Source organism: Lactuca sativa, chromosome 2 (genome assembly GCF_002870075.4).
Source record: "Lactuca sativa cultivar Salinas chromosome 2, Lsat_Salinas_v11, whole genome shotgun sequence".
In the NCBI taxonomy this organism is placed as follows: domain Eukaryota; kingdom Viridiplantae; phylum Streptophyta; class Magnoliopsida; order Asterales; family Asteraceae; genus Lactuca; species Lactuca sativa.
In genome coordinates, this window is record NC_056624.2 from 69,265,495 (window position 1) to 69,337,583 (window position 72,089).

The 72,089-nt window shown below is 36.4% G+C and overlaps 1 protein-coding gene and 1 long non-coding RNA gene across 2 annotated transcripts; one reads left to right on the forward strand and one right to left on the reverse strand.

Annotated features, from left to right (window-relative positions):
* The first annotated feature begins 26,021 nt into the window (after positions 1-26,021).
* LOC111876976 (putative disease resistance protein RGA4) lies at positions 26,022-29,240 on the forward strand. Its single transcript, XM_023873529.1, has one exon. The coding sequence runs from the start codon at positions 26,022-26,024 to the stop codon at positions 29,238-29,240; it is 3,219 nt and encodes a 1,072-aa protein (XP_023729297.1).
* A 1,278-nt stretch (positions 29,241-30,518) lies between these two features.
* Positions 30,519-32,377, reverse strand: LOC111876971 (uncharacterized). The gene is made up of 2 exons (XR_002845199.2): positions 31,813-32,377; positions 30,519-31,109 (listed from the first exon to the last, which is right to left on the reverse strand). It is a non-coding gene; the product is annotated as an uncharacterized LOC111876971 (long non-coding RNA).
* Between the last annotated feature and the right edge of the window lie 39,712 nt (positions 32,378-72,089).

Sequence of the window (72,089 nt, forward strand, 5' to 3'; positions counted from 1 at the left end):
AGATGAAGCATGTCTAATTCCATTTGTTTTTGTTTTGGGTCTGTTCTCTTAGGCTTAACAGAGTAGAGCTCGGTGAAGCTCGATACATCCAACTTGGCCTCTATATACACTGCACCACTAACTCAACATGTCGAGTTCGGTGCGCAAACTCGGTGACCAACTGTCGAGCCCTTTCTTCTTTTCCTTCTTCTTCTCCCTCTTTTCTTCTCCACTCGGCACCCATTCCCTCCTATCCTATTCCTTCCTTATTTCCTTAGTTAGAGCTGAGCTGAGGTGGAGCTCGGCGCAGTTGGCACCACTACTCTCAGCCTTACGATTGAAGATAATGGAAATGAATTACTTGATTAACCACAATAGAGTGGTGTTACATAGTGGTGTACAGAAATTAACCGATCTAACTAGAACCGACCGATCCAATCAAGAATTGACTGATTAGATTGGATATCCAATTACAAATCGGATTGGATCGGATACGAAATATGAAAAACCAATTGGATTGGATCAGTTATTGGATCACCCTCAAAATTCAACGGATAACCGAATTGATCCAATTGGATATCCAATTTTAATCCAATACATATCCAATGTTATTATCCAAATCCAATTAATATTATTAATTATTCAATAAAACATAAGTTAATGTTACTTCGTTAGTCTTATTTAGCATAATTATGTGTTATTTTTCTTTTTAGTTATTATAGTTATATTTGATTATTCGATACAAAGAGATTAAGATTGGTTGGATAATGGATAACCAATCAAAAATATCCAATGAATAGAACTCATCCAATTGGATCGTTTCGGTTCAGTTTGTTTTATATGTTGTAATTGGATTGGATCGGTTGACACAAAATCCAAAATCCAATATATTATTGGATTGGATTGGTTTAATGGAAATCCAATGGATTTAAACCAATGAACACCCCTAGTGTTACACTTATAAGTAACACTAACTAACTATTGTTAAATTATATTTATACCCTTATAACTAAAATGGCAATTATAACCTCTAAACCAATGGAGATGGAAAATAGATATTCTTGAATCCCATATTGAGAATGAAAGGGTGTGACAACCTGAAATTTTCCATCCAGTTCAGTCTAACACTTCATTGAAAGTCAAACTCATTCCTGCTACCATTTAGCACAATTAGGAGTTTATTTGAGCGTTCTGAGCCTTGTACACTTAAGGAATAAGTGTCGGGGTTTATCGGTTAAAGTTATAGCTCAAAGAAATGACCTTAAACACCCCTGCAAGGAGTTCACGGCCAACACATGGGAGTTTACGGCCGTAAACTCCATGTGGGCCGTAAACTCTTGCTTATACGTTGATAAGTTGGTCATTTGTTCATTCCTCCCTTCCATTTGGCCCAAATCCTCTCAAGTATCATCCCGATCTTTGTCCTCGATCTTCAAATCTCGTAAGCTTATCGTCTTAACTAGTTGATATATTGCATGAACTAGTAATCTTACATGATTTCATCCATGAAATCATTCCATATTGTAGATCTTTAAGTTTCACCAAGAACACCAAGAACATACACTCGTGTTCTTGGACAAAACCGACCATTCAAGCTCCTAAATTGTAAGTACTCTTGATCCAACTCATTTTACACTAGGTTTATCATGTTTGGTCTGCTGGAAGAGTGGTACTTCATGGCGGTCTGCGGACATCTGACAATAAAGCTTCGGAGGACAAAGTACTCTTCGCACGAGTACTTCGGGGGTTTAGAATGCGAAAGACAATGTTTAGGTTTAGGTCGGACCTTCGATATGAATGACGAGAGCTTTGAAAACTTGCCGATCGAGGCGATAGGACCATATGAACTCAGTATGGTGAGGACCAAGCCAACTCATGACGAAAGAAAACAACGGACTCTCTACTGAACAAAGTTTTGGTCAAATGAAAGAAACGTCTGATAAACGACGATGTATCCCTGGTATGCTCGATACTGTGTTCCTAGTATGTTCGACAATGTGCTCCTTGTAACTGTTCTCGTGTTACCTATTTTATATTTGAAGTTAACACTCCTATGTATCGTCGCGCTATGTGCGCATACATACAAATAAAAGTGCTTTATTAACTGAAGGGATACTTTTTATATCATAATCCCCCGTGGTACCACTACCATCGCCCGTCATATACAAGTTGTGAATTATTAAGATGAGGCAGGCAGTCGACTGAGTATCTCTGCCTCAAATCCTCAACCAATTAAGGAAAGAGGACCTAAGCGGAGTCACTCACTGTAAGTCTACAACATCTTAGTTGTGCACAACCCTGATGTATATGGTGAGCCATAATAGCTTCTCTAAGGGATCTTTTAGTTCTCTTGAATATTGTGACCTATTTCAACATGTGAGTTGTTATAGTTACTTTTATGTGTCATCCCCAAATTTTTAATCTTATATGAATATAAATTAATTTTTAAAAGTAATTACTATTTTGAAAACGTACCACTACTCGTCGATGACTCCGAGGTAGATTCTCCTGCGGTGATCATCAGAATGCGCCCGTCCGCTCCTAAGTTCCTTATTATTGGGCAGTTCCTCTGACGGTCTCCAGTCTCACCATAGCCATAGCAGGCTTGGTTTTCTTCAGCTCCGAGGACTTGGGAGTTTGGTTGAGCCGGTGCCCTGCAGTAACAGACTATGTGTCCGCTTCTATGGCAGTTCAGACACTGCATTTCCCGGCATACTCCAGTGTGGTGAAAGTTGCACTTTCCACACTTTGGAAGGTTTCCAGCATATCGGCTGGCAAGTGGTGAAGCAGTATGCATCGTAGCGGCGTACATAGTAACTGCTTGTTGCTCTCTCGGGGTCTCTTGTGTTGTTCGATTCTTCTTCCTCTTGTTCCCTGAATTCTGATTATAGTCCTCTTCCCTCGATGACTCGAGAATAGGGACTTTTACGCTGTGGCAGACTCCATGATCAATGAGTCGCTGAGCCAAGCGTTTAGCACTATCGAACGTGGCTGGGTTAGAAGACAGTACATTTCCTTGGGTTGGAGCAGTCAGACCCCAAATGTATCTTTCTATCTTCTTGCTCTCTGAGGTAATCATCTCGGGGCATAGGGCTGCTAGTTCGATGAACCGGTCCGTGTAGGTCACTATGTCTGAGTTGACCATAGTGAGATCCCACAGCTCTTGTTCCAATTTTTGAATCTCGCCTAACGGGCAATATTCTTCCCGCATTAACTCTTTTAGGTTTTCCCAACCTATTGAGTTTGCCACTGATGGGGTCAGTGAATTAACATGGCTGTTCCACCATGTTAGGGCCTTGCCAAAGAAGGTGCAAGCAGCAAACTTCACTTTGCTTCCTTCTGGGCATAAACAGATTTCGAAAACCGACTCTATTTTCTCGAACCATTGCATAAGGGTAATGACTCCTTCAGTCCCATTAAAGGACAATGGCTGGCATCTGGTGAAGTCCTTGTAAGAGAACTCTCTCGGACATACAGGAACCTCACCTTGAGTAGAATCAGTAGGCGTTTCACCTCCACCTGTACTGGTGAGGCGATAATGGGCCATGGCTGTTGCCACCGCCGCGGCCACTGTAGCGTTTATAGTTGCCATATCGATTTGCGAAGAAGGCGGTATTGGTGTTATCGAAGTAGTTTGTCTGGGTGATCTACGAGGAGGCATCTTTGCTAAGAGAAAACAAAGATGAAACGGGATAAGCTTATAGCAATGGACACAAGCCAAAAGCTGAAAAGACAAGGTTATCCTAGTTCTGGATGTATCGGGTCCTGACTTCTACAGGGTTCTAGAAATAATTCATAAACGATTATATACCTAATAAACTCTATGAATTTGAATTAACTATCCTCGAATGAATATCTGTTTCCTGAATAACTGTTACTAATATTTATTAGTGTGACGCGCAAGACGTTTTGGTTACTTCGGCTGATCTTTCCTCGAAAACTTCTCATGAACTTGTCCTTGTTCCTCCTGGACTCTTCTGTTGTATACTCTGAGGATGTGGTTACATTTATCTGGGTTTGTCGTGCGAGAATGAAAGTGACTAAAGAACCTATGAGCTTTAAGGTAACTTTATGGGGTGATCCTTACGGAATCCTCCTATAATTGTACAAGGTACACAAGTTTGTATATAATGGGAGATTAGATAGACTTTCGAATAATTGTTCCTACCTCAACACTACACCCTTAAGAGGAATGGATAAGGAAGCGTAGGCCATAGATTCTATGTCTAAAAAATCCCGATTATATATAACACTTTATGAATATACCTTGCAAGATTATAGACTTATCCGTAAAGGTCTTTCTAAATTCTCATGTAAGTTATTTGTCTGGACTAAATACTCCCATAGTATTCTAATTCTAAATGTACTTGTTCTGGCGCTCTCTTGACTGGTGTTCAGGTAAGTTTTAACCCTGTTGCAACACCACATCATTCCCAAACACATGTTGGTCACATCTCGAATGAATATAGTTGATTAGGCTATATTGATCCTAGCTATGATTACATAACTGTTCGGGTTGACGACAGTGCCCAACCTTTAAATACTTTTAGTTTTGTTCTCCTCGTGACACTAGTTCTATTATGTACATGTATAAGCAAGTAGGTATATTTTTATAACTTGAAGTTATATTCTAAAATATATCATTTTCTAGAGCACTTAAGCCCCATTGTATTTATAGCTGTATATCTTTTATCGGTTGATATACTTAGTTCACTATAAATAATGCTCTGATACCAATCTGTCACACCCCAAAACCAGAACGGCGGAAACGTTCGGGGGTGGAGGACGTCATGTTAAGTATCACAAGATATGTATATGGTAAGCAAGTAATAAACAACCATTTCATTTCAAAAGAAAGTGTTTACAATGTGTGTTTACTAAACATAGAATCTATACACAAATAACAAAACAAGACTTGAAGCTATAATGCTCCATCTTCTGAATCCCCAGCATGAGCACCTGTCTAATAGTCTCCTGAGAATACAAGTTATTTGAAAGAGTTGATCAGCAATTAAGCTGGTGAGTTCATAAGATTTTAGTGATGTGAGTAAGCTATAAAGAATTGTGGAAAACGTTTATGTAAAAGTGATGTAAGCTGTAAGTTCTGTTTTGAAAAGTTTGCCTGTTCCTCTAGAAAATCATATATTTCCTACTTGAATGAAAGTTAAGTAAAATGACACTACAAGCTTTTCTATGGGTACTAAGTGGGTACAAGATATATATATATATATATATATATATATATATATATATATATATATATATATATATATATATATATATATATACATCAGAGTAAACAAACAATCGATTGTGAGCATCTGCCCTAAGCTCACCCCCAACGGGGAAACATAAAGTAAGGCGGATAGCACACATCCCATTGGTTGTTAGATCATTGTCATATATAACCCTCGTGTATTCACTTGTTACTCATGGAGTTATTTGTAATGGTTCCTTTATATCTAATGAAAAGTTCTTTTAAGAAAACCTATATTTGTTATAGTAAAATATTGACCACAGTGACTACTTTTATAATAGCTTTGTTTATACTGCTATATATAATCTGATATCGGGTAGAAAGTTAACTGGGTGAATCTGCCCTAAGCCCACAATCCAATGGGAACAAGGAGTAAGGCGGAAAACACACATTTAACTATCTATTGGATGTTAGTTTTATATATAAACATGGTGTATAAACTAAGGTATTATAGAGTTACTCACCTAAAGTCTTTAAACTACTGACTTAATAAAATGGATTAAGCCCTTATCTAGGAAATCTCTAGTTTTGTATATCAAAAGTACGTTTTGTACTAGAAAAACTGTGCTTCGACTCTGTGTCCTATAACCTGATCCATACTTGGTACCCTTATGATGACTTAATGTATACTAAGCATAAATATACATATATATATATATATATATATATATATATATATATATATATATATATATTCGGGTAGATAATAGATTGGGGGAACTCGGTTCAAGACCACAATCCAACGAGAACAGGAAATGAAGTGAAAGCACACATCCTATTAGCTGTCGGAATCTATTAGCATATATGTATTCTATAGTGTATAGATTAAGAAATCATAAAGCTAGCATTATGATCCTAACCTTTAATCGTAGCCTTCTACCAAGGCATCTTCTGTTCTGAGTTAAACCCGACTGTTCCTTTGTCAAATGTAAAGTATATTCTCCCTAGTTTATAACTATCTTGACTAGAAAATAGATTAACTTTCAAGTGGTACCGACACTTTATGAAAGTAATGGGAACAGTAAGTACACAAACGTCGTTTATAATGACATGCAGATGTACTAATAACCTAAAAACATATTTGTTTTATTACGGTCATAATGTGAAAGCTAGAACCCTTACTAAACGCTCTCAATGTAAAGAGATTAAGGGAACTAAACACGACCCCAGCAATTTCTTGCAAGCCGTGTAATCCACATTAAAGTTATATGATCATGTATACCCAACATAACTATCACTAATGCATTAGTGATTCAATGGTATAATTAGATTCTGTTTGTGTGTTCTCATGCTATAGCAACCTAACTTGTTTGTTATGTTCTATGCTGGTATTGTTTGATTCTCTTCACTGTTTGTTCTGTTATGGTATTGTTTGATTCTCTTCACTGTTTGTTCTGTTATGGTATTGTTTGATTCTCTTCACTGTTTGTTCTGTTATGGTATTGTTTGATTCTCTTCACTGTTTGTTTTGTTATGGTATTGATTCCTTGTGTGCTTCATTGTACTAGAAGTAATGAATAGCATTCTCCTAAACTATACCTATAATAGTTTACTAATGCTCTACTTGGACTGTTACTGAAATGACTCATTTCTCTACTAAGTTATTCTTTTACTTTAATAACGAAGTTTTGTATAACTATAAAGTAACATAACCTTAAACGAGTTTTGAAATGTGTTGACAACTTATAAATAACATAAGTAATATTTTGAAAGATATTTAACAACAAACATTTACACAATTATCATTGTGTTCAACCTGTATTCCCCCCCCCCCCCTCAAAACAGTTAAAATAGTTAAAAGATTCATTACGGGGTATGAACTCACCTGACGTGGGTGATTCAAACGGGTATGCGCGTACGGATGAGAAGTTCCACGAATGAAGTCCCGAGACACAATAAGTCCTAATTGACATACAAGGACACATATGGACATGAATATAGTGTTTATAATAACTATATGAAAGGAAACACCTTCCGGGACTAGGAAATACCTTGACTAAGTGTTGGAATCACATGTGATTCAACATAGGAAGGTATAATGTCACACCCCAAAACCGATAACGGCATAATACGTTTCGGGGTGGAGGACGTCATGTACAGTATCATCACAATTGCATAATAGTAAAAACAAGAAACATACAACCATTTCATTTACATAGTGAGTTTAATTACAAGAGTGTTCTGTAAAGTTTCAATAGACACCAAAAGTATAACAAAAATAAGAGATGGATCTTGTACGCTCCATCTTCTCCAAAATGTTGCACCTGTACCTGTCTATCTTTAACCTGAGGATACAAGTTATTTTGAAAACGAGTATCAACATAAAGAAGGTGAGTTCATAAGAATTTAGTGTGGTTTTTGTATAAAATGTATCATAACATGTAGTATGAAAAGCTACAATTTACATTTATAAGTAGTAGAAAAATCCTAAAAATATCGTATTTTCCAGAAAGTACATTGTAAGTGAAAACCTTTAAGTTGCATGTAAGTTTCATCATTGAAAACTGTTTGTTGTAAAAGTATATTAGTAAATCTCCAGTACGTAGTGTAAATAAGAAAAGTTATGCATGTTGTCATTAGTAGTGGTGCAAACTTCCTTTAGTAATAGATACTTAATTACTTCGGGATATTAATTTAGACTTTAGTCTTAGTGTTTTAGCGTGGATATAGTGTATTCCTTTTTATGTGACCAATAGTGAGAGAAATAGAGAGTCCGATGACCTTCCCGGTCATCCGTAGTGTAGTGAAGTAGTGCCATCCCTAGGCCTGCTCGGCTCGGACTGAAATTAACAGTCGGGATATAATAGTTTCTGCCCTGTATAGATCTATACATGTAGCGTCGCCTTCCTTCCGGAAAGCCCTGGTCACAGTATGTAAGTGCATAGAGTGTCTTGTAGAGGGTTAGTGTGTTATACTCTGGATTAGTGTTTTCTCTTGTAATGTAGTGTAGTAGTCTTTTGTATAGTTCATAGAGTGTTCTCTTATTCTTGTATCATCTTGTAATAGTAAGAATTATAGAGTGTATAGTAGTAGTAGTAACGAGTAGTAGTGACCTTAACTATACCTATTATAGTTAACTTAGTGTGTATGGTTCTTGGAAATTAAATGATAGATACATCGAATGAGATGAAAAGGTTCGTATCTAACACCAATATACATGATATATAACTAAGAAATCAATGACAGTCGGACGGATAACTCATACCCTAAGCCCACATCAAACAAGAACAGGAAATAAGGCGAGCTATCAGTCCTAAGCCCTTCAAGTCTTACTTATATAAATGTATTAGTGTGGATACGTTCTATAAGAAATGTAATTTAATAAAAATCTTAACAAAAGAAAGCATTTAGAAAATAGTTTATTTTTCCAAAGTAATTTTGAAAACGTAAAATTCTTTTATAACGCATAGTGATAAATCACATGTGATTTGTACTATGAATAGTAAATCACATGTGATTGATTTCCATAAATTGAATATTTTACTTGTATCCCCCCGTAAAACATGTGAAAACATTAGAAAATGTTCATTAAGGGGTATGAACTCACCTGAAATCGAGTAAATCGGGTAAATCGGGTGAAAGTGTCGGTTGAGCGTTTGGTGTCAATTAAGGACTTGTACACCTTTTAAGACCCTATTAACATATGAGGTATATGTTTTACAAGTAATTAGTCAAGTATACTTTTATTAAAAACATTTACATATCCTAAATTGATTCGAGGTCTTATGAATTAGAAGCAGTTCCCGGGGATTGTACAAGACCAAAAGGGGGTGCTAGGGAGTCCAAGAGTTTACTCCCTTGGAGTTTACGGCCCAAAGGCCACTCCTTGGGAGTTTACGGCCGTAAGCCTCATGGCTTGGCCGTGAACCCTTGTTTACTCCCCTACTTTGATGTTAAGGTCCTTAATTCAATCTCATTAATTTTCTAGTGAAGGTATAGGGGTATTTAGGGGCTTAAACCCTCATTTTGGCCAGGTTTGGGGGAGTTTACGGTCTAAGCATATGCTTGGGCCGTAAACTCTAGTTTACCCCTCAAACATGATGTTTTACTTGTCCCAAACTTGAAATGGAATTTCCCTAGGTCGTATCTTAAGTTCAAACATGCTTTGGAAGGTTTTTGGGGCATTTTTGCATGGATAAGGGGTGTTTACGGCCTAAGCATGTGCTTGGGCAATAAACCCTCTTTTATGCCCAAACAATTTGTGTTTTAATGATTAAACACCCCTAGGTAAATCCCTTAACTAGTATCTAAGCTTAGTAGAAGGAAAATCGGGACTTTTGGCAACCTTTTAGGTGTTTACGGCCTAAGGAGATTCTTAGGCCGTAAACTCCTTGTTCATGCCCCATTCATGTGATTTTTGAGCTATAATAACTATAATGCATGTTTAGAACAAGTTAGGGTGGAAGATCTTACGTTTGGGAGCTGGAATTGCAGTTTTGGAGTCGAAAATGAGTTAGAGAGAGAAAGTAGAGAGAGTGGAGCTTTGAGTGGTAAAAAGATTTCAAGGAAGTGTTCCACCTTCCTTATATATGTCTCAGGTATTGCACCCGGTACACGTCTACCCGATGCTAAAGTTTAACGGGGTTTAAACTTTTTACCCGGGTTAAGTGGTTGAAAAATAATATAACTTTATTTCGTTAAATGGAACTAACATTAACGAGTTATATTTATTTTACTAAAACAATAATCACATGAATTATAAATAAATAAATAAATATTTATTTATTTGACGACCCCAATTTACGGAACTTTTTATAAAGTGACATATTCCGTTAGCGAAAACGGAATTATATAACGGAATAAACGTTGGGTTGTCACATATAAAGGCACTCACATGAGTTTACTACCATGGGTTACGGCCCAAGGGAGTTTACAGCCGTAAACTCATGGCTACTCATGTGTAGGTGCAAGTTTGAAGGCTAGGGATGATGTAGGGACCTTAGCTCTACCCTAGGATGAGGAAGACCGCTTTCTTTGGAACTTTTGGGCTGTTCACGGCCCTAATGAGTTTACAACCGTAAACTCATGGCCATTTATGCTTATGAGGGTTGTTTAGGGTCCTAAAAATCATAATGAAGCATCCTAATTTCAAGTCTAAGCCTTAGGAAGTGTTTGTGGCATCAAAACACCCCTAACTTGAGTTTTCGGCCCATGGACCACTTTGGCATGTTTTTGCGGCCGTAATCACCTATGGGTGATGGTATTTTGATTGCTTTGAGTCCTAAACACATCAAGGTAAAGTGCTAGGCTAGACTCTAGGCTTAAGGAAGGAATTTGGGGCTTCATTGCACCATAAAAGGGAGTTCACGGCCTAAGAACATCCTTGGCCGTGAACTCTCTTCTAACCCTTGATTCTTGATGTTTTTGAGGTCTAAACAAGTCATGGGTAGTCTCTAGGTTCATTTCCAAGGTTTGGAGGGACATTGGGCACACTTTGGCCCTATTTTTAGTGTTCACGGTCCAAGAGGATGGGCCGTGAACACCATTTCCTTGGGATTTTTGGCTGATTCTTATGTTATCTAGGCATATAATACACTTTAATACACTCTAGGGTTGAAGTACTTACAATTCAGGGTGATCGGGTGAAGATCCTTGAGTGAGAATTCGGGTTTTTCTCTAGTTGGAAATGTAAGAAATGAATCCAAAATGGCTAAGTTTTACTTATATAGTCTTGAGGGTTTTCGGTCCCAATACCATTTTTGGACAATAATATTCCAAACTCTAGAAGTTTTGGGCACTTATTGCTACATAATAAACCCTAGGGTATCCTCTCTCCTGATACCTTCTGAAGCATTAACTTTAAAACACTCAAACTTATTTCCAAAAAGCTTGAAAGTTAGCAGAAACAGTTTTGACTTCTATTGAAGTGGATGGTTATACCGAATGGAAATTTTTGGGTTGTCACATTAAACTCCAACAAACATGGTCAGTGGACCATAAACTCCCGTATGAGGCCTCGCACTCCTTTGTTGCAACCTGATAGCCTCCTAGCACTTGATCAAAGTATTTTCCTCGCAATAGGATGTTTATACATGTTTAATTAGTGTTATAATCACTAATTGTTTATATACCTATGTCTTGATATGTAATTAGGATCATTGTGTGTGTCTAAGTCTTCACTTGACACCAAGCACTTATCCGAAACTTCCTTCCGATCCGTTCACTGCAGGTGAGTTCATACCCCTTAAATGAACCTTTTAAATGTTTCTAAATGTTTTTAAATGCTTTATGGGGGGGATACAAGTTGAATCATGCTGGTTATTATATCAATCACATGTGATTAATAACTAACATGCAAAAATGATTTACTACATGTTGACTGTTTTACCAAACAAATTTATTCAAATGTTTTTCTTGAACGTTTTTATATGTTTAAAACTCTTTACTAAACTGTTTATTATACATTGTATGTTTCATTTCAAACTCTTTTACAATTATGTTTCAAACAAAAGGTTTCTTTATACTTAAACTGTTTTATCAAACTAATACTTTCAAACCGTTTTATAAACTGACATAAAGTTGATCTTTCTTAGATATTAATCTTTTTCAAATGTTTTACGAAACTTCTTTTATGCTTTTATATTATCAAATGCATGCCCATATATCTATAGTTATATAAGTAATGTTTAAAGGACTTAGGAAGGCTAACTCACTCTGTTTCCTTTTCCAAGTTGGGATGTGGCTATTGGGTATCGGTTATCCGTCCGAATGTCGTCTAAATATTAGTTATATATCATGTATACATATGTAGACATAAAAGTTATCCGTGCAGTCAGTTCAGTACCTTTGGGTAGCAAAGACATACTTCAGGTTATACACGTACATTATTAGTAACTATTATAGGTATAGTTAAGAGATATTACTTACCATTCCATGTACAAGGAATCACACAAGAGTCAGTTCATTCATGAGTCTATACTATTACATAGATACACTTACATGAGTATGTTTACATAGATACGCTTACATGAGAACATTTACATGGGTACGTTTACATAGATACGCTTACATGAGAACATTTACATGAGTACGTTGACATAGACACGCTTACATGAACACACTTACATTAATACGTTTAATAGATACTATTACATAGAATCCGTTACAGACGTTTCAGGATTTACCATTCCACACCCAAAGCTGTTAGCTACAGTAGGGAAAAGGAGCATCGACGGGTGTCCGAGGTTGTACTTTTCGGCGAGTTTTCACGCCATGATCATCCTAATGCAAAAGGATACTTTTTAGTTATTATATTATTTTCTTCCTTTACTTTGTGACACATTCACATGAACGATGAGGTAGGATATATTTGATATAGATAAACTATTTTCCTTATTACCTTTATATTGTGACCCATACACTTAAACGATGAGGTATACTATAGTTTTACACTAATAGTTAAACAAGGAAAAACCATCATAGTTACAGTGATGCTTACTTTCAAAACGGTCAAGTCTTGGTAGAAGACTAATTTTATACTAATAGGAATCATAGGGATTTCTAGGGTTTTTCAAACGTTTACAGTTGTTTTACAAACAATTTTGTTACTTAGACAAACTTTTCTTCAAACATTTTCAAGTCTTTACGTTACAGTTTTACAAACCAATGACATTAAAATACTTATGAATTCACCAGTTTTTTGGCTGATACTCGCTTTCAAAATAACTTGTATTCTCAGGTCACACATAGACAGGTACGACGACCAGGTTTTGTGAAGACGGAGCAGTTCAGACTCGTCTTTTATTTTGATTATTCATTATGATGTTGTATACAGTGAAAGAACACACTTGTAATTAGAATTATACTATTAATACAATGGATAATGTTTTTGCTTGTTTACTACCACTACTAGAAAAAAGTCCTTTTACGACGCTCATTGCGCGTCGTAAAACGCTCAGACGACGCGCAAATGCGTGTCAAGGAAGGCCCTGTCATAAAGAGAGACGACACGCCTTTATGACGCGCATTTACGACGCGCGGTTACGACACGCATTGCGTATCAAGGAAGGCCCTGTCATAAAGGAAGATGACACGCATTCGCGTGTCGTAACCTTACGACGCGCACATTAATGACACGCAATGCGTATCAAGAAAGCCCCTGTCAAGAAAGGCCATGTCATAAATGAAGATGACACACATTTTTGCGTATCGTAAATTTAAATGTTTTAAAAAAAAATATTATTTATAGATTTACTTATTTTCAAATTAAATTTGTATTTAATGTTTCATAATAGAAATTAAAATATAATATACAAAAAATAGAATCCATTGCATCAATTTAATGTCATACAAATCATCGTTCCATGGAAAGAGGTTTTCCTAACTATATAACCTAATACTACATTGTTATTAAGGAACACCTTCTTCTTTCTACTTCTTATTGTTATGTTTCTGTTTCCGCATGATACCTATTTTCATCGTCAACACATTAGTATTCAGAAAGGCTTCAAGCATCATCAATCTATGTTATAAAATATTAAAATTTAATACACATGTAGTAACATACATTTTTCCAAGAATCCAAAGTTCAATATAACCAATTAATGAATAACTTGAAATACGGTCTGGGGTTGAATGATGTACATCATGAACCAACACAACACAACAGATATGATAGTTACCTTGAATTGCAAAGTGTTGTTAATGGCATCACTTATAAGCTCCCGGTTGGACCCATATCATGAACTAACACAACAAGTGCCTGATGAGACAACACACATTTTATAAAATCAAGAATTTCCCTATGTACCACAATTAACATCTCGAGAGTTATAGAATTTCATGTCAATTTTGGTGAAATTTTGAAATGGATAAACAAGCTTTTCAATCTATCACTATACAGATTTTGATCAACCAATTCATAATACAATAAAAATAGTACCAAAGATTGATTAATTTAATCAAGTCTTTAAAAAATGGTGCAACACTTACTGTTCGTGAAAGCAAGGAATGAAGAGCATGCTCAAATTCATGGAAAAGGGTATCCACATCAGAGTGGTTAAGTCTCACGATTGATGAATTTTGGTATCTGTTTCAAGAAAATGACTATATTTTTGGGGCCAAAGTTGAAAACAATCAGGTATTACTTGGAACAAGGATCAAAAAAGTTATAAGAACCTCAAAGGATGACCAAAACTGCAAGAGAAAACTTTTGGGACCAAATTGAAAAAATAAGCCATATTCAGAGACCAAACATTTAATTTACTCGATAAAACAAAATTGGGAATATTCATAGAAATGGATATGTACCTCATCAGGATGATGAAGGGCAACTGGTATTCTGTTTTGGAAACTTTTGGGACCCTTTTGACATTTTTACCCTTCAACTGGTTGTTGTTTTTCTTGCCCACCACAATCTTTGACTTTTTTGCATTGGTCAACTCCCCTGCCTGCACTTTAGGTGGTCTTCCCCTGCGTTCTAATTTCTTGAAAAGCGCCACGTCATCAGTCAGATGTAATGATGTAGATTCACCTTGTGTCTTAGGAGGTCTTCCACGATGTTTTTGCTTCTTCTGTGGTTGACCAGTCTGTTGAATGTTTACATTGACTTCTTTGAGCTCAGTTTGGTCGAAGGAAATTCCCATATGTTGACTCAATCACACACAGTGTTCCCTCAGCAACCACCCTTTACAATGATACAGCAGCAGCAACAACACGTGTTGCAGAGCCAGCTTGGCATTCAGGCCCCACGAAGCGGAAGTGGGACCAGCATGGAAGGTCAAGGATGTGGAGTTTTTCCTGATTTCAGCTTTGGGGAAGTAGCATCCTCACATGGCGTTAGAACAGCAACCTTTTTAACAGCTAAAGATAACAGAGGCATAGCTGGTAGTGCTTCTAGTCATGATACTCATGAACATGAAGGTTCACACGACTTTCCACAAAAGAAAGGAAAATTAACCACAACAACAACTTAACGCTAGCTGTCTCCCAAGTAAGAGACAGAGTTCAGTGAGTTTTGACCCTGAGTTGACTTCTTTTTTTAGATGTGCTACTTTGTACTAGCTCTACCTGGTTTATGTTGTAATAAGATAAGATGGTTTACAAGAATGTGAATTTAGATAAATACTGTTCTATGGGTGTTGCCATTAATGGTTTGTTTTAGGAAAAAGAAATTAGTCAAGGACTTGAATAATTAATTTACTTTTCTTAAATCTTAAATCTTATGTATATACACACAAGATGATAACATTTAGCTTCCATCTTTCTTTTGAAGCAAACAAGACTCTCACAGAGCCCACTCTAATCCACCTTGACACTGTCACTCTTCATCATAGGCCTTGTCCTCAGCACCCTACCATTTAGATAACAACAAGTGTTACAATCGAGTAAACCCATTTACAAATTACTCCTTTATGTATAACTAAGCTTGTGTATTAGAGGCCGACTAGCAAACCATGTGTTTCTTAATAAGGGTGTCCCGCTCCTTCTCAAATAACCCAGAGATACTTAATATTGAACTCTGAAGTGCTACTGTTCCAGATTCCCACCCAGACCTTTTGCTGCAATTTAATGCTATACAAACTAAAAAGATATGTACAAGTGACTCTTAATAAGTGCTGCAGAAGATTAACCGGAAACTTGCATGCATAAATGATGTCAGCTCAAACAAAATGAGGCCAATCATTCAACCATCAAAATTATTAAAAAAAACAAATAATAACAATATGAAGTTTCAAGCATATTAAAAGATCCCACCTTGGCAACCCAGTTCAAGTTGGAAACATCATTATGCAAAACCAAAGCTGGAAGAAGCCAACGGTAACAATATTGAATGAAATTACTAGCTTCCACATTGAGAACAAAAAGTTCACGTGTCTGCAAAGACCAAATGAGATTAAATGTACATCCAACAATGTCTTCCATTAAATAGTTGTGTTAATATTACCTCAACTAATGCAGCCAAGCTTACACCACACTGGACCCAGAAGAAAATAATTGATGCAATAAGCTCTCCAATGTACTACAAAACAACTAAATTCAATCACCTTGATGTATAATAACCTCATAAACAGCTACTTCTAGTTATTCACAAAAAAAAAAAAAAAAAAAAAGTCTAGATAGCTCAGTTTTGTCCCTCAATGACACAATCAATATCAATCTGTATTATAAGCTAGTGAGAGGATTAAAGATAAACTGAAAAAAAACCTCTGATCTGGAGTTGTATTGTAGTTTGTTAGAAAGGTTGTCAAGTACAGCAGCAACCAGCTCCCTGCAGTAAAGTGATTGCAATAAGTATAAAGGCTTTGGTTGGTCGGCAAATAAGTACAAGAATAGTACCTCTGGGAGGAATCAATAGCAGCAATAACACAGATCATAAAAACAGCTTGCATGAAATTTAAAAGGTCAACAGAAGCATACATATCCCCACCAAAGAAAAATCAGTCCAAAAACTTGATAACTATTACACATCTTCTACACAAATTTGCATTTGTAGTGCCTCACTAAAAATTAAATCAGTCAGATAAGAAAAAAGAACATGTGGTGAATATTTTTCATAAGAAATGACGTTCAATAAAATTTAAAAGGATTTAAATACCTCCAACTCAATTTTCTCACTATGCAGGGCAAGATACAAAAGGGTTACAATGATGGTTTCCATGATAGGGCGTGGTTGATGACCAGCAGCTAAAACCTCATTGGCTTTAACGGCCTTATCCTTAAATAACACCACCAATTTTACACTAAAATTTGACCTGGAAAATGGAGAAGCATAATCAGGCCACATATAGCAGTCAGTACCTTAGTTGGCTGAAGCTTAACATCAGAAAGCCTATCAACCATGTTGTCCAGTGATATAACCTACAATACCACATATCAATGAAAAAATTAGACAAAAGAAATATCTATTGTCACTATATATTTACAGGAGAGTACCATATCAGAAAACCCTTGACAATAGACCAAAACCCTACCCACTTCAAGGTTCAAGACCATTCAACCACAGCTCAAACATTAAATAACAAATAAACTGTGAATAAAATCTCAAATGTGGATATTTTACCTGATAACTGGATGAAGACGCAATGATAATAGTTGACATGAAGTTGGATTTCAGACCATCGATATGCTGAAACAGTGAAAAAGGAAATATTAAGCGGCTATGGAAGGGATAGAGGAGAGAGAATGAAGAAGATTTTGCGTTTTTGCTTCGTGATGATGCGAATATTTTATGGATTGAGCACCACCTGTAAGAAAATTAGGCGGGATTTTGCAAATTAGTTCCATGAACCAAGAGCTGGATTAAGATGGGAAGAAGCAGAGGGATAGAGATGATGAATTCGAGAGATGGAGATGAAGAAGCCCTTTTTCTCCTCACACTGTTTTCTAATTTCACTACTAGAAAACAGCCTGATGCTTAGGGCAGGGAGGGATAGAGATGATGAATTCGAGATGGAGATGAATTCGAGAGGTGGTGCTCATTGTTTGCGTTTTTTTCTCCTCACACTGTTGGCGAGTATTCTCAATAACAGCAGAGAGATGAAGAAGGTGAAATTACAGCAACGATGAAGTAGATGAATGGAAATCAGAAGCCCTTTTTCTTGATTCAGATGATGAATTCGAGAGATGGAGATGAAATCATAACCTTCGATCTTTGATTGAGAAGTTGCACAACAGTGTGAGGAGAATGAAAGATGCGTGAAAATGCTTAGGGCAGGGAGGGTAGCGGGCTTTTCTAATTTTTTGGCTTTTCTTTTCCCGCTTGTAACTAAGGAACGCGCGTTCATTAAAATTATAAAGCGACACATATAGAGGGCGCGCATTTAAGGTACAGCGCCCTCCGTATTTTTAATTTTTTTTCTTTTGACACTAATTTAAAGGCACGCAATAATGCGTGACCTAAATCCTTAAATTTTCTGAAGAGATGACACTTTTTTAATGTCACTCTCGTTTGCGTAACATATATTAATGAGTGTCGTAATTTGCGCGTCGTAAAAGGCTATTTTTCTAGTAGTGTACTTTGCATTGTTGTGATACTTTACATGACATCCTCCACCCCAGAACGTTTCCGCCGTTCTTGGTTTTGGGGTGTGACAAAGGGTATAACTTCTTTGCACGCAAGGGTTTAGTAAACATATTAGCTAGCTGCATGGCAGAACGAATTGGCAACAACTTGATCATTTTGTCCAAAACCTTCTCTCGCACAAAATGGCACCCACTTCAATGTGTTTTGTGTGCTCATTAAAAGTAGGGTGGCTTGCAACATGTAAAGCTGCATCGTTATCACAAAATAAGATAGCTAGATCTCGTAGTGATATATCAAAGTCCTTAAGAAGTACAATTACAAAGAAAGAAAAAGACATAATTTATAGACTAGCTAATTAGGGTTTCCTAACTAATGGGCCAACATAATACCGAATACAAAATAAAGTCGAAAATCTTATTAGGCTAACACTTCTAAACTGTATTTACTCATTTATGTAAATTTGGTTTTCTTTATGATGACAAATTGACGTGTTTGTATGTCGTTATTCTTTGCTTGAATGTGGTAATGCTTTGCAATAACAAATTGAACTAGTAAGTACGGGTGGACCCCCTCCCCTTTTATGAACAGCAAATGTTTGATAAAATTCCCAATTGAAAAGACCTACACAAATTCTATGCCCCCCTTGTAGTTGCCTAGGATACTCTGTATCATTATATTACTTTTCATTTGGTGTTCATCAGGATGATTGTGGTAAATAGATTACTTTTCATACAAAGTCCTAGTCTCTATTAACTTACTATATCTATATGGCGTCTATATATATATATATATATATATATATATATATATATACACACACACACACGCAAAGATACATACATGATAAATATGTCTTTCTAAATCATTTGGATTCTACTATTGTTAAAGATCATCACTAGCCCAATAAAACAAATATTATTTAGAAGACTTTAGCTTGTTCTAGAATGCTCTAGAAGATTCTAGAACATTATGGAAGACTATGGAAGACTCTGGAATATACCGGAAGAGTCTAGAATACTCTAGAACGACATGGAAGACCCTGGAAGGATATGGATCATTCTAGAAGACACTGGAGCAACCTAGACCTCTCCAGAACATGGTAGAACGTTCTAGAAACATATGGAAGCATGTAGAGTATGTTAGATAGTTCTAGAGTTATCTAGTATGTAGTAAGTGTATGCTAGTATCTAGAACCTTCCTAAGAGGCCTATAAATAGGTATGGAGCTCATTTGCTCAAAACCATCCAAGAAAGCCTCAAAGAAAGCAAAGTGTGTAGTAGTCTCACAAAGTGTAAGTTCTCCTTAAGTGTCTTAATAAAAGTCTTGTTGTTTCCCATATAAAAGAGTCGTGTTCAACAATCTGGTATCAGAGCAAGGTTTCTTGATAGTGAGAACGAGTGATTCTCGTTGTATCGTGAGTAGTTTGTGACTCTGCAAGTTTAGTATCGAAACTAGCTTGTTTGGTATTACCGAGGTACTGCCAACACGATGGGTGATCTCCAAGTCGTCGGAGGAATCAAGAAACTCAACAACAACAACTACAAAACGTGGGAAACATGTATGAAGTCCTACTTACAAGGACAAGATCTATGGGAGGTCGTTGGTGGAAGCGAAACTACGCCACCAGAGGAAGACGTTAATGGTGCTTTACGTAAATGGAAAATCAAAGCAGGCAAAGCAATGTTTGCCTTGAAGACCACAATCGAAGAAGAGATGTTGGAGCATATTCGGGATGAGAACACCCCGAAAGAAGCTTGGGATACGTTTGTGACGCTTTTCTCAAAGAAGAATGATACGAGACTACAACTTTTGGAGAACGAGCTATTATCAATCTCACAACGTGACATGACGATTGCTTAATATTTCCACAAGGTCAAGTCGATATGTCGAGAGATTACTGAACTAGATCCGCAATCCGTCATTGCAGAAGCTCGAATGAAGAGGATCATTATCCATAGACTGAGGCCGAAATATAGAAGCTTTGTTACTGCTGTACAAGGATGGCCAGCTCAACCATCACTTGTAGAGTTTGAGAATTTGCTGGCTAGCCAAGAAGCTATGGCTAAGCAAATGGGAGGCATCACGCTGAAGAGTGAAGAAGAAGCACTCTACACAAGTAAAAGTCGGAGGAATTTTAAGCCACCTCCTAAAGAAGGATACAAAAATGCTGACAAAGGGAAGAGTCAACCAGGAACCTCACAACCATGGAGATCTCAAAAGACCGACAATAAGAGTTCTCGGGGGAGGAGGTTCGAAGGCAACTGCAACAACTGTGGAAAGTGGGGCCACATGTCCAAGGATTGTTGGTCAAAGAAAAAGTCTGTGGAAAGCAATGTAGTAACTTCCAAAAAGGAAATAGAGGATGAATGGGATGCTGAGGCATTATGTGCCATAGAAGAAAATGAGTTGGCACTCATGACAATGATGGGAGAGCGTATCAACTATGAAAATGACTGGATCATTGATTCAGGATGCTCCAATCACATGACTGGCGATCAGAACAAACTACAAGACGTGAAGGAGTACAAAGGGAGTCGCATGGTACTTACAGCCAACAATGCACGACTTCCAATTGCTCAGATTGGAAAAACGACGATCATGCCTGGTAATAAATCTGACATGGTGTCACTACATAATGTGTATCACGTGCCAGGTATGAAGAAGAACTTGTTGTCAGTATCGCAACTAACATCGTCAGGCAACTACGTCTTGTTTGGCCCACAAGATGTGAAGGTCTATCGAGATCTTAAAATATCAGAAACGCCAACAATGGAAGGACGAAGAGTGGAGTCCGTTTATGTGCTCTCCGCAGAGTCTGCCTATGTAGATAAGACTCGTAAGAATGAGACAGCAGATCTATGGCATGCATGGCTGGGACATGCTGGTTATCACAAGTTGAAGGTAATAATGGAGAAATCCATGCTCAATGGCTTACCTCAACTTGAAGTTAAAACAGATGTTGTTTGTGCTGGATGTCAGTATGGTAAAGCTCATCAATTACCATACAAGGAGTCAAATTTTAGAGCAAAGAAGCCACTAGAGTTAATTCACTCAGATGTGTTCGGTCCAGTCAAGCAGACATCAGTTAGCGGGATGCGGTACATGGTGACGTTCATTGATGATTATTCGAGATATGTGTGGGTTTTCTTCATGAAAGAAAAATCTGAAACATTCTCAAAGTTTCTAGAATTCAAGACAACGGTCGAAGGAGAAGTGAGAAAGAAGATTCGGTGTCTACGCTCAGACAATGGAGGAGAATACACCTCATAAGAATTCAATCGCTATCTAAAAGAATGTGGTATACGTCATCAATTCACATGTGCCAACACACCTCAACAAAATGGTGTAGCTGAGAGAAAGAATCGACATCTTGCAGAAATTTGTCGAAGCATGCTACACGCGAAGAATGTCCCAGGAAGATTTTGGGCTGAAGCAATGCAAACTGCTGCCCATGTGATCAATAAACTTCCCTAACCAAGGTTAGGTTTCATCTCACCATTTGAGACACTATGGAACATGAAACCTACTGTTAGCTACTTCCGAGTATTTGGCTGCATTTGCTACGTATTTGTGCCTAGTCATTTACGTAGCAAGTTTGACAAGAAAGCAGTCAGGTGTATATTTGTTGGATACGACAATCAAAGAAAAGGGTGGAGATTTTGTGATCCAACAAGTGGAAGATGCTACACTTCAAGAGATGTAGTGTTCGATGAAGCATCTTCATGGTGGTCCTCAGAGAAGAAAGTACTACCAGACTCGGAAAATATTGAAGAAGTTTTAAAACAAAAGATGGGGGAGCAAACTGCACATATTTGGTCAAGTGTTTATACACCTGAAGATCCGAGCGACACTGATGTCATTGAGCAAGAAGTAACTCAAAAAAGTGATGCCGGTGAAAGGGAGCTGCCGCCTCCACAACTTCGAAGGACGAAAAGAATCCGAAAGCCTAATCCCAAGTATGCTAATGCGGCCATTTTAGAAGACAGTGTTAAAGAGCCAGAGACATATGAAGAAGCAGTTAAGAATAAAGCATGGCAGAAGGCAATGGAAGAAGAAGTTACAGCCTTAAAGCAGAATCAAACGTGGGAACTGGTACCAAGACCAAGAGATATAAAACCGATTTCCTGCAAGTGGGTTTATAAATTAAAACGATGCACAGATGGATCAATTGAAAGATACAAGGCTCGTTTGGTGGCTCGAGGGTTCTCACAACAATATGGACTGGACTATGATGAAACATTTAGTCCAGTGGCGAAGATAACTACTGTACGGGTGCTGCTAGCTCTTGCGGCTAGTAAAGACTGGAAATTATGGCAGATGGATGTGAAGAATGCCTTCTTGCATGGAGAATTAGATCGGGAGATCTACATGAACCAACCAAAGGGATTTGAGGATGCAGTTAATCCCACTCATGTGTGCAAGCTGAGAAAAGCTCTTTACGGATTGAAGCAGGCACCAAGAGCCTGGTATGGTAAGATTGCTGAATTTCTTACCCGAAGTGGTTATTCAGTTGCACATGCAGACTCAAGCCTGTTCGTCAAAGAAAAAGAAGGGAAGTTGGCAATTGTGTTGGTTTATGTGGATGACTTGATCATCACCGGGGATGACGAAAGAGAAATCCATCAAACAAGAGAAAATCTATCGGTGCGATTCCAAATGAAAGAGCTGGGGGAGCTTAAACACTTCTTGGGGTTAGAAGTTGATCGTACAAAGGAAGGGTTGTTCCTCTACCAACAAAAGTATACAAGAGATATACTTCAAAAGTTTGGCATGTTGGAGTGTAAGCCAATATCAACACCAATAGAGCAAAATTCCAAGATATGTGCTCATGAAGGAAAAGAGTTGGATGATGGAACGATGTATCGACAACTAGTAGGTAGTCTTATCTACCTAACTTTATCTCGGCCTGACATTGCTTATGCAGTTGGAGTTATGAGTCGATACATGCAAAGTCCGAAGAAACCTCATTTGGATGCTGCCCGACGGATCTTGAGATATGTCAAAGGTACAATTGACTATGGTCTCTTGTATAAAAGAGGAGAAGACTGCAAGTTGGTTGGATATTGTGATGCTGACTATGCAGGAGACCATGATACCCGAAGATCAACCACTAGGTATGTGTTCAAGCTTGGGTCGGGACCAATATCATGGTGTAGTAAAAGACAACCAACAGTATCATTGTCAACCACGGAAGCGGAGTACAAAGCAGCGGCCGTAGCAGCTCAAGAAAGTACATGGTTGGTACTCCTAATGGAGGACTTACATCAAAAAGTTGACTATGCAGTACCACTTCATTGTGACAACCAATCTGCAATTCGGCTGGCAGAAAATCCAGTATTTCATGCTAGAACAAAGCATGTGGAAGTGCATTATCACTTTATCAGAGAAAAAGTCTTGATGGAAGAAATTGAGATGCGGCAGATCAAGACCGATGACCAAATAGCAGACTTGTTAACCAAAGGGCTGAGTACTGGAAAATGTGAAGGTTTTCGTTGTCAGCTTAACATGGTACGAAGAATGAGGGCTAGTGTTGAGGGGGGGTGTTAAAGATCATCACTAGCCCAATAAAACAAATATTATTTAGAAGACTTTAGCTTGTTCTAGAATGCTCTAGAAGATTCTAGAACATTATGGAAGACTATGGAAGACTCTGGAATATACCGGAAGAGTCTAGAATACTCTAGAACGACATGGAAGACCCTGGAAGGATATGGATCATTCTAGAAGACACTGGAACAACCTAGACCTCTCCAGAACATGGTAGAACGTTCTAGAAACATATGGAAGCATGTAGAGTATGTTAGATAGTTCTAGAGTTATCTAGTATGTAGTAAGTGTATGCTAGTATCTAGAACCTTCCTAAGAGGCCTATAAATAGGTATGGAGCTCATTTGCTCCAAACCATCCAAGAAAGCCTCAAAGAAAGCAAAGTGTGTAGTAGTCTCACAAAGTGTAAGTTCTCCTTAAGTGTCTTAATAAAAGTCTTGTTGTTTCCCATATAAAAGAGTCGTGTTCAACAACTATATCCATATACATACACGTTTCGTACTTGTACATACAGATACACTATTAATAATCTAGCACATCATGTTTTCACTGATTGGCAGCCAATTCAAATCTGATTCATGCATGATTTAGCACAGTATTCAAGTTGCATTCTAATCTGAGAGGAGCAAAATATAATTGTGATTTGTTCGTAATATTTTTTTTGTTCTGTCAGCTCTTGAGTCACCAATCTGTCTAAATGTGGGTTGGATTTATCAAGCTACTTTCATTTCTTCTAAATACAAGAACAAAATTAAATGTAAGAAATAACAATATATTTTTATTGATTTGATTATTATGGCCTCCTAATTTTCATTTCTTCTTACTACAACATTGTATTTTGGAGAACAAATACCCAGGTATAGCAATATCATCCAAATACAATTCAATTTTACTGCTATAGTTGTATAGATTTTCAATGTTTATTTTACAATAAGAAAAAGTAGAAAGCACAATGCTATATATATCTGTGAGAAGCTTTCATAGTATGAGACTTAATATTAAAAAATGGGAATTTACTGGTGTAATAGGAATAAATGAAAGTAGGATGCTAACAGTACATGGAACCAGCCAACTTGCTAAACAACCATTGTAAGGTTCTAAGAAGGTTCTCTGTTTTAACTTGGAAAATCAATTGAACCTTTTTCACCTTCAAAACTATCTTGTTTAATTTCATCATGAAGTTAACTGTATCTTGTTACAAAACCAAAGAACAAAAAAATTATACTAGATTGTAAGATAACTGGAACAGTCAATGTCAAAAAAACTTATTGGCAACAAATTCATTCAGAAAATCACACCACATACAAAATAAGATGATTTCAGAAAGATACATGAAGTTATAAAAGAACCGTAAAGCAGCTCCTAGTAAGTACAGGTCCAATAATAATTAAAAAACAGTTACAAGGAAAAGGAAACTACTAGAGCTACAAAACACACCCAACATCTAGAGCAGAAATAAAACAAAACCAAATAAGTATCAGAATGGAGAGATGTCATTCAGATAAAACCAAAATAAAAAACAATCCACAAGTTCTTGAATTCTGACGTAGTAGAGAGTTGTGAGATTCTTGAGCTACTTGAATCCAAAAAGGCATTGCTTTACTGAACAGAGGTTTCAAGAAGAAGTAAGTTTAAGCAATTGAGAGATCATGCAGCCATTTGTTTTCTTGATAAAACCGAACCAGAAGCTGCAAATATAATAGCACTAGCATCTTTTTAATATTGTTTGCTACTGATACATCAGACACTTCCCTATTAAAACTTCAGGTGAAAGCAGAGTTGAATGTAAAAAAATAGCATTGTACTTTCATTGACACAATTGTTAAAAAATCTCCATTTTTTAGATAAATGGCGTAAGAAAAATCTATTCCACAGTATATATATAGAAATGTAGGAATTTAAACTGAAAAATTGGATACATATTATATTACAATAATAAAAGTATATCAGAAGGTAAATAAAAATAAACCAGTCACAAAGATGAACTCAAATTTTATAACACGTTATATATAATAACTATTAAAACAGAAAATATATAAGGATATATTAATATGTTCAATAAGTAATGATGAAAAAACTGAAAAGAAATTAACGCATGTTGTAATAGAATACTAATATAAGTCGATTATTGGATACCTTCTGGATTGGATGCCATTTTACACTACACAAGCCGACAAATTGAGTATTAAATATCCTTGTCTCTCTTTCTCATATTTATCAGTTCCTTTTTATTCCGCCATTTTTCCACTCTGCCTCTCTTTCTCAACAGTAAAAATGGCCGAAGCTTTAGTCACTATTGCTGCCGAGGGGATCCTGAAAAAGGTGTTGTCGATTGCTGCCGGCGAACTTGCCATTGCTTGGGGTTATGAAGAAAAGCTGATCAGCCTACACAGAACATTGGACCTGATTCGTGCCAAGTTGCTCGATGCGGAGGGGAAAAAGGAAACAAGGGCTGTGATGGTGTGGCTGAAGCAGCTAAAAGATGTTGTGGGCGAAGCTGATGATGTGTTGGACGAGGTTGATTACGAAATGTTGAGGCGTCAGATAAAGAAACGAGATCAGGTGGCTAGAAAGGTATCGTGCCTTCCAAGCTTGAAAAAGTTTTCATTTCGTAATGAAATAGGTCATAAAATCGAAAACATCAATGAAATGTTGGATAAGATCTATACACAATCAAACGGATTAGGACTGCAAAACGAACGCCATGTTGACCCTGTTCCAGATTGTCTCTATCGGGAGACTATTCCACATCCAGAAGAATTCAAAATTGTTGGAAGAGATGATGATGTACTACGTATCATTGAGATTTTAACCCAACCAAAAAAGGAAGAAAAACTTATAATTGTTCCCATTGTGGGAATGGGCGGTATTGGGAAGACAGCTTTGGCTAAGTCGGTCTACAATGATAATAGAATTCAGAAACAATTTAATGTTAAAGCATGGTTGTGTGTGTCAGTTAAGGTTGACATCAATACACTTCTTGCAAAGATCTATGAATCTTTTGCCAAAAAGAAACCTACCTCGGACTTAAGGACCAATTTAATTGAAAGTCTTAAAGAGAAGTTGGCATCAAAAAGATATCTGTTAGTCTTGGATGATGTTTGGGTTGAAGAGAGGCCATATTGGGAAGAGTTTAGGAGTTGCATGCTAAATGTAAACTCACAAAATGGAAGTGGCATTCTTGTCACTACAAGGAAGCTTGAAATCGGAACCATTGGAATGAAGGCTGATTCATGTCTTTTAAAAGGTCTTTCTGATGATCATTGTTGGGACATCTTTAGAGAGAGAGCATTTGTGGCAGGCACATCACCGTCTGCAGAACTGGAGGAGATAGGCCGTGAGATTGTAAAAAAAAGTGGTGGTTTACCATTGCTTTTAAATGTAATAGGCGGCATGTTGGCAAATTACAATGACACAGAGAAGTGGTTGTCCATAAAAAATAGCAAGGTTTGGGATCTAGAAGAAGAAAGGGATAGAGTTCAAAAGAGTTTGGAACTGAGCTTTGATAATCTACCCAATTCTATCGTCAAGCAATGCTTTGCATATTGTTCCATTTTTAAGAAAGATAAGGTCATGAAAAGGAAAGAACTGGTCCGACTTTGGATGGGTTTAGGATTGGTTCAAGCGGATGAGGAAAAGAACAAGGAGATGGAGGATGTGGGAAATGATATTTTTCAAATTTTGGTCAGAAATTCGTTATTCCAAGATGTTGAAAGGGATGAGTATGGTCACATCACTCGTTGTAGCATGCATGATTTGGTGCATGATCTTTCATTATCACTTTCAAAGCATCAAAGCTTATGTCTGGTGGATGCGAAAACTGATGATATTGCATGTATCCCTCGGGTTAAACATCTCTCTTTTTACCAAAAACTAAACAAGGATGATGAAGTGAAAGCCAAGGTTTCTATGTTCAGTGAAAGAGACACATTGGCTAGAAGTTTGCATACACTGCTCATCAAAGGTGAAGTTGAGAAGAAATTTTCATTTCAACCATTAAAGTGCATGCGAATCCTAAAGCTCAAGAGATGTGGGATAGAGAAAATAGACAACTCAATTGGAGAGTTAGTGCATCTCAGGTATCTTAATTTGTCATATAACAAGATCCGTGTTCTTCCTGAATCTATTGGAAAATTATACCACTTGCAAACTCTGAAGTTGACTGAAGACATTGAGCAGTTTCCAGAAGCCATGAGAAATTTGATAAGCCTGCGATATTTTATGGGTAACAAAAAGATTCCTGCCAATATCGTGGGACCGTTGACTTCTCTTCGAAAACTGTCTTCAATCAAAGTGCTTAGAAGGAAAGGATGTGGTATTGAAGAGCTACGCCATTTGAATAACCTTACTGGAAGTCTCTCTATTTCACATCTAGAGAACGTCAGTAGCAAAGAGGAAGCTATCAAGGCAGATTTATCTACAAAGAAAAACTTAAACAATATTGAATTCAATTGGAGTGGGAACGATGATGAAGATGCCAACCGAAACGACAAGGATGTATTGGAAGGCTTGCAACCCCCTAGAGATGTGAAAAAGCTGACATTTAGCCATTTTTGTGGTGATAATTTTCCGAATTGGGTAACGAAGATGGCAATCCATATTGAAGGGAAATGGACACCCCTTGACAAGCTTGTGGAGATCAGATTATCTCACTGTAGGAGCTGCCTCTCTCTTCCGACGCTTGAGCACCTTCCACATCTTCGCAATCTTTATTTATGGCATATGGACAGCTTGACATGTTTAAGGAGTTCCGATGTTACTGGATCGACAAAGCCTTTGTCTCCATCGTTGAGATCACTCACACTATGGCATATGGAAAGACTTGAAAAGTGGATAGATGGAGCAACCAACAGCTCAAAAATGATTTCTCCTGTCCTAGAGACATTGGAAATCTGGTATTGCCCAAAGATTATTCTTATAGATGAATGCCATCCCCATCCTCTTGTTTCCTTACTGGTATATAAGTGCAGAGGTCTGGAGTCCATTAAGAGCATACAAGGCCTCACATCTCTTGTATCTTTACAAATTTACCATTGCCAGAGTCTTTTAGAAATAACCAATTTGCCCAACCAGTGTCATTCTTTGAAGACTTTGCAAATTATCAATTGCGACAAACTGACATCTTTGCCTTGCGAAATGTTTGACTGTTTTGCCTTCTTAAACGAGTTGACACTTGGTCCGTTCTCAAAGGAGCTGGATTCTTTCCCAAGTCTCCAAGGCATTGAGAAGTTAAGGAACCACCTTCACTCGTTAGATTTGAGAGGTTGGGATCATTGGGAATCGATGCCAGAAGAAATACAACACCTCACCTCACTGACTGACTTAACCATGGATGGATTTGGAATGCAAGAACTGCCCATGTGGTTAACCAGAATGTCATCTATCCGACAGTTGGGGTTCAATGAATGCATGGGGTTAAATAAAGAAACAGTTAGACGTGGAGCACCACAGGAAGCAACAACTGTTGTCAGATTAAATGATCAAGAGTGTTAATTAAATAATTAGTTATTTGAGTGTGTTCGTTTTATAATGAAGATATATGTTGCGTCACTCATTCCTTGCGAACCAATTGTACCGAGAGATTTGTCTTGTTTAAGTGTAAGTGACAAGTACAAAAAGATGGGTAAATGTCCAAACACTATACAAATTTGATACTTACATTTTTCATTGCAATTGTTCAACCAATTTTGCAACGTTCAGCTGTGCTTGGCATTCTTTCATAATTCATCATTCGACCAATTCATTACATCATGCTCTCGTCCATTGATGTAACTGATTTGTACTATACTACTACTTTGCTGTGCTGAAATGTTCCCTGTAGTGTAATCATAACAATAATAAATGCCCATGATGGTCATAAAGCTAAAGTTGAAGGACTGGACGTTTTTAATCTAAAGAACTTGAAGGCTACAGAATTAAGTAGAGGGGCTGTTTGCTGTCAAGTGCTAAAAGTTGGAGGTGGCTGAGGATATCAGAAGTTATTAGAAGTTGTTCCATACTTCCATATCGATGTGTATAGTCGACAGTCGTATTCTATGCTTTATTATACGTTATAAAAGAGTGTGCAGTATAGATTAAAAATAATTAGATATTTTTCTCATATTTATTGTTTATGTACAAACGTGTGACTGTGTGAGAAAGAGTTAGGGTTTTCTGTTTCTGTGTGTAAGTAAGAGCTTCATATCAAATTTCAGTGTTTGTATCTGAGTTCTTGTATAAGAGTTGGTTTCCCATTTCCTAACATGCTGAGTTGCAATAAAAGATTTCAAAATCCCTTTGAATCTCAACATCCCTCATACTTTTATATGTTGATCCGCATATTCTTATCTAGGATTATAACTTATCAATACTGTCAATATCTTTAATTTCAATGAAGTTTAATATCTTCTAAACACAAATACCAATTAATATGTAATGTTGTAACAGGTTAAGAATTTATTGGATGGTATTGGAATTAATGGCACTCATAGGAAATGGATCTGCTGGGATTGAGTCATTTTATTTATTTATTTATCTCAGTGATTTATAATACATAATGTAATAAAAGTGACTTATTTGTCTTTATTTCAAAGTGATGAACAAGGAAAATGGTAAAAGGTTAAATTTTCTGTTCAGTTTGAGTTTGACAATAAAACAGATAGCTAAATACTGCCATTGTGATAATGAATTTGATTTATTTTAGCATCATTGGTGATGAAAACACCAAATTTCCAAATAACTTATGAAAATTAAACAAAACAAGTGAAATACCAAATACGAAAAAAAAAAAAAAAATGTCAACCAAAACCAACATGAATTTCATAAGATGAAGGGACAACATAGACTTACAAATTAACAAACATAACAATACATGTACATGTCTAGTTAACATTTAATAACCCTCAACTTTCTGATCCTCCAACTTTATACCAATTAATTTCAACTCACATGTCTTCACCCCACCTGCCAAAAAACTTGTCACCAATATATGAATGTTTGTATGCCATTGATTCAATAAATCAATATTTTTAGAGTAAACAAAAATACCTACAAAAAGGAGAAGGTTTGTAAATAAAAATTAACATTTAACATTAGTAAATTTCAATATAAACAACTATGAGCATAAGCTAGAATATCTTGCATTTGGAAACATAATCATATCTTAAGAAAAGCTATCAATTACTTCTTATCAAATATTTTTTATAATTGCCATTTTACGTTTTATAGCTTATTTAAATAACTATAAAAAAATATATATATCTTGCATTTAGAAACATAATCATATCTTATCTTGATCAATGTTTGAAGTCGATTTTACATGATCCCATCTCAGCCTACCTGGGCCAAATGATACCATAGTTCTTGCATTAGAACTCCAGGCTTCTACAAGATCACAAATTATAAAAATATTTATGAGTGGTTAAATAAAATTCACACGTTTTAGCAATTTTCGAAGCCATGTTTCAAGTTATTACTAATTTATGCAACCAAATTAGTAAAGTATAGCATATACTCCTACAAGAACATGTAATGTGCATCTACAAGAACATATCAATCGAAAATAAGAACATCATAAAAACCATACTAGAGTACTAGACACAGCTTCTTCCATATAAACAAACCCATTTACAGAATGGAATGAACACCACACTTAACAAAATCAAGTATCCTTGGAAATGTGTTGACCAACATAATCTGTTCCTGCCCAAACATTTCCTCCTACTAATTTGATCAAATCACTAAATTAACCTAGCTCTGCGATATTCAAAATGTTGGGATTTGGCAATAGCCAAAAGGCCTAAAAATGAAACATGGTTGCAACAGCCAATGTACGAACTCGCTCCCTACAGCACCTAATTTTACTCTTACCTCAACAAATATAAAACCGAACATAATCATGTGAAAATACGCATAAAGGATCCACAGTATAATGAAGTAATAATCATGTGAAAATACGTATAAGGGAAAGGGATCCACAATATAATGAAGTAAGAAGGAAAGCCAATCAAGCATATTCAAAAAATCACATCATTCATCCTGAAATCCAAATGTCAAGTAAAATTTGGAACAAGGAGAAAGGTTTTACATGATTCTCGATAAAAGCTGTAGATGAACAGGAACAATAGCACTAACACATTTTTTTCGATGCTCAGATGGCCTTATCTGCCTTGATAACGATGTGATTTCGATAACCCTTTCTTTTAGAGGCAGCTCTCATTCGCGACTCGGCTAGACTGCCCTTCAACAGATCAAAACAAAATTCAGAACGAAATTCTAGAACTAGAAAATCAAATCACAAATGGTTTGCCTGAGGAACGAAGCACCGCGGAGGAGAAGGAAGCACCGGATGTGGTGGTCGCCAAAATCGCCAGAGAGCTAGGGCTCAAAAGGGTAAGTGGAAGTGAGATTTTCGGTGGGTTTTTTCCAAATTAAGGATTAATTTGCGGTATTCCATGGGGTTTTTCTAGGATATCGAGTTTCAACCAATTTGGCATTTGATTGAAAAAATATTAGAGTAATTAATTGAATGAAATCCAATAAAATTCACTGATCAAAAGTTTATGGAAAAGTGGTACTATAGCCATTGAAATTTGTATATTAGCTTGTTTCTGTCAACATGAGATCAAATCCATGTGATCTAAGTTAGTTTATGAAGTCATTTAGCTCATTTGTATATTCTATTGTGATTTCCATGAATTCTATAGATGTTTGTGAATGGAATTAATGATTGTAACCGTGATTCACCATTGGAATGGAATGATAGAAATTTTGAATCAAACTAATCTCAAAATGACTAAACACTAAATCATGTTAAATTATATCAATAACATTTGGGTTAAATGCAAAAGTGACAACGTACTTTCATTAATTTGTTTATTATAGCATCACATTTTATTTCTTTTTATTAAAGCATTGGACTTTGAAAACTACTCAGATACTAGAAATTTCCATACAAATACAATGTGCTTTTCATTCTTATGGTTAGTTAGATGTTTAAAGTATAATGTCGTAGTGTGAACAAAATTTTAAAGCACAATGTCATAATCGGACACAGCTTCTTATATTACTATGAGTTAGTAAGAAGTATATGATATCATTTGTTTGATCAAATAGATTATAGTGGATGATATCATTTTATTCCCTCCATGTTTTATATTACAATGAGTTAGTAAGATGTAGATGATAGTAGATGTAAATAGATAATAGTGAAACGGTGGCATGGGCAGAGGCTTAGTAAAGAGATATGCTTGTTGATCACCAATTGATATGAATTGAATCTTTAGTTATCTTGCCGAATAAAGTGAAAATAATTTTCAACATACTTGGTGCAACATGAAAAACAAAATTGGAAGATAAGTACGTAACACCTAAATTATCACACCACAGGGGTAAGAGGGATAGTTGTTTTAGAAAGAGTATCCAAGGTCATTAACTCTTAGTAACATTTCTAATAATAACAAGGTTCTTTTAGGTTGCCCTCAAGACCCAAATTGAGTAGAATAAATAGAGGATAAATTGGTTTATTAATTATTATGGCTAATAATTAATTAGAAACTAATTGGAAAATATTTTGGGAATTAATTAACAGTTTAGTTAGTTAAATGGTTAAATATGCATTAATCAATAGTTGGTTAATAATTAATTAGAAACTAATTGGAAAACATTTCGGGTAATTATTGTTAGTCAAGGTTTTCTTTCGGAAGTTGCGTGTGGCGAATGTGTGAGTGTCTTTGGGCTCAGCAACCGGAGGGGACTCCGGTATTCCGGATAGTTGTAACACTCAATTTCGGATTTGCTTCTTTATTTGGGAATGCGGCCCAATCTTTAGTGGTCATGGGGCTTAGGGCCTTGGGGAAGGAAGAATTTGGCCCTTATTGGGTGTGGGTGTTATGGTTTAAGTGATCCAAGTGTTCGATTGTGTCTTGGGAGGTCAAGGGTATAATTGTAATTTCATATTTCAGTCTTTTATGAATTTTGGATTTAATTTCGGTTGGTTTTCAGACAAAATAAATTTTATAAAAGTGTAGGGCTTCTCGTTACCTTTTTGTGGATATAAAAAAGGTCAAAAATGGATAAGGGATGCAAAAATTATGATCGTTTGAAGTTAGAGGGGTGTTGGGCCAAAACGGGTACACATGGCGTACAAGGGAGGTACGCATGGCATACATGGGAATTTGGACGCATGTGCATTTAGGAATGCCATACATTCCCCAAGGGAGCGCACTACGTTCATCATGCTAGATTAAAATCCTAATTTAGGGTCTTGGACCCTATTTAAACACCTTAACTCACCTCCAACCCTCATTTCCTTTAGCCTCCATCCTATCTAACCCTAAGAACAAAAACCTAGCCTCTATTTGAGTGATTATTGAGCTTCAAAGTGATTTATGAGTATTTTGGTGCTTGAGGAGGAAGAAGGAACTTCTTGAAGAGTCATTGCTTGACTTGGAGCTTTTGGATTCACGCTTTGTGCACCTAGATCTGTCTTCTGGAGGTATAAAGTCTCAACCTTGACAAATCTTTCATGTAGATCTAGCTAAGTGGTATTTGTTGGGTTTTGTCTACTACAACATCCAATGGTATACATACAACCCTAAATGCATTGGATTTATGTTTTCTCTAATTATACATGCAATATTGTTTCCAAAGCATTAAGCCTACAACTAGCATACAATTGACATTAACATCATAGAAATGAGTTATATAATTATCTCTTTGTTGTAGTTTGCAGTTGTAGCCTTTAAGAACTTAGTGCCTCAAGTGTTGCACCTCAAATGGTTCACAAACACCATGAACAAAGGAAGACTTTTGAAAGAGTATTCTTGCACTAAAAAAATCGGCTCCATGATTCTCCAAGAATGCGCTTTCAAGCAATTTTAGGCCAAGGGGGTGTCATATATATAGTGTATGAATCCAAGGTTCATGGGTAAACCCTAATCCATACACTTAGTCTTATTATCCATGATCCATGAATCAAGTGGGCTAACTCTCTATGGATTCTTCCATAAACTTAGAGCATCATGTATCATAAGCCCAAACTATATATAACTAATTTACATAATTAGTCCCCATTAATTTAATTAGTCTCTTTTGATCACTAAATTAATTCCAAATTAATTCTTGATCAATACTAATTAATTCATATGATTTCATATTAATATATTAAAAATTATAATATATTAACAAATCATAATTAACCTCTTCTCAAAAGTACATCCTATCAAATTGCTCTGGTGAAGGCAACCCAAATGGACAATGCTACTCTCAGGTCAAGTACATACCATTAATAGTTATGGGCTTAGACACCTAATCCAACAGTCTCCCACTTGGATAAGTCTAATAACTATTATTGCAAGTACAACTCCAATATCCCGACTAGCAATCGTAGCTCTTAAAAGCCATTGTCGAACTCTGACCTAGTCAATGACGCATCCATTAGACAAGGGATCATGTATTCCTACATTCTAGATATCATATGGACATGATACATGGATTATAATCATTCTCTCTGTCCATCTGTTATTTCTTGATTTCCAATTTATGACGACCGACTGATTGAACAAATTAGATCAGTCCAGACTTGGCCAAGCACTTTGGGGTTGTCATCACTAAATCATCGAGGGTCCCACAGATATCACTTTTATCCCTCTTAGGGTAAAAGGAATGGATAAAATTCGACTCATATGCTTGCTCTATCTACTCATCAAATCACACACAATGATATGTTTTATAACACCAAGTTACTAGTGCGTTTACATATCATCAATGAGCAACCGACTTATAAACTGCAACTCATATCTCTCGGTTTCAAGAATATAAGATATTATCATCTGACAATCACTCATGATAAAATCCATGAAGTGATTCAAATAAGCGTGGGTTGAATCCAATACTCGAATCTTATTCCAAAAGTACTCATGAACACTACAAGCAAACTTGTGCTATGTCTAAACGCCTTTAGATAAACTACAGACCCATTCATGATAGTCTCGCCACATTGATTACTAATTATTCATCGTATAATGTTTCGAATAATCAACTTAATACTTGAATTAAACAATAGTTATGCCATGCTCCAAGCATGCACACTATGTTTACCTATGGTCATTTCGTTGTGAAATAGATCGATTGACAACATTTCAATGATGCTCATTTCACAATTCCAAATCCTTATCGTAAATGTAAGAATACCAAATTCTTGCCATTGACTGTAATCTATTAGATTCTAAACTTATATGCAATGATCCTCTTATAATGACCATGCACAAAAGTTACAGAGACTTGGCAACAGACATTACAAAGTATTCCAATAGAGAGCAATTCCATGGAAACGGAGTCTCACATTTAAAGTACATTCCTTTGAACATCCTTCTTGCATTAAGTTTTCTAATCTTACACAGATTTAAAGAATAACTTCCACTTATGGAAACATTTCCATATTCCCATTTTGACTATCACTTGTGAACAAGAGTTGCCTCTTTTCAGAATATGTCAATATGGTCTTTTCCAAAATTTACACCATACTTCCAATTGTCCATGAGCAACCAATCTTTGGTAAACCTCAGATTGTCCTCGACAATTGCTTATCATTTTAGTCATGTCCACTTCTAGTCCTTTCCCTTTTAATGCCCTATGAATTTGGAAAATTTAGAACATATGAATATTATAGCACATATAATTGATCCTATATGTGAAGCATGTGGGACACGATTCATGATGTCTTACATAAAGACATGATACTCGACCAGTCTTTTGCTATAATATTTCTGTTTACCATGTTCTCACAATTCGAAATATAAAGAGGGATGCCGTAATCATAATCGAATTTGAGAACGCAATTAATATTTCCATATATAGAATTTCCTTATGTTGAACCATTCCAACATAACATTCATATATATCATTGACTAAATTTGATTAAAATCTCAATCTAAGCTTTTAAAATTGAAATGAAGTATGAATTCCTCTCCCTTAATTATAGCAAAACAACTTTTCAAACTCAGCAACTTTCCGAATTGAAACTTTTGTTTTCTATAATTAACATTGCTAACTTGCAAAACTTACCATAATTGATTATGCTCCCACGAGCATAATAATTATTACTTTACTAGCATAACACTTATGTTCCTACTAGCTTTGACATGTACCCATAAATCAGCTGGACTTCTAGAAATCAATACTTTATTGACTTTCTTACCAAAGTTTAGATTTCTGATAGGAGATGCTTTGATAAGACTTTATCAAAATTATACACATTTCCTTAGATATCTCACATGTGTCTAAACAATTATGAAGAGGGATGCTGTAATCATAATGTTTAGACCTTTTTCCATTGCTCACAATTCGAACTATGAAAAGGGATGCCATAATCATAATCGAATTTGAGAATGCAATTCACACAACCGATATCTCTTTAAAATCTACTTAGTGAAAGCGTTTCCCCACAATCATTTTCATGAATTGGAAAGAAACCTTATGACACTTAGATTTTATGGTGTATGTGTTCCTATCCATGTGACTTTGTCAAACCATAATCATAAGACAAAACTAGTGACAAATCCAAACTCATATGGACTGAACTTGTTCAATCTTCATTTTTTTTCCACTTGGTAGCACAATGCCTACCATTGCTTCCGAGTTGTTATGAAAACAATTAAGAACTCATAGAACTCATATGCATAGTCAACTTTAACTGGAATGGCACAGAAAGAAGAATATGCCAACACAATAAGTTGCAAACCTCAAGTCGTGTGCTAGCGATAAACAATAGGCTTTATTCTTGATTAGTTCTTGAAATTTTTTCAAGATCTTTAAGACTCCCACTGACCTCTTGACATATAAGTTTCTCTTTGTCAAGTACCATTACTTGACAACAAATATCAAGAGTTAGTGCGGATTCTTATCAAGATAAACACTTCACACAATTGGTCTTAGTTGGTCTTTGTCTTATCCAAGACATCACAACTTACCAATTGCAAATGTACAAGAGTAAGAAACACTTTACTCTACATTTGATGAGTGTTATAAACCTTCCTAAGATTATGTCACTCAAGGTTACAATCTTGGAGTGTTACTCTAAGACTCGATTTTGGAATGAAGTATGATTCATCTTTTGATTTAACTATTTCAACAATTCACAATTCCTCTTCTTAGCTACAAAAATGCACTAAGATGTCCTTAGAGGATCAATTGTGATATAATTTTTCATAATCATTAAGATGATCATAAAACACGATACTAAAGTACTCTCTTATCTTTTTAGATTGGAGAAACTTTTATCTTTCTGCCTAATTTGATTCTTCTCATTCGTCCTGCCATACATTGAAACTTTTCCAATGTTTCAGAATTATACTTAAGCTTGTAAGCATAACCATATTTACTAACTTTTAGTAAATCATGAAAAATAGTCTTATCGATCTTTGTGGTGGACCTGACCAGCGTACAACCAAGTGTACCCAATCTCCTAGTCCTTTAGTTGACTCACATATACATGTAAACACGGAATTAGTCTTAATTTCCCAAAGATGAAAATTCTTATTCATCACACAATACCAGATGCATGATTCCAAGTTTCTATCCAACTGAAACTTGGTTGATGAGAATCTTTCATTATTTGGTAAATTATGACACTGCCACAAACGAAAGAATCAAATCCAATCGTTATCAATGAAATCATATAAACAACAATTTTCACAAATGCCGTTGTAAGGAAACTTAAAATAAGATAAAAAACTTTTCTTTATTTATAAAATTGAGGAAAACTTTTCCTTACAATACAATTAAAAATGAAAACTATGTTGTTATCTATTCCTAAGCAATCTACCACAACTCTTAAGCAACAACTCAAAATTCTGATCACCGAACCATACGATCGAAATTCATCTCTTCACAATCAGAATCAACTTACTTTTCTTTTAAGCTTCCTTTCTTTTCTTTGATTCTACAAAACATCAAAATGTGACCCTGTCACATCATGTATTAAGAATCTCCAAATAGGAACTTAATAGAGTTAGATAGCGGACTTACTTGAAGCATAGTTAAACTTTTTGACTTTACCATCGTTATGAACTTTCAGGTAAATTGGGAAGCTTCGCAGCCAATTCCCCTTCTCTTGGCAATAGGAACATATGGACTCTTTGGGAATGGTACACGAGACTATATCGGACTTAGCCTTTCTCTTTACCATTGGGTCAAATGACTTGACCATGGCCGATCCCTTTCCATTTGGAAGGGAAAGCTTTTCTGGACTTCCAATGTTACCATTGTCAATGTCCATGGAAGTTTGGGGAGTAGATCTTCCAATCAAGTTTGCTTTACCAGTGCGCCAAATCGTTGCTGATTCAGCAGCAACAAACAAATAGGTAAGATCGATAAGGGTCATGTCGTGGTCTGTCATATAATAGTCATTAACGAACCCGCTATATGACTCATGAAGTGATTGAAGAAACTAGTCGATAGCCAACTTCCTCGAGACTTCGACATCCAACTCTCCCAGCCTGTTAATATGTGACTTAATCTCCAAGATCTGAGTACACACAGACTTTCCATCTTTGTGTTTGCTTGCCAATAGGGCTCGATTGACCTTGAACTTTTCAAGTATTTGAACTTGTGGGTTAGGGAGAATAATTGGAGGAGGTAGAGGAAGTGAAGTATGATTTCCAGTCCCATTAATGCACGATAAATGGATTAATCTTTCACCTTGATCGCCATGTGGGATATCATCTTTATTAGGAAAGCCTTTTCTAAAAGGATAAGTAGGACCATAGTTGTCATAACTAGACATCTATGTGGGATAAATTCAAGTTAGTTGATTTAAGTCCTTAATATAACACCCAAATGAAATACTAAGGCTAGGACCCAACACAATATTTTACAATTTAGAAAAGGGATGTCGTAATCCAATTGCAAAATATTTGAAGGTAGGTAAATGACGATTTACCAATTTCCACCATGAAAAACGAAATAGATTATTAAGTTTTAATTGGATTGAAACTCCTAGATCCTTTAAGATTCATTGAACTTTTCAATGGCATGTTTAAATCTCGATTGTGCCCTTCAAGTTTGTGACTGGGATGCCGAGGATCGCAAACAAGGTGTGAATAACCATGCAAATTAGCTTGGTACACTTAATGTCACAAATCACCTAATCAAGGTGCCGGTTAACCACACACGCTCTATTTATCTATGATTAACATCAATATACCTTTTGCCACACACTGTCAGTCTCATATTAGTGTGTCGGTTAACCACACACGCTCCACTAACGACTTAACAAGGTGCAAAGTGCAATTTCATGAATTAGCATCATTTTCACATTTTTCCTAAAGTAACTAAGATTGGGAGTTTAATTAAAGTTTAGTTACTTTATAATTATCATTATACTTTTAATGAGAATTAATTTACTATCCTACCCGTTTGGCTAACGACCCTCCACTAGTCAAGGAAGCGGTGGGTGAGAGTGGACACCTATTAAACTGCCATTTTATAGGCAGTAACCTTATACCCCCTATAGACTGGCTTCGTGAGTGAGGTCTACTAACGGTAAGACAGACTTATTCTTATACATGTGTATATATATATATATATATATATATATATATATATATATATATTAACTTATAATATTATAATAGTATAAGGGTTGACTTTTAAATTTTAAAATTCTAACGTTTGGAATTAAAGTATTCATAGGGGGTAACTTTACAAATTCCAAAACGTGAGAGCAAGTTACCATTCAAAAACTTTTAGTTTCCATAACTTATGAGTTTAATATGATTTTTATGAAAGACTTTTCAAGTTCCATAACTTGAGGACAAGTTATAAAAGATTTTAAAACCATTTAAAATGACTCTTAAAATTGTGACCTTTCATTTTCCATAACCTATGGGTTTTAATGACCTTTCAAAAGAAAACCTTTTCATTTTCCATAACTTGAGGACAAGTTATGGATTTCATTAAAACATTTAGTTCATTACAATAATCAAATAATACTACATAATCTAGATTAAACTCATAAGAACAAGATAATTCATATCGTCAATCTTCAAGAAATTAGCCTAATCATATAAACTAATACAAACCTTGAAATTATGACAATTATCTTTTAATTGGACAAGCATGATCATTAACTTATGAAAACACAAATTTCATGGTTCAAAAAACAATTTGGGGTAATGATCCTAATCCAATTTCTGGCTAAACTCGAAAATCTGCACACCGGGACACCTACTCGACGAGTTCATGAGCTGGACTCGCCGAGTTCATGGGTTAATGAGTGGACTCGTCGAGTCTGATAATGGACTTGGCGAGTTCAACTGATAGAATGCAGAAATTCGACTTTTCCAGCTTTGAACAATTAGCCATGCATCAAATATAATAGAAAACAACCCATGGCTCTGATACCACTGTTGGGGTTTGGATACTACAACATCCTATGGTGGACATACAACCCTAAATGCCTTGGACCTATGTTTTCTCTAATTATACATGCAATATTGTTTCCAAAGCATTAAGCCTACAGCTAGCATACAATTGAAATAAACATCATATAAATAAGTTATAGAATTCTCTCTTCGTTGTAGCTTGTAGTTTTGGCCTTTAAGAACTTAGTGCCTTAAGTGTTGCACCTCAAATGGTTTACAAACACCATGAACAAAGGAAGACTTTTGAGAGAGTATTCTTGCACTAAAAAATCAGCTCCATGATCCTCCAAGAATTTGTTTTCAACCAGTTTTAGGCCAAGGGGTGTCATATATGTAGTGTAGGAATCCAAGGGTCATGAGTAAACCCTAATCCATACACTTGTGCTTATTATCCATGATCCATGAATCAAGTGGGCTAACTCTTTGTGGATTCTTCCATAAACTTAGTCTATCATGTATCATAAGCTCAAACTATATATATATATATATATATATATATATATATATATATATATATATAACTAATTTACACAATTAGTCCCCATTAAATTAATTAGTCTTTTTTTATCACTAAATTAATTCCAAATTAATTCTTGATCAATGCTAATTAAATCATATGATTTCATATTACTATATTAGAACTTATAATATATTAATAAGTCATAATTAACCTCTTCTCAAAAGTCCATCCTATCAAATTGCTCTGGTGAAGGTAGCCCAAATGAACCATGCTACTCTCGGGTCAAGTACATACCAATAATAGTTTTGGGCTTAGACACCTAATCCAACAATATTTTGTTTTGAATTTGGTCCTTTTGAGGTGGTTCTTGTGAAAAGAAGTTACTCCAGAACCTTTGAGCTTGATATTTGGTCCTTGTTGAGGCTATGGAGCCATAAAGTTTGGATCTTGATGGGCAAAAACCTTCCATACATTATTTGGTAGTCATTTGATGCATTTTGGGGACTTAGGGTTTTGATTTTGGTCCCATTGGTTTATGCTAAGTCATAAAGTAGGAAACTTTATGACTTAAGAAGTCCCTTGAAATCAGATCTGGAAGTTTAGATTGAGGCCTTAAGGTATTAAGAAGTTTTAAGACGTTTTGGAGTGATTTGGACCCTTGAAGTTCATTTTTGGTGGTTGGGATTCATTAAGCCATGAAAAGGCTTAAAGCTTTCGATTTTATGGATTAAGTCACTGATATGAAGCTATTTTGAGGATTTAGACGTTGGACTTAAGGTATTAAGACGTTTGGTGTGAGATTTGGTCAATGGCCAGGAACGCCATGCATTCATCTCGGGAACGCGACGCGTTCATGCAAGGGGTCCCGATCTGTAGTCTGGCAATGAACGCTCTACGCTCCACCAAGGAACGCAACACGTTTGGTTCATCAGTGAGTTTTTAGGATCTTGTTCATGGGATTGTTTTGGGTTTGTTTCATTTTGGACTTGTTGTTTCGGCCTTTGGGTCATCCGAGATTTATTATTGGATAAGGAATTATTGGGCTTTAGGATAAGGCCCATACGGGTTGGGCCTAATTTGGAAAATTAGGCTATTAGTGGGCTTATGGATCTTATAGTATTGGGCTTTTTGATTTTGGGCTTAGGCCTCAGTTTTGGTTCATGTTGGGTCACAGGTAAAATGGTCATTTTATCCCAAGTATGGATCATGGATTATAGTTTGGAACCCAATTGTTAATTGGGTGTTATTTAGGTGTTGATAGCTCGGGAAGTCGTCAGAGCAGCAGCTAGGGACTTCTTTCAGTGAGCTTCTGCACTCGAGGTGAGTTTTCTTACTGGGTTTAGTAGGTTGAAGGCACCAATTTCGGCCCATGTTTATGCTATGTTAGTATGCTAGCTGTCCGTGTGACCTTGGCATGTATATGTGTTTATATGCTTTCCGGGCTAAGGTCCGATTCTGGGCGGGGTCTGATGACTATTTTTATGTATGTATCTATATTGCATGTGTATGAGTTTATTTGATATATGTTATATGCATGCTGGCGGGGCCCGATGTCGGGCGGCACCTGATGTCAGACGGGGTCCGTAGCCAGGCGATGCCCAATGACTAGACGAGGCCCAATATATGTTTATTTTATGTTTGGTATGTGGTATTTGGGGAACTCACTAAGTTTTGTGCTTATAGTTTGTGGTTTATGGTTTCGGGTACTTCCGGTTCGAAGGGAAGGGCCCGACTTGATCGCAGCGCATACACCCATGTTTTCCGCAATATGTGATATTTGGGACCAAACTCTAATAATTGTCTTATTTTGAAATGCTTTTAAATATTTGGATAAAGTTACAATAGTGTTTTGATTATAATAAAAATGAACTTTTTACCCTTGTTTTTTGGGATGTTACAATGGAGTGCAAAACATAGGAAGGGATCCAATGCTATAAATAGAGCCTTAGAGATTTCATTCTTGCTTGCACCTTGGCTTGAAGTTTCACCAACCCTTATTACTCCTCCCTTAGGGATGATTTCTAACCCTCTTAGGGTTTTTTTTATTTCAATCTTTGGTGTCATTGGGTGTGATACCATTAGAGAGATTTTGGTTTGGGACCTCTCATCTAAGCAACTTCGAGGAAGACAAGATCAAGATCTCAAGCATGGAGATCAAGGGCTACATAAGACGTATGTTTTTCTTCTTTATGTTTTTATGTTTCATAGGGTAGCTGTAATTAGTATGAAACTATAGATCCTAGGGTGCATGTACACTTAGATATATCATAGTTTGATTTTTTCCCCTACCTAGTTTAAGTGTATTTGAGGCATAAAATCCCCAACAGTGGTGTCCGATCCATTGGTTCATAGTGACTATCACCCTTCATTCACATTTTCTGTAAATTCTGGTTTGAGATTGAATGAAAGAAGAAAAATTTGAAACCGAGAAACCCTTTGTCTCAGCTCACGACGGGACAACATTATGGTCACGACGTGAGCCGCCTAGATTAGGGTTTTCCTTTTATTTTTTATTTTTTCAAATTTGAAGATCTATTAAATATGGATAAATACCAAATTTAAAATGTTTTGAATATGAAAAATTAATAAATATTATTTAAATATGATTATTTCAATTTGAATATTTTATATATTATTTAAATAGTGAATTTAAATATTTAATATTATTTATAATAGTGATTTATAAATTTAAATACTAACCCCTCATGACTTATTAATTATTATATTGTGCCGTCGCAATTAATTAGAATTAATATTAGAGAACTAAATTTAAAGAGTATTAAGTTAACCCTTATATATATATATATATATATATATATATATATATATATATATATATATATATATATATATATTAGAATTATATTTATTACATGTATAAAAAAGTTACAACATGCGCCCTCGCATGCTTAAATATTTACATTATCAGTCTTACCATGACTAGGCTAACCTATTCTGATGTAGGGGTTTAAGGAGGTCTCTATGATTCCTAATGAGGTCAGTTTTTAATATGCTTCGCTCTTACCACCTGCATCGCCCTATTGCATTTTGAGAATGAAGTTACCGAATGGGTTTGATAGTGATAATAGTCAATCTAAAATTATTAGAAATACAAGTATAAAACAAAAATCCTATTTTATTAATAGAATGTGAAGTTCATGATATCCATGAAAATTGCACATTCTCTTTATATTCTATTGATAGAGCTCGTGTGGTTAATCGACACATCAATCTATAGTATAGTTGAGAATGATATGGAACTCATGAATCTCAAGCGTAACTTGAGTCGGGGACCATGAAATTTTGCATGGTTAATTCATAATCTATGTAAAGTGAATATTATGTTATCCATAAAAGTTGCACATTCTTTTTATAACTTGTTGATGGAGCCCGCATGGTTAACCGACACGTCAATTTAAGAGTATAAGTAGAGAATAATTTGGAACTCATTAATCTTAAGTGTAAGTAGAGTCGGAGACCATGCAATTTTGTATGGATGGTTCACCACCTGTTCGGTGATCGGCGACGACCCCGTTTTTGAGTTTCAGATGAACATAATCCGAGATTAACATGCCATTGATAGTCAATAAATCTCAAAGATATAGGAATTTTGTGGTGATCGAAATTAGCAAAGGGCTTTGTGTACCTAAATAACTTTATGGTGTGTTTACGACATCCCTTTACACATCATGGAGCCAAATATGGATCCTAACCTTCTTAAATAATTTTATTTATGGTGATTATTTTCTAAGGATAAGTAAAACAAACTATAATGGGAATTTATATTGAATGATGTCTATAACCTTATTCACTAAAATTTACTGCTATAAAATGTTTGAAGGGATTAGCTATAAGGATGATCAATCTTTTCAAATTTGTAGTTCAGGAATAGTTCTCATAAATGAAAGGAAAGATAATGCCTTTAATAAATCTCTTCCAAGGTTACTCCAAACATTGCATTCTAATATATTAGAAAGAGCATTTATCAAGTTTACATTGTAAACTAACATATTGAAGTAAAATAGAATTTCCTTGAGTTAGAAGTTAACTAGGGTTAGTTAAGTAGCTAACATGTGCATATGATTTTTTCACTCTTATTTTGAGATGAACAACTTAGAATGTCCATGAAGGAGTTATGTGGCATGTTGAGGTTTCTTTTTGGAAGTAATATAGCCAATCATAGAAACTCAAACTTCAATACACTCCCATATTTGTACTGTCATAAATAGAATTGTCAAGAAGAAGAAAGCCAATTGCCCATGGGTGACTCTTGCATGTATGATATTTGATATGTATACCAGGCGCGACCCGATGCCAGGCGGGGCTTGATGAGTATATTGTATGTTATTTATCTTTGTGATTCTTGCATGTGTTTATATGTTTATATGTATACCAGGCGGGGCTTGATGAATGTGATGAGGCGAGGCCCATCTCATATTTTTGACAGATTCGTTCCGAGCAGGGTGTGATGTTGGGCAATTATATGTTTGATATGTATGGTATGTGGTATTTTGGGGAACAAACTAAGCTTCGTGTTTATGGATTTAGCTTATATTTTAGGTACTTCTAGATCCAAGGGGAAGAGCTCGGGGTGATCACATACCACACATCACATTGTTCCGTATTTTATTCGACTTTGATTTATTTGGTTGTTTTGGTTATACTTTGATTCTATTATGGTTTTATGAACATGTTTTGAAAGATGGTTTTATTATTCTAAAAATTAAAATTTTTGGTCTTGATTTTTGAGACGTTACAATACTAGTTCCCTGACAAGTACCTATGAATCTTGGTTACAACCACTTACCTACTTTCATATGGTAAGAATCAACCTATCCAATTCATATTAGTATTCTTTCATAAATGCTCCCATAATTATGAATATCTCTGAACTTTTAGAATAATAAGATTATTCATGGATTAAACATGTTAACATACAACACATCAAGTATTATTGGGATATGATCATCTAATTAATACTTGTTGTGTCTTATATTAATGTTAGGATATAAATCCTTGAACGACCGATTAGATTCTAAACAGAAAACGAATAAAGAACAAGAACAAGACAATGATTCAAAATGTGCTTAATGATTATAAGTCACAACCTCATAAGAACTTGATAAAGAATTGCTACTGTAGAGGCGTGTTTAGGGTTACAAGAATATTGTCACAGTTACAAAACCTGGCATATGCATGCACCTTAAATACTCTAACCCTAATTATTAATACCAGGTGGACATGCCCAACCCGGGTACAAAAATGGACTTACAAAACAGCCCAATGGTGCAATACTAATAACCAACAATCTCTCACTTTGCGTCAATTAAGGCGAGAGGCTCTTCACTTCTGAGTCTTCTTTGTGGTTTTGAAGACTTCGGACATGACGGCGAGCAATGTACTGCAAAAAGAGATGTACCACCGAATCATATAATTAAAGTTCTTCCTCATAGCATCATCGTTCAACATGCACTTGTTGATAATCTCCAAAATGAATTCTATGCACGAAGTGGAGAATAAGTGTTTGTCAGGTAAAACGAAGAGACATTTTTGAAAGTCTCCTCGAGCCTCTAAACCGTGATGAAACATCATAGTCCAATTGTCCTTCTCTATCTTTCCCATCTTTATCTTGTTTATATTTTTCGCTTTGCCGATAGGAAGGACTGTGGGTTTCTTGGACAAAACACTAGAAATATCAGTGTCTAGTTTCACAACTTCATAGAGATAAGAGACCAACATTCGCTTAATATGCCCCACAAGAGGCTTATACTTCTTCTCGTCCTTCAATAGAAAATGAAGAAAAATAATCCATCTATATGGATTTAAACATGGAAGATCAGCGAGAGAAAATTCATGTACTTTGTTGTCGGATCCTCTTGTTGTCTTAAATTTGACATTAGCAAAGCTATCTGTCTCGACTGGGCCAATGACCTTCACAAGAGCTATCTTTTGAGCGCTCCATGGTATTGTGGCTTGGCGTTCTTCAAATAAAATTCCATCAACAGTTTGTCTGCTTTCGCATCGGATGGAGGAGCGTTCATTACAACCTCAAAACTACGAAACAGGAATGATTTCGAAGTCATATACATATCAAACTGTGAATCAGCAATATTGTCAATCTCAAATGAAACAACTAGTTTAAGCCAGTGAATGTTTAGACTTTCAACTGCTTCATTTACAATTCGCTCCATGGTCCACTCAGGACATAATGTCTTTCGGATTTGTAGAGTGAGCTGAGCTTCACGTTCGACTCTTTCTTTTTCTTCAGCCTCTCTCGCAATGCGATCATTTTCATCAAGTTTGCTGTCACAAGCTTTTCTTTTCAATTTTTCATTCTTGTATTCTTTTTCTTCTTCTTCACTTTCCACAAGTTTGCCTTTTCCTTTTGAATCTAAAGCTTCATTACCCTTCGGTTCATTTCACACTTTTGGAGGTTGTTCTTTAGACTCTCACCCTTGTTTTGGAATGATTGGGGTCTCCGAAACACCTTCTATCTGATTGAGCATTGCTAGAGCGGGGCGAAGCTTGTCGGCAAGATGCCTACGAACTGTGAGAGTAAGCAATGGGTCATGAGCATCGATTATGTTGTTGAGCAAGGCATTGACATACCCAATATAGATTTTGATGACTGATCATTTAGATTTAAGATCTACGATTTCGATATTAGCCTGAGTGAGTTTGATAGACAACACTTTGATCCTGGTAGTTTTGTAGCTAGCTCATCCATTATTTTGCTTTCAGACGCCAAGTCTGCTTGAAGTTTCATAAGCTGAGAGGAGACTGGGGTTTGGAAGGTAGAGTGGTCTATCTGAAGAGTTGTGTGAACCTTCTCGAGAGCATTTTCGCATTGCGAAGGGAGGTGCTAAGATTCTCAATCGCCTTATCGCCGTTGGAGGTGTTTGTCTCAGCGACAGTCTTGAGGTCTGTCATGAATGTCTAAGCGTCAGTAATTAGTTTTTTGACTTTTTCAGTCGCCTCTTTGCATGAAAGAGCAGAATCATCAACGACTTTGTTTTCCATTGCCAAACTGGCAGCATGTTCTGTAACCAATGTATCAAGCATAACCTTGACTGCTGTTTCGGAGTATGCAGTGCTAGAGGAGGCTTGGTAGGAGTTTAGCAAGAAGTCCAACTTCTCATTGATAGCTTTGAGATGCTTTTGAGTGACTGTGTCACACCCCAAAACCGAGAACGACAGAATACGTTCTGGGGTGGAGGACGTCATGTCAAGTATCACAACATATGCAGTATAGTAATCAAAGTACAACAACCATTTGATTAATAGTAAAAATTTTACATAGGTTGCATTACATAGAACATCAAAGTAAATACATAATATTGTATAGATGCAGCTTGGTTCTAGGCTGACTTCGCAAAAGCTCTCGGGATGTACCTGTCTATCGATGACCTAAGAATACAAGTTATTTTGAAAGCGAGTATCAACATTTTTATAATGCTGGTGAGTTCATAAGTATTTAGTGGCATTTGTATAATTACACATTTTTATTGAAAATAACCTTATGGAAGATAGCAGTTTAGAATCAACAGTGTATTAGAATTCTACCCAAAAAACCCTGTATTTTCAAATAAAAACAGTCTCCTACCAAGACTCGACAGATTTATGTTTAAAGGAGTAATTTCCCCAAAATGCTATCATTACCAAAATATAGTTTTTACTTAAAAGGGATTGAGAGAAAATCACAAGTAAAAATAATAGGGGAAAAATAATATATACTTCAGCAGTAATATTGCTGACTAAAGTAAATGAAACATAGACTCCAGGAGGGTATTGAATGAACAATACGTCTGGTTCAGTCTAAAGGTGAATAAAACATAGGTTCCAGGAGAGTATCGAATGAATAATACGCTTGGCTTACTCTAACACAAGGAATCACAGACTCCAGACAGTATCAAATGAACGATACAGCTAGCAAAGTCTAAAACAAGGAAACACAGACTCCAGACAGTATCGGATGAACGATACAGCTAGCAAAGTCTAAAACAAGAGGTGAATGTGAACTCGTATGTAACCATGCTGATTGACGATAGAGTATCTGATGACCCTCCAGGTCACACGTAGAGTTAGTGACATTATGTCACCCATGGGCCTTACCGGCGCGGACTGTAGCTAGCAGTCAGGGTGCGGGAGTGTAAATCCCGTATAGATCTATACACATGATGTTCACTCTCCCTCCAGGAGACCCTGGTTACATGGCAATGGCGCTATGAAGCGTCGTAGAGGGAAATAGTGTGTCACATTCTATCTAAAGTATTATAATAATAGTATAGACTCGCGAATAAACTGACTCCTGAGTAATTTTTCGTACTAAAGAGAGAGAGAGAGAGAGAGATAGATAGAGAGAGAGAGAGAGACAGAATCTCCTAACTATTCCTATAATAGTTACTAGGGTTCTAGAAACATGAATAATGGACGGATGCCTTTACTACTCAAGGCGATGAATTGGCTGAGAGAGCTTTTATGTCCATATTTGTATACATGATATATAACTAATATTTAAACGACCTTCAGACGGATAACCGATACCCAGAAGCCACATCCAAACAAGGAAAAGGAATCAAAGCGAGTTAGCCTTCCTAAGTCCTTTAAACATTACTTATATAACTATACATATACGGGCATGCATTTAACAAAATAAACGCATAATGGAAACATAGGTAAAAATTTTGGAAAACTTTATAAATAAGAATTTATGACTTGATGTCAGTTTATAAAACAAGCTTTGAAAAACTTTGGTAAACCTTTAATAAGAAATTACGACTTGATGTCCCTTTAGTAAACAAGCTTTGAAAAATGACTTGATAAAATAGTTTAAGTGAAGAAAACCTTTGTTTAAAACACTGCTGTAATAGGTTTTGAAGGAAAACATACAGCACGGAAGACAGTTTGAGAAAAGATCTAAACAAATAAAAACGTTTTGGAAGACCATCTGAAGTATTATACTTGGTAAAATAGATGAAAGTGTAATAAATCCTTTTGCATATGGGTTATTAATCACATATGATTGATATGATAACTAGCATGTTTCAACTTGTATTCCCCTCATAAAAGCATTTAAAGACATTTAAAAGGTTAATTCAGGGGTATGAACTCACATGTCGTGGGTGATTCGGATGGACGGACGATATAGGATGCTATGTGTCAATTGAGGTCTTGAACACACACCTGGATCCTATTTAGAAAGTAATGATACATTTAAGTATCCAATTAGTCATTTAATAACTAATTAAGCAAGTAAAGACCCTCTAATGCATGAAAACACCTTGTTTCAAGTGCTAGAAGTGTTAAGGGTTGCATCTAAGGAGAGTGTGGTCTCACTTTGGAGTTTACTCCTCAAATGGTAGTGTCTAGGGGTGTTTATAGTTTTGGAACCATATCCACCATGATTTTATGGCCGAAAACTCATGGGTGGGGTGTATTTGTGTGTTTTAAGGCTTCTTGCTTCACAAGGAAAGGTTCTAGGGTTGATTCAAGGGCTAGGGAAGTGACTAGGGTTCAAAATGGACACTTTATGGAGTTTACGGTTTTTGAACCACTACTTAGGGAGTTTATGGTCGTAAACACATGAGTTTACGGCCGTAAACTCATGTTTTTCCATTGTTCATGTGTTTTGGTGGTTGTAGGCTAAGCATGCAAAGTTCTAGACCCAAATACAAGCCATACAAGGTGTTAAGGGCACTTAAACACCCTTTGGAGGTGTTTACGGTTTTTGGAGATCCGCAAACCATAAACACATGTTTATCCCCTTAAATTCATGTTTTGGGGTTCTTAGATCATTCATGCAAGTCCTTAGCCCATTTGCTAAGCATTGGAAAGGTTTTGGAAGGGTTTTGGGGCATCAAAACCCTCTTTTAAGGTGTTTACGGTTTTGGGATGTTCCCAAACCGTAAAATCTTGTTCTTCGGGTTTTTGAGAGTTTAAACCTCGAATTTGCAAGTATGATAAGCGAAACCAAAAGCTAGGAAGGTTAACTTACCGTTTTGAAGCTCGAAGGGGCGTTTTTGACCAAAACCTGATTTGTAGAGAGAGAAAGTAGAGAGAGGAGGTTTCTAAGGTGTGAAAAGGTTGGGATGAAACCCACTCAACCCTTATATAGGGTTGAGTTTACGGCCTGGGTGGGGGTCCACCCAACACCAACCGCAAACGGGGTTTTTCGTGACTTCCGTTAAACACGACAAATTTTAAATTATACCTCCTTATTTTTTGTTTGCTTGACGAATATTATTTAAAATATTCCAACGGGCTTAAATCCGGCCAAAAATATTTTGAAATAAATTTGGCTAATTTTTGGATTGCTTAAATGCGGAGGCAAAACAATTGGAAATTTCGGGTTGTCACATCATCCCCCCGTTAGAGGGAATTTCGTCCCGAAATTAGAGTTTAGGCAAGAAGTAAGGATGAACAATCGAGACGAGAGATTAGGGTACTTCCTATTCGGTTGGTCCTCGCGCTCCCAAGTGAACTCCGGTCTTCGCTTGGCATTCCAGCGAACCTTCACTTAACGGGATGCGGATTTCGTTTCGTCCGCTTGATCGCTCAGTTCGTGATTTCCTATAGGTTTTTCTTCCCAAAGTTGGGTTTCCATTGATTTCAATATCAAAAAGTGGGATTTCGAGAGTTACGTCGGGCAAGCACCTTTTCAAGTCTAAGACGTGGATCGATTTGGGGTGGAATTTATGGAATTCCGGAAGTAGTCGTGGTCTGACAAGGGTTGGACGAATTCTTATAAAGAATCTTGGATGGTCCTAAGCTCTCAGAAAGATAGAGCCTTTCAGTACTTAGAACATAATGTACTTCTATGGTGAGATCATCACTGGCGTGATCGCCATTTTGAAGTTCCAAGAGTTCTCTCATACCGTGGGTGTAGTTCTTCGGGTTGGTTCTTAGAAGGCTTCGGTTATCCTCGAATTCTCATTTCCTACTGATTGGCTCTCAGAGGTTTTCTGGATCATCGTATGTATTGGCTACACATTGGCATGTATTGGTTTCGTGGCATCTGTCTCGACCTAGTGCAAAAATGGACCTGCACTTCTGATTCTTGAGGTGTTTCTAACGGAAACTCTCAAGGTCGGTGAGATAGGGTTTTACCAAACGATTGTTTAGAAAGTTTTAAAATTTTCATCATCATCTAATTGAAGCGTTCACAATATGATTCCTAACGGGAAAGAATCATGCTCCTACTCGCTTTGCTGTTTCATGGATAGCAGTCTCTGTTCAGAGATAACTTAGCCCTTAGAGATTTTCTGAAGTGTTGGACTATCTCGGGAGGTGGTTCTACTATTTCTGTGTGAGATAGTATCCTTGGAACACCTAGTAGTCCAATGAATCTCTAATACATGCCCTATTCTATAAGGTGTCAGTTCATTCCAGTTGCAGAAAGTGCGTGTTCTTGTATAACCCTTCGACTAACACCTAGACTGGTGTCGAGTCTATAATATCTTCGGGATCTGGGTTATAAGGCTTAACGCAACCTACTTTTGTACTTTATTCAAGTATTTTTGGCTGCGGAGGTTATCCTGAGGTTCTTGGCATTCTAGTATACACTTCGGAGAATGCAGTCTATCGTCTATAGGGCGACGGTGACTCTTCCACGTGAGGAGGCGGGGTGTCCTAGGCACTACCCTCGGTAACGGGGTGGACGAAGTGCCGGAGTAGTGCGTGTATCCCTTACAACTAATCTTCCGGTGTTTCTAAGTATCCTCTATCTAAATCAAATCTAGAGAGCATAGGGTTCCGTCACTCGAAACTTTCAATTCCTCATCCACTCTTCTCAGAGTTTAACCTGTCATAGCTTTCAGGTTTTCGGGATCTCTATTGAGATGCTTAATTCGTGGGATTAAGCGTGAATGGATGGCCATAGTCAACGTTTTGACTCTTACGTCTTGAGTTATCTTCAAATCTGAGAGTGTTAGCTACTAGGTTGGCTTAACCGGGATGCCAACAACTTCGAATTTGTGGTTATTTTAGTAGCTCAGCCCGCAGTGGTTCTCTTGACTCCAGCTCCTATTCTATGGGATAGGACGAAGAGTTTTTCTATAAAGTTCGCGGTATGGCTCATACTCAACTTAATCACTAATACTTGGTGTATGCAAGCCGCATATAATTGAGATTGACGGGATGTTCAGTTGTGCGGCCCCACCCCAAACCCACAACCCAACGACGAACAGGGAGTAGGGAGGAAGCACACATCTTAAATCTTATTGATCTAATTTATATGCCACTCTAATGCATATACTCAGTAGTAGCAAGTTAATCCCATGAGTTCCTTCTCTTGATTCACGAATCTGATTATGAGGTGCTAAGGGTCTTTCTGGGGGATCTACGGAGTAGGTTTTGGGTGGTCATCGTCTTCTGGAATACCTGTAGTGCCTTTCGCTTCGGGTTCTATCTTGCCTAAGGAAGGGTTGGTTAACAGCGCATGATACCCTTTTCCTGGGTATTTCGGAAGGTTTTAGATAAGAGAGGCGACCGATGGATTGCATTAGGTTTTATTATTAAGTTCGGAAAACTTTTATTTGCCGAAATGGCTATGGTGAAAGTTCTCTTTACACAGCACTAGGATCTTACACATGGTTGCACTAAGTCGAACCATGATTGATACGGGCGTCGAAGTTGGCATACATCGACCTGATATGGAATGAAGGTCGATAGGACCATGTGCTGAACGGGCACACAAGTTATTGGTGTCTCGGGTTTCGTCCATGGTATCTCTATCACGGATACTTGGATCGATAGAATCGACGGGGAACTCTAGGGGGTCATGATGTTTCAGAATAATGTACTTTTCATGAATGGATTTCTCATGAGGCCTCTCTGTAATCGCCTAGTATACACTAGTCATGTATAATTAAGGTGGAAAGGACTGTTGACTGAGCGACTCCGCCCTAAATCCACAACTCAACGAGGAACAGGAAATAAGGCAGCATCACTCACTCGAGGTCTATCCATCTTAATTATACATGGCCTTAACGTATATATCGGGCCATTATAGCTTTACCTGATGGACTTTTAAATTTTACAACAGTGCTGCTACTTTCGCCTTAACGGGAGAGTAACTACATTTAGAATTAATCATTTAATGTTTTCGGTTAGTTATTTAGAATTAAGAGACGTACCAAAATTCTACCGGATTCATTGATGCTTCCCTTAGGTATTAGAGTTAGACTCCTCCTGCGCCTTTTTCGTTTCTTTCAGTTGGGCAGTCCTGTTTGAAGTGCCCAATCTCACTACATAGATGGCATACTGGACTGGTCGCCACATTGGTGGTTGACGTAATGAGCTCAACCGGGGTTCTACAGGTACGAGAGGTATGCCCCTTCTTGTTGCACCTAGCGCAAAAGAATTCTCGACAAATACCATGATGATGGTAGCTACACTTACTACAACGGGGAAGGTTTCCTAGGTATGGTCTTCTTGAAGTCGGGATGGAAGGGTTGACAGGGATATTGACTACCTCAGGTCGTTGCCCTTTGGAAGGTCCTTGAGTTGAGGTACTTCCCTCTTCGCTCTTGAATTTTCTTTTCAGTGGATCTGGTTGAGGTTCTTGGGTGGCTGGGTACGCAGGTGTTGGTTGCTGCTGTCCATTGCTTTGACCGGGAATCCTGATAGGGTTCCTGCTAACATTGGCGTTGCTAGCGTTTAGGTGAGCCATGACAGCTGCTACGGCTGCTGCAACTGCAGCTTGAAACGTAGCTTCATCGAATAAGAGAGTCGGTGTTTTGCTAACGGGCTGGTTACGCTTCTTTGGAGGCATGGTTTTCCTACATGGAAAAGGAACACAAGCTGATGAGAGACGATGATTAACTCTAGACATATCTATCCTTACTATAATAGGCATAAATTTTCCCACGCCTCGGGTATTGGTTATCTGAGTGTCGACCTACGTCCCTATGATGCAGTCCGGGTATCAGGGTAGGAGTAAAAGTATCAGAAAGCCATAAGATGGGAGTCGTTCCTACTAGGTTATCTTTATACTGAAGAAATTCGCTCTCCGGGTTGGAAAGATCTGGGGCCAATTCGGAACGAAGATCACGGAAGGAAAGGCTCATGAAGACTTATGGCTAAACACTCCCAATCGAGGTTTCGGGATCCGATCTAATCGTATTACTTGCGACGGGAAAAGGCGATTTACCTAACACATAGTGTGAGTAGTGTAATCACTAACTCACTAAATTGTATTATTTTATGGGTGTATTAGCGCGACGATAACGAGGAAAGGACACTTCTCGGGTTCCATGTATTAGCTCCCTCTGTCTACCTCTTATCCTTGACTGGGACCAGCGTTGGTTTACTTCGGGTAGTTACCTAGGGTTCTCTTCTCGTGTAGACATATTGAATTTCTACTCCGTCTTACTTCCGATTCTGACTCTGAGTGTCATCGCTTCATGATGGATGACTGGAAATCTCGGAAGTTCAGACGAATTTTGTAACAACCCGAAATTTCATATCACTTCTTGTACCTCATCTTGTAATCCAATTCGATCAACCAAACGTCATTTTCAAATTCGTTTCCGATTTCGCCATTTTATTAAGTCATTAGTTATATCAACCTAAAATGACTTAATGGGTGTCTTAATACATTTAGAAATCATTTTAGCATCCCACTTTAGTAATTGGAATAATTATAGAATCGACCGTATCGAGTCACGACAAATTGGTCGGTTATGACCAAAAGCCTTACTTAACGTCGGTATCGGGTAGAATTCCGTCGTGTCCAATTCCCGAACACTATATAAAGTGTTTTAAGACTTCATTTGAAGCCTTTGGCCAATTTTTCACTAAACTCTCACAACCTCTCTCCTCAAGCTAGAATTAAGGTCCAAATCTCAAATTTAAGGCTTCAAATCTCTAAGGTACTTTCTTTAGCTTGTATTGTAACCTTCTTAGCCTTCAAATTAGAGTTCAAAGCATGGATTAAGACCACATTCATGAGTTTACGGCCATGGAGCCTTCATGGGCCGTAAACTCATATATCATGGGTTTTTAAGCCCTAAATTCACTCCTAAGCAATTTTGGACTTTAGTTATGGCTTAATGACTTCATGGACAAGACTTTTATCATTTGAAACATGGATTTTTAGCCATTTGAAGGAGTTTACGGCCAAGGCATAAGCTTGGGCCGTAAACTCATGTAAATGGGGTTTTCATGAACTTAAACCCTTCCAAATCATAGTTGGGACTTAGATATGACATTAAGGCTTGCTAATCTAGACTTGGAACACTTTAAACATGATTTTTGGGGGATAAAAGCGAGTTTACGGCCAAGACATATTCTTGGGCCGTAAACTCCTCTTAAATGGTGATTTAGTGCTTTAAAACATGTCAAAATGCTTTCAAACTCAACCAATGGATTTGTAGTAAAATCTAGATGCATCTAAAAATAGTTTAAGGGTTTGTAACACATCAAAAATGTCATTTATAGGAGTTTACGGCCTAGGAACATACCCTTGTCCGTAAACTCATAAAACTTGTTGAAAGATGCATCAAATTCACTCAAATGGCTTGTATAAAATTATAGAATCACATGTGATTGTTTTTAAGCATCAAAAACTAACTTTTCATGAGTATAAGAGAGTTTACGGCCATAGAACATGCCTCTAAGCCGTAAACTCCCAAAAGTATGTTTAATGGTGTTCTAAATTCATTTCAAGGCTTGCAAAATTAACTAGAATCACATGTGATTGTCCTTTGTAGCTTAAATTAATCATTCTTGGCCATGGGTGAGTTTACGGCCGTAAACTCCAAGAGTATGGCCGTAAACTCCCTTTTAAATGGTGTTAATTCATTCCAAGTGTTCCAAGGCATTTTTAGATATCCATTCTAGCAATCCCCATGTCCATTTAAGCCCTTAAACCTTCAAAATCACACCACCATGAGTTTACGGCCGTAAACTCATGTGTGGGTGTGTTTTGTGGTTGCAAACTCTTTAAAATGTTTACTCTTGGGAAGTAAACTCAAGTCCCAAGTCCCTAGTGCCATTACAAGTCCGAAGATGTCACCCGGGTCACTCCAAACGCTCGTTTTGAGGTGTTTAACCTCGTTGGAATGTAATGTTCCATATAATTAGTGAATGTATCCCTAATTGTATATATATGGACATTATTTCATTTTACATAGGGACATCGCGAGTAAACAATCCCCGAACCAACGTCTAGTATCCAAAACCGACGCATTTCCGAGTCCGGTGAGTTCATACCCCTACCCTTTTTCATTGTTTTTCACTGTTTTTAGGGGGGGAACACAAGCAAAGTACAAGGGTTTTCTTGTACTCAAAACTTATTTTCATGTGTGTGTGTTTCACATTTCATATGCTTTTAATATTGATTACACAACTGATAACTAGTAGAATATATAGATCACTTAAACATTTATTTGTGAAATGGGTTTTATAAACTGTTATGTTTTATATATTTCACAAATGGTTTCCACACTTTAAAGAATGAAATTATAACACATGAACAATATAATTCGTACACTGTCTTGTCCTCGGTAACATTCCACAGAGATACGCGAATGGAGGATTGTCCTATTATTACTAGTAAATTTGTTATTCCGTATGATTGGAGACACGTCCTCGGCGAACACTCCACAGAGATACGCGAGTGGAGGACTACACCCGTAACCAGAATCTCTGGAATTTAGAGAGCGTGACTTGAGTGTATAGATCTATACGGGGCTGACTACCCCACACCTGGCTGCTAGCTACAGCCGAACCGAAATGGTTCAAGGGTGACGAAAGTCATAAGGATTGTGGACTACTTATTGCCACAGGTTCAGTCTTTAGTATGGTTATGGAACTCGCAACTAGGATAACAGAGATTTACTTATAGTAATAATGAACCACTTACTACACTTTCCAGATAACCAGGATTCAGTTTACACCTTTCACATCTTTTACATCTTTACATCTTTACATAAGGTAACTAACATTCAGGAAGGTATGGGACCTTCCTGGGAAACTTGTACATAACCAGGTTTAGCAGAATACATCTTTCACATTGAAAACCAACATACAGGAAAGCATGGGGCATTCCTGGGTAACATATACATAACCAGAAAAAGGTAACCAACTGAATAACATTACATTTTTTACAATAACTAACAATTCAGGAAAGTATGGGACTTTCCTGGGAATACTCTAGTACATAAAAGGAATAGAACAATGAAGTGGATAATCAAATTATACTTTACTTTTGTAATACAACAACCAACTTTTAAGGAAATATGGGATTTTCTTGGTGTGGGTTACATTTTCAGAAACATAAAGGAAACATAAACATTTTTACAAAACAAAACTACTTATGAACTCACCAGCGTTATGCTGATTTTTAAACTGCTTGTGTTCTCAGGTCAAAGATAGTACAGGTACTCGAAGACTTACTTGGTTCAGGATCGTGTGCGTGCAAGGCTCGTTCGTTTTGTTTATAACTATATTATGTATCACAACTGTATAAACGGTGTCTTTTGAAACAAATTGTAAAACTTTTAATATGTAATGTAATGTTTGTTTCACTTTACTTAATATGTACATTGGATTCGATACTCAACGTGGAGTCAACCCTGGAAATGTTTCCGCCTTCGGTTTTCGGGGTGTGACAAATTTCCACCGATATCCCTAAAAGGTATAGGCACTTGGTCGTTTCAATAGTCTCGTCCTATGTCATTTATTTTCTGAACTGGAAATCTTCTCAATGAACTTCTTCAGGGTCTGAATCAACTCTTCCGTCGAACACTGAAGTGGATAAGGTTTTCTATAGGGTTCGTGCGAGAATAGAAATGTCTAAAGAATCCTAAGAGATTATTAAAACATTTTACTGGGTGATCCACATCGAGTCCTGCTATAATTACATAGGGTACACAAATTATATATAGCTTAGATCCGATAGGCCTTCGAATATGTGATACTACTCTATATCCACATCCAAACAAGGAAAAGAAAGTAGAGCGAAACCACACATTCTTAGTCTATGGGATCCTTATCATATATAACCTTGGAAGTATACCCTCTGTAATCATAGGTATTTCAATAAGGATCTTTTTAGTTTTTCACATAAGGTTATCTATGGATCCTAAAATACCCATATGGTATTTTAATTACTTGTTTGTTTCTTAACTTCTGAATATGATTCTGGGATTAATGTGAGTCTTTTAGAATCCTAAAATACTCCCATAGTATTTTAAAATTTATGTTTGGCTCTAGCATTCCTATTTGGTAAGTTTCAGATTTGTTGCAACACCACCATCACTCCCAAGCACACGTTAGTCGCATCTCGAATAAATGTAGTTGATCAGGTTACATTTATTCCAGCTTACGATTACATAACTGCCCAGGTTTGACAGTAATGGTCAACATCCAAAGACTTTTATTTTGCTCTTCTTGTGATACTTTGTTCGGGTATTTAGATTATGGATGTTCTTATACTTTGGTAAAATATGGTTATATTTTAAAGTATAATTCTTGGTCAGAGTGTTTTATCCCAATGTATTTATAGGCTGTATATCTTTTATGAATTGATATACTGAGCTCACTATAAACAATGCTCTGATACCAATCTATCACACCCCAAAACCAAGAACGGCGAAATACGTTCTGGGGTGGAGGACGTCATGTCAAGTATCACAACATATGCAGTATAGTAATCAAAGTACAACAACCATTTCATTAATAGTAAAAATTTTACATAGGTTAAATTACATAGAACATCAAAGTAAATACATAATATTGTATAGATGCAGCTTGGTTCTTGGCTGACTTCGCAAAAGCTCCCGGGATGTACCTGTCTATCGATGACCTGAGAGTACAAGTTATTTTGAAAGCGAGTATCAGCACTTTTATAATGCTGGTGAGTTCATAAGTATTTAGTGGAATTTGTATAATTACACATTTTTATTCAAAATAACCTTATGGAAGATAGCAGTTTAGGATCAACAGTGTATTAGAATTCTACCCAGAAAATCCTATATTTTCAAATAAAAGCAGTCTCCTACCAAGACTCGACAGATTAATGTTTAAAGGACTTAGGAAGGCTAACTCGCTTTGATTCCTTTTCCTTGTTTGGATGTGGCTTCTGGGTATCGGTTATCCGTCCGAAGGTCGTTTAAATATTATTTATATATTATGTATGCAAATATGGACATAAAAGCTCTCTCAGCCAGTTCATCGCCTTGAGTAGTAAAGGCATCCGTCCATTATTCATGTTTCTAGAACCCTAGTAACTATTATAGGAATAGTTAGGAGATTCTCTCTCTCTCTCTCTTTCTCTCTCTCTCTATATATATATATATATATATATATATATATATATATATATATATATATATATCTAGTACGAAGAATTACTCAGGAGTCAGTTCATTCGCGAGTCTATACTATTATTATAATACTTTAGATAGAATGTCACACACTATTTCCCTCTACGACGCTTCATAGCGCCATCTCCGTGTAACCAGAGTCTCCTGGAGGGAGAGCGAACATCATGTGTATAGATCTATACGAGATTGACACTCCCGCACCCTGACTGCTAGCTACAGTCCGCGTCAGTAAGGCCCATGGGTGACATAATGTCAATAACTCTACGCGTGACCTGGAGGGTCATCGGATACTCTATCGTTGATCAACATGGTTACATATGAGTTCACATTCACCTCTTGTTTTAGACATTGCTAGCTGTATCGTTCATCCGATATTGCCTGGAGTCTATGTTTCCTTGTTTTAGACTTTGCTAGGTGTATCGTTCATTCGATACTGTCTGGAGTCTGTGCTTCCTTGTGTTAGACTGAGCCAAGAGTATCATTCATTCGATAATCTCTTGGAGTCTATGTTTTATTCACCTTTAGACTGAACCAGACGTATTGTTCATTCAATACCCTCCTGGAGTCTATGTTTCATTTACTTTAGTCAGCAATATTACTGCTGAAGTATATATTATTTTTCCCCTATTATTTTTTACGTGTGATTTTCTCATAATCCCTTTTAAGTAAAAACTATATTTTGGTAATGATAGTATTTTTGGGAAATTACTCCTTTAAACATAAATCTGTCGAATCTTGGTAGGAGACTGCTTTTATTTGAAAATATAGGATTTTCTGGGTAGAATTCTAATACACTGTTGATTCTAAACTGCTATCTTCCATAAGGTTATTTTGAATAAAAATATGTAATTATACAAATGCCACTAAATACTTATGAACTCATCAACATTATAAAAATGTTGATACTCGCTTTCAAAATAAATTGTATTCTCAGGTCATCGATAGACAGGTACATCACGGGAGCTTTTGCGAAGTCAGCCTAGAACCAAGCTGCATCTATACAATATTCTGTATTTACTTTGATGTTCTATGTAATGTAACCTATGTAAAATTTTTACTATTAATGAAATGGTTGTTGTACTTTGATTACTATACTGCATATGTTGTGATACTTGACATGATTTCCTCCGCCCCAGAACGTATTCCGCCGTTCTCGGTTTTGGGGTGTGACAGACTGGGGCATCATCATCGCTTTAAAATTGTATAGAGAAGGTGTTAGATTTGGTGTCTAAGCCCATAACTATAACTGGGATGTACTAGACCCGATTGTTGCATGGTCCTTTTTTGGGTTGCCTTCACCAGTACAACTTTATATAATGGATTTTGAGAATAAGGTTATTTATGGTTTATTAATATATTACAAGTATAATTTATTAATGCGGAATTATTTAATTAGTATTGATCAAGAATTAATTTATAAATTTTGTGATCAAAGGAGACTAATTAAATATATGGGGATTGATTATGTAAATCAATCATTCTTGTAGTGTGGGCTAATGATCCATGATCATGGGCTAAACTAATCCATGGATAGTCCATGGAGGTTAACTCATGGAGCATGAGAATGTGGAAAGTCATGGGTTATTAGGGTTTACCAAGTGTAACCCTAGCATGTCCAATACTATAAATAGAACCCTCCATAGATCAAAATCGGTTTCCTCTTCTCTTTGAGATGCATAGATTATTCTCTTAATTCATCCTCTTGCATATGGTGCTTGTGAACCAATAGAGGCATCACACTTGAGGTGCTCAAGCTTTCAAAGGTGAAGAACTCTACCCTACTCAAGAGGTAAGCATCCTAACAAAAAATTTATATTATATAGCTTCAATGGTATGCTAGCTAAGTTAAATGCTTTGCAAAATCAAAATAGATGTATAATTAGAGAAAACATAGATTCAAAGCATTTAGGGTTGCATGTGCACCATAGGAGTGTTATAGTGCTCAAAACACAACAGTGGTATCAGGGCCTAGGGTTGTTTTCTATTATATTTGATGCTTGCTAGTTTTCAAAGCTTAAAAATCGCTTTTTCTGCACTCTGACGAAGTGAACTCGCCAAGTCCATGAATAGACTTGACGAGTCCACGTAGTAAAGTGTCAACTCGGCGAGTCCAGTTCATGTACTCGATGAGTTGATGGCCCTGTTTGTAGAATTGCGAGTTTCTTGACCAGTTTTGGAATGGGAACACTACCACAAAGTGTTTTTACTCATTAGAAATGTTTTTTAATGAGATGGCAGTGCTTGTACTTATCCAAACACAATATGACTATCAAAGTTTTAAAATAATTGTTGTTTTATGTGATAAACAAAATTGCTTGCAAATTGTTGAAATAGAATTATCTTGTTTATGAGTTTAATTAGATCATAAATTATGTGATAATTTTAGTTGTTAGAAAATGATCTAAATGATTTTTAATGACCTCCATAACTTGTCCTCAAGTTATGGAAAATGAAAGGTCTTATCCATTGAAATGCAATTAAATTCATAAGTTATAGAAATGAAGGGACAATTGTGAAATATTAAGGTAATAGGTTAATTATTTGTATTATTTGATATAAATTGTCTTGATATATGAGTTACATTAGATCATAGATATTATTTGACATTTCTTGTTAGTTTAATTGTTGATCTAAATGCCTTTTAATGGACTCCATAACTTGTCCTCAAGTTATGGAAAATAAAAAATCTTTTATTTAACAAGTCATTAAACTCATATGTTATGAATATGAAGATTTTTAACAAGTTTCAAAACTTGCCCTCAAGTTTTGGAATTTGCAAAGTCTCATTAAATGAAACTTTAATTCCAAACCCTAGAGTTTTAAAAGTTAAAATTAAACCCTTATACTTTTATAATATTATAAGATTAATAATTATATATATGTATAAGACAAGTCAGTCTTACCGTTAGTAGGCCTCATTCACGAAGCCGGCCTATAAGAGAGGTATAAGGTTACTGCCTATAAAATGGAACTTTAATGGGTGTCCACTCTCACCCACCGCTTCCTTGGTTGGTGGAGGGTCGTTAGCTGAATAGGTAGATGATAGGACATTAATTCTCCCTTATTAAAAGTATAATGATCAAATATAAAGTAACTAAATTTTTATTAAAATTCTCAATCTTAGTTACTTTAGGAAAAATGTGAAAATGGTGCTAATCCATGAAATTGCACTTTGCACCTAGTTAAGTCGTTAGTGGAGCGTGTGTGGTTAACCAACACACTAATCTGGGACTAACAATGCGTAGCAAAGGGTAACTTGGTGTTAATCATAGATCAATGGAGTGTGTGTGGTTGACCGGCACATTGATTAGGTGATCTGTAACATTGGGTATACCAACTAATTTCCATGGTTATTTACACCTTGTTTGTGATCCTCGGCATCCCAGTCACAAACTTGAAGGGCACACCGAGATTTAAACATGCCATTGAAAAGTTCAATGGATCTCAAAGATCTTGGAATTTAAAACCAATTAAAACTTAATAACCTATTTTGTTTTTCAATGTGGAAATTGGTAAATCGTCATTACTTACCTTTAAATATTTTACAATTGGATTACGACATCCCTCTTTGTAATTGTAGAATATTGTGTTGGGTCCTAGCCTTAATATTTTATATTGGGTGTTATATTAAGGACTTAAATTAACTAACTTGAATTTATCCCTTGTAGATGTCTAATTCAAACAAATATGGTTTTCCCAAATCTTATAAAGATGACGTCCCACGATTGAATCGTGGAAATCATACTTCACTTCCTCCACCTCCTTTAATAATTCTCCCTAACTCACAAGTTCAAAGACTTGAAAAGTTCAAGGTCACTCATGCCCTATTGGCAATGAAACATAAAGATGGAAAGCGTATATGTGCTCATGTCTTGGACATGAAGCTACATATTGATAGGTTGGGAATGTTGGGTGTTCTGTTCCCGAGGAATTTGGCTAATGACTTGGTTCTTCAGTAACTTCTCGAGTCGTATAGTCATTTCATGAAGGACTACTATGTGGTAGAATGCGACATGACCCTTATTGATCTTACCTATTTGTTGATTACTGTTGAATCATAATGATTTGCGCATTGGAAAAGAAAATTTGATTGGAAGATCTATTTCCCAAACTTCCATGGACATTAACAATAGTAACATTGGAAATCCAGAAAAGCTATCTCTTCCCAATGGAAAGGGATCGACCATGGTCAAGTCATTTGACCAAAAGGTAAAGAGAAAGGCTAACCTGAGATAGTCCCGTGTACTATTCCCAAAGAGTCCATATGTTTCTATTGTCATGAGAAAGGGAACTGGTTGCGAAGCTACCCTGACTACCTGAAAGATCTAAAGGAAGGTAAAGACAAAAAGTTTGACTCTACTTTAGGTAAGTCCACTATCTTACTCTATTAAGTTCCTACTTGTAGATTCTTAATACATGATGTGATAAGATTACATTTTGATGTTTTGTAGAATCGAAGAAAAGAAAGGAAGCTTAAAAGAAGAATATGTTGAATCTGATTGCAAATATGGATTTCAATCGCATGGCTCAGTGATTAGATTTTAGAGCTAATGCTTTAGATTTATGATAATCGGCTTAGAAATTTGTAATATCATAGTTTTCATTTGTAATTGCATTGTAAGGAAAAAAATTTCCGCATTTTATAAATAAATGAAAATTTGATTTTATATTGTTTTATATATGCTTGCAATGGCTTTGTGAAAATTGATGTTTGTAAAATTTCTATTATTAGCAATATGGATTTGATTTTTTCGTTTGTAGTAGTGTCAAAATTTACCAAATAAGGAAAGATTCTCATCACCCAAGTTTCAATTGGATAGAAACTTGGAATCATTCAACTTGTATTGTATGATGAATGAGAATTTTCATCTTTGGGAAATTAAGACTAATTCCTTGTTCACATGTTTATGTGAGTCAAGTGAAGGACTAGGGGATCATGTATAGTTTGTTCTGTACTGGTCTGGTCCACCACAAAGAACGATAAGACTACTCGTCATGATTTACTGAAGTTTAGTAAATATGGTGATGCTTACAAGTTTAAGTATAGTTCTGAATCATTGAAAAGGTTTCAATGTACATCAGGACAAATAAGAAGAATCAAATTAGGCAGAAAGATAAAAGTTTCTCCAATCTGAAAAGATGGGAGAGTACTTGAGTATCATGTTTTATGACCATCTTGATGATTATGAAAAACCATTTCACAACCAGGAATTGTAAAATGGTTAAATCAATTAAGGTGAATCATACTTCGTTCCAAAAACAAGTCTTAGAGTCATACTCCAAGATTATAACCTTGAGTGACACATCTTAAGAAGGTTTATAACACTTATCAAATGTAGAGTAAAATGTTTCTTACTCTTGTACATTTGAAGTTGGTAAGTTGCGATGTCTTGGATAAGACAAAGACCAACTAAGACTAATTGTGTGAAGTGTTATTATTGATGAGAATCCGCACTAACTCTCGAATATTTGTTTTCTCAAGAAATGATTCTTGACAAGAGAATTTTATATGTCAAGAGGTCAATAGGAGTCTTAAATATCTTGACAAGTTTCAAGAGCTAATCAAGAATAAACATATTGTTAATCACTAGCACACGACTTGAGGTTTGTAACCTATCGTATTGACATATTCTTATTTTAGTGCCTATTCCAGTTAAAAGTTGACTACGCATGTGAGTTCTATGAGTTCTCAATTGTTTGCATAACAACCTGGAAGCATTGGTAGGCCCTTGTGTTGCCTGGTGGCAAGAAATTAAGATTGGGTAAGTTTAGTCTATATGAGGTAGATTTTGTCACTAACCTTGTCTTGTGATTATGGATATGACAAATCCACATGGAGAGGAACACATACACCATAAAATGTAAGTGTCATAAGGTTTCTCTCCAATTCATGAAAATGATTGTGAAGAAACACTTTCATTAAGTAGATTTTAAGGATATAGCAGTTGTGATATTTGCATTCTCAACTTTGATTATGATTATGACATCCCTCTTCATTGTTTGAATTATGAGAAATGGCAAAAGGTCTAAATATTTAAGACTTATTGTTGTAAGTTCTAAAATTGTTAAGACACACATGTGAGCTATTTAGGGAAAGGTGTATGATTTTGAGAAGCCTAGATAAAGTCTTATCAAAGCATCTTATATCAGAAATCTGAACTTTGGTAAAGAAAGTCAATAAAGTATTGATTTATAGAAGTCCAGCTGATTTCTTGGTACATGTCAAAGCTAGTGGGAGCATAATTGTTGTGCTAGTAAAGTAATAATTATTATGATAGTGGGAGCATAATTAATTATGGTAAGTGTTGCGAGTTAGCAATGTTAATTATAGAAAACAAAAGTTTCAATTCGCAAAGTTGCAGGGTTTGAAAAGTTGTTTTTCTATAATTAAGGGAGAGGAATTCATACTTCATTTCATTTTTAAAAGCTTAAATTGATATTTTTATCAGATTTAGTCAAGGACATATATGAATGTTATGTTGAACAATATTCGACATAAGGAAATTCTATATAAAAAATGTTAATTGCGTTCTCAAAATTCGATTATGATTAAGGCATCCCTCTTCATAGTTCGAATTGTGAGAACATGGGAAATAGAAATATTGAGTTGTCATATGAAAAATATGTACATGTGTTGATAATGGGAGTTGGATATTAAGAATCTGTTTGCAAAAACTCTTATGCAAGAAGGATGTTCAAAGGAATGTACTTTGAATTTGAGACTTCGCTTCCGCTGAATTGTCTTATAACAATTTTCTAGTGGATAGTTTTGCAATATCATAGGTCAAGTCTCTGTGACTTTGGTACCTAGACATTACAAAAGAATCATTGCATGATAGTTTAGAATCTAACACATTCTAGCAGTGACAAGAATTTGGTATTCTTACACTTGCGATAAGGATTTGGGATTGTGAAATGAGTGTCATTGGAAATGTTTACAATTGATCTATTTCACATAGTAATGGCCATAGACAAACATAGTATGCATGCTTGAAGCATGGGATAACTATTGATTTAATTCAAGTATTAAGTTGTTAATTCGAAACAACATATAATGATTAATGAGTAATCAATATGGTGATTAAATAAAAGGTGTTTTATTTACACTCAAAAGTTTTTGGGCCATATAAGATTAGTATTTTTCTTGTGTTTCACTTTGCATGTTTTGAGTTCTAGAATACATAAGATTTATTCAAACCATCCACATTCGATCATACATTGGAAGTACGCATGAATCAAGACTGTCATGAGTTGGCTTGTATGATTGTCTAAGGAGTTAGGCATACCAACAGGTTTACTACACCATTCATGAGTGCTTCTGAAATAAGATTTGAGTATTAGATTCAACCCGTGCTCACTTGTATCACTTCATGGAATTTATCATGAGTGATCGTGAGACGATAATATCATATAAGCCTTCAAACCTAGATATATGAGTTAGTCATGTGTTGATGGCATGAAAACGCATCAGTAACTTGATGTTATAAAACGTGTCGTTATGTATGATTTAATAAGTAGTTAGTACAAGCATATAATGTCGAAGTTTATCTGTTCCCTTTTATCCTAAGAGGATTAAAAGCGATATCTTGGCCCCCTCGATGATTCAGTTTTGACTGATTTGTTGGGCCTGATCAGAACTAATTTGATATGTTCGGTTATGTTCTATGTCAGAAGAATCGTAAATTAGGAAACAAACTATTGGACAATAAGTATGACATTGTTCTATGTATTTGTATAGCTGATATCTTGAGAACAGAGGATTATATGATCCCTTATCTAAAAGGATGCGTTACTGACTGGGTTAGAGTTGACGATGGCTTTTGAAAGCTTACGATTGCTAAGTCGGATCCGGAAAGCACATTGGAAGCTATAGTTATTATTAGACTTATCCAAGTGGGAGACTGTTGGATTTGGTGTCTAAGCCCATAACTATAACTGGGATGTACTTGACCCGATTGTTGCATGGTCCCTTTTTGGGTTGCCTTCACCAGTGCAACTTGATAGGTTGGATTTTGAGAATAAGGTTATTTATGGTTTATTAATATATTACAAGTATAATATATTAATACGAAATTATTTAATTAGTATTGATCAAGAATTAATTTATTAATTTTGTGATCAAAATGAGATTAATTAAATAGATGGGGATTGATTATGTAAATCAATCATTCTTGTGGTGTGGGCTAATGATCCATGATCATGGGCTAAACTAATCCATGGATAGTCCATGGAGGTTAAACCCATGGAGCATGAGAATGTAGAAAGTCATGGGTTATTAAGGTTTACCAAGTGTAACCCTAGCATGTCCAACACTATAAATAAAACTCTCCATAGGAAAAAATCGGTTGCCTATTCTCTTTGGGATAAATAGATTATTCTCTTAATTCATCCTCTTGCATATGGTGTTTGTGAACCAATAGAGGCATTACACTTGAGGTGCTCAAGCTTTCAAAGGTCAAGAACTCTACCCTACTCAAGAGGTAAGCATCATAACTAAAGTTTTATATTATATAGCTTCAATTGTATGATGGCTAGGGTGAATGCTTTGAAAAATCAAAATGCATGTATAATTAGAGAAAACATAGATCTAAAACATTTAGGATTGCATGTGCACCATAGGAATCTTATAGTGCTCAAAACCCAACAGAAGGGACTATAGTGTAATGTTTCAAAGTCAAAACCATCACAACCAAAAATGGTTTCAGAATCTCCATGATAGAGAGGATATATAGGAGGAGTCATATGGCCAGAAGCAAAACCTGAAACCCCTGCCCCCTTATTAGATGTGTTGATAGTGACAGGAGGTACACTGGTGTGGGCGGTGGTAGTGGTAGTAGAATCTGTAAATAAGGGATAGTCAAAGGAATACTAACCTGTGGTTGAGATGAAACAGGTTGGGGCATGGTGCGATAGTTATTTGTGTTGTGGTGGTTTCATGTGAATATGGAGGAGAATGAAAGAATTCGTTATAAGTGGGAGTTACCATAGGGTTTGGTGATTTTGGAGGCGAATATCCCTGTTGTGACTCATCGTCTTGGATGTGAATGTCAGAGTGAGTTTCGGATGAAACATAGTGATTTTCTCTTGAAGTAGGGGAGCGTGGCTTTCATGCCAGTTTCTTGATCTTATGCCTCTTTGGTGCAGATGGACCAGTCTGTCCTTTTCTTTTCTTTGGGGTCTGAGCTTTAGCAGATAGACCCTCTTGAGCACCCTTTTTCTTTTCCCCTTTCCGACCCCTTTCTTGTGTTTGTCTGCTTCAACAATGATTGATTGCATCTCTGGAGTTAAGGGACGAAACCCTAAAACTGGAATTTTCTTATAGCCTTCAAGAATTTTGCTTGCTACTGGTAGATCACAGAACATGGCCTCTGGAATCGAGCCCACAAATGAGAATTTTGAGTTGTCAGCAACAATGATCCCAGTAGTGTGAAAGGCTGAAATAGTGGCCAAAAGCGTCTTGCATCACCGGAATGCAGATCTTCTCGATTGCTCTCTGAACAATGATAGTCCAGAATTTTGCACAAGAGATTTCACTGTGACGAGTAGTAGAGTGAGTGCTCTGAATGACTTGAGCCCAGAGAACAGCCCCAAAATCGATGTTGAACCCTGTGTAAATCTCATAGATAATCGCCATGAAAAGTTTGCTAGCATAATCGGAGCCGATGAATCTTTTAGAGAAGGCCTTAAATAATAGGGTGAAGAGCACATTCCACCGTGGCGGCAAGTTAGGTTTCCAGAACTTTGAGACGGCGGTTAGGGTTTCCTTATACCCCATTTGACGGAACATCTCCAAGAGGGTAGCATTGGTGATCGATGCTGGATTAATCATGTTGTCAATTTGAGGAAGCCCTAAAATAGAACAAAATCGAGATTTGGTGATGGAAGTTTGTCTGTTGTGGATTTCAAAGGTGATCCTCTATTCTTCCTTGATGTAAATTGCAGACGAGTAGGCTTTGGACAGTAGAGACATTGTAACACTCTCCATATTTGTCAGAGCAGTAATAAGAGGAGAGTACTTCAAGCATTCAACGATTGGAAGAAGATAGCTATAGTACTTGAATGGTCAAGATCAATCACTAGATTTTGATTCGGCTTGATAGCAAGAAGTGATGATTGTGCTGTTTGATCTTGAGCAGATGGAGTTTCAGATGATCCCACCATTGATGAGTTCTTGAGAAGGAAGATGAATAGTAGATTGCTTTGATCGCCGGAAATCTTTAAGAGAGTATGTAAGTGGTGAGGAGAGATTAAGTGATAAAACCCTTTATACCATTTGTTTGGTGAGAAAAATCTGGAGGGAGATTGTATCGGGTACTAAAAAGTCGCTTGAAAAAGGGTGACTGACAGCTGTTATGTCAGATACATGTGTCAGGCGTCGGTAATGTAGGCGTCCATTCAAATATTCACGCGCCCAAATCAAATCTTATCCTTTTAAAAATAGTCGTTTCAAATTCGGCCTTTCGTAGTCATTGCATTGTTAAGACTTTCGCAGTGAAATATGAACTTTCGCATTGTGATTTTATCGATCTGCGAAACTGAAAGTACTCGTAAAGCCACGAACCAGACTTTAGAAAATCACTTGGATCTTCGTGCAAGAGTGTGCCAAAGATAAAGAAATAAAGAAATAAATTCTAAGGGATTCTAGTGATGTATGATAAGACACGAAACTGTTGGATCCCGGTAATAGATCTCTTCCTTCAAAGTCAAGAGAGACTAAGAAGTGTTTGGGTGGTTTCCCATTGAAATACGATCAATTGTTTGATAAGAAACATTGAAAGGCATCTTTTGTTAGGATTTAAAGGCGGTTTCATCTTCAACCAAACTCCGAAAGTTGATATAAGTAAGAGAGTTGGATGAAGTAGTTGCCTGACCAATGTAGTTATAATAACGAGTAGCTTTGGAATTATTTTAGTGACTTTGGATAAATGTAGAAATCTCAAGAAAAATAAAAGTGGATCTTTAGGGAAGAAATATCTTAGGACTAGAACATTTCATAAAGATCTCGCAAAAGAAAAAGAGATTTCTTGGTACAGACCACAATAGTGGTTTCGTTAATTCCTTTGTGAATAATCTAGAACATGTAATTGTTCACCGTCAATTCATAAAAGTGTGTTGGATTTTGGGTTTCACTCAGTTCATGGTTGAACGGAAC

Excerpts from the sequence above, each read along its gene's own strand:
- LOC111876976 (XM_023873529.1), top strand. The coding sequence starts at position 26,022 with ATGGCCGAAGCTTTAGTCACTATTGCTGCCGAGGGGATCCTGAAAAAG.